The sequence below is a fragment of the Lissotriton helveticus genome, chromosome 5_1 (genome assembly GCF_964261635.1).
Source record: "Lissotriton helveticus chromosome 5_1, aLisHel1.1, whole genome shotgun sequence".
Lineage (NCBI taxonomy): Eukaryota > Metazoa > Chordata > Amphibia > Caudata > Salamandridae > Lissotriton > Lissotriton helveticus.
This window is the reverse complement of record NC_136065.1, coordinates 1651673059-1651727831: the sequence shown is the minus strand read 5'-3', so window position 1 is coordinate 1651727831 and position 54773 is coordinate 1651673059. Positions and strand designations below refer to the sequence as shown.

Below are 54773 nucleotides of genomic sequence, written 5' to 3'. Positions count from 1 at the left end.
GCAAGGATAGCCTTATCTCCTTTCGTTTGGGGGGGGGGGGGTTATGTAGGAAGGTAGATCCCTGACTATGGTTACCCCCAACTTTTTTGCCTGGTGTTTTGCTGGTTTTCTGACTTAGTTGACCTGGGGCCCTGCCATTCAGGACCCCAGGCCCACTGCTCTCTCTGTTAAAATGGATTCCATGTGCCCTAGGTACATATCCAATTGGCACTGGGCCCTCTCTGAGTCCCTGTACCCAGGGCTGAGGTGCACCCAGAAGTCTCCCAGGGGCTGCAGCATGTATTAAGCCACTCCTGGGCTGACTATCTAAATTGACACAACTGGCTGCTTGACAGCTGGGAGCAAGGTGGTGTAATCACCCTTTGCTTTAGATATAGTATACCTATATCTAAACCTAAGTGGACACACAGATCTCCTATCAGTCACTCCTATGGCAGGCCTTAACAATCCTGAAGGCAGAGTGCTTGGAATCGTGTGAGATGGTGCTCTGGCATGAGCTGCGCCTGTCTGCGGCTTTCGGGATCTATCCCTTAGCCGTTTTCATGATAGCGTCAGACCATATACTCTTAAGTACCTTATAATCCTCGCGGTTATGGTAACTTTGGACTGACATTATCTAAACATGTCGTGTAAGGTGTCATACGCTTTGGAATACTACCCCCTCGCCAGTTCTGGCGACGGGGGTAGCATTCCACCCCTCTAGAGGGAGAAGACATGTTGGTAACCTGTAAACCCGGTTAAAGTCGAACATAGCCTCAGCTCCACAAGATGGATGCTGCCACCGAGACACAAGTCTGCCCTCCTGCTGCTGGGAGTCCTCCCAGCGCGGGAGGCAAGGACAAAGGGTTTCCTGCCAGGGGCGGTGCCAGCACCGTCCCAGACAGGATTTTGTGTATCCCAGGTAGGCAGGGCTATAGAGGAAGGTGACTGCAAGTGGCACCCCGGTGCTCACTGTGCATATGCCGGCTAGAACCAGTTCCAGGGGCACACCAGCCCCTGAGCTGGGGAAAGCCCGGCATGGGAGAGGGGTGTAACCACCCCCCTCCTAGTCCCACCCATAGGGCAGGACTTAGTCGCGTGCCAGCCCCCTTTTGCAGGATAAAGGTAGGAGCAAGCCCCCTTCCAAATTAGATCAATCTTTGAATCCTGAACCGACTTTCTACGAGAGGAACTCAAGACTCTTCCTAAGATTTCTCCCTTGTGACTAAGGAGTAGTCCCCCTGCAGCAGCAGGCACCAACCAAGCATCGCGGTTTGCTGTAAGTCTCTCCTCCGGATCAAGACTGCCCAGCTCGACGAGAACCGGCTTCCCTGGCACCTCTGACCTCAACCTGTATCATCAGCCCAGCTGTGATCCGTGGGTGTGACGAGACCTCGAGGGACCGGCCATCTTCAGAACTGCACGACGATTGTCCAGCACGACCACCGAGTGACCCTCGACTGAGTGCTTTGGGGTAAGAGAAGCCCCGACCCTGAGCAGCTCCAGCACCAAAGTACAGCCCCCTTGCATCCACGAGTTCTGCGTGGGGCCCTTCTGCTCTTTGCTGCTCACCGCGTTGTCCAGGTCACTTGCCCGTTGGCTAGTGGCCCTTTTACGACACTTCACGATGACAAACACCGCTGGTCTGGTTGCTCCAGACTGGCCCTTGCTCCCCTCCAACAGAGGAGCACCCTGGACCCTCCTGGTCCACTCCAGACTCCATTTTAGGTCCACCGCGTGGGCTTGCATTTGCCAAGACTTGTTGCCCCAATCCTGGGTCCAGCGACGTCGACAGCAGATGCCTTCGTGGGACAGCTCGCACCTCCATCCTGGTCGCCGACAACGCCTCCTGGTCCAAGAGACTGCAGAGCCCAGCAGCGCCCACTCACCTGGTCGAGGTGACTTCGTCCGGTGCCACTCTGGTGCCCACTTAATCACTGGCTAGGGATTCAGAACTTGGTCCCCTCTGCTTACAGGTCTTCTCCTTCCCTGATCCAGGCTTGGATCTCCACAAACTTCTTCACTGGCCGCCTGCCAGCAACTTCTTTTCTTCAGGCTCCTGGTTCGTCAACGAGGGTTTCAGACGCAACTTGAACCCTATGCAGCCGCAGCCCCTGGGCTAGGTAAACCGAGTACTCCGGTGCTCCAGCATAGTCCAACACCCTAAGTGTTCGGATCCACTCTTGTTTTCGACCCACCTAGTCGGGTTCGCCCGAGAACAGTAACTTTGTGATTGCTAGTATCCATAGACTTGTTCCCGCATTACGCGTGAGAGTTCCCACTCTGCACACGGCATCCCTAGGCCTCCTGCTTCAAATCCAAGGGTTCAGCATTGTAGGCCTAGCGTTTCTACAGTCTAGAAAAGTATTACTTACCTGCTAGTAACTTCGCATTCCACTTCTTGTGTATATGGTTTTTCGTGCCCCTCGGGCATTTGTGTAAATTGTGCGACTTTCAGTATTTCTTTAAGAGTTTTGTTGTGTGCTTACCTCCCTGTCTCATAAAGAGCCAGGGTAGTCTTGTTATAAATAAATATACTTTATTTTTGATAACAACTTGTTTGGTGTCCTTTCACTTGGTGTTCAAGGGGTAATGTGATGGTAAAACAGCTGGCTTAACACGCCCTCTAGAGTTTAGCCTTAGACTGCTCGTGTCCATGCTACTAGGATAGCTGGTCTATCAGGTTGACTTACAACCAAACATCAATAAGGGTTGTTTGGACTGATACATAGTGATCACTAGAATAGTGAGCACTGCATATCAGGCCAACTTCTCACATTGGTGAGCAGCGGGTGGGATTTGAGCTTGCTGTTGTTTTCCCACACGTATCCCAAGAATATCATTTGAAAGATCACATAAGTACTAAGGTACATATAACTTAGCTTAGAATACTCTGAGTTCTACTGAACCAGCTGTTGTAGCTCCTAGGGCTTAGCACACCCTAAACTACAACTCTAGCAAGGGATCAGTAGGTAAACATATAGTGTAGGTAAGTGCACCACTTACACCTCACTAGAAAAGCATGTCTACCCATGGAGAGTCTTCACAGACTCCCATAGTGGTCATTGACCCTCCACAGGTCACTTCAAGATATGCAGCTCTCAGTTTCCAGGAGATGAGACAAGTGTGTACCTCCAGGAAACTGAAACAGGGGTCTAACCCCACCATTCCCTTTCTGATAGGTCTCTTAGAGACATATGATGCTAGGAAAGCATCTCAGGGAGATGGGAATATGCCAGCCTTAGAGGGACACCTTGGTGACCCAGACCTCCTTGACACTGAAAATGCAGTTGAGGAGGAGGAAGAAGAGGAGACTTCTGGGGATGAGGCAGACAGGCCTGAACTAGTCAGCAGACTTACTAGGGCCAACTTAGACCTGCTTGGGAGAGGAGCTGGGGGCCCCCCAGTACTGACCCTGATCAGGCCTAACATTGGAGTTAGGAGAGATAGATCTCCTTCTAGGGACTCCAATAGATCTCTGCACTCTAATGCCTCTTCTCAGAGGAGAAGGAAATCTCCCCAGAGGAGATTGACTTCCCCTCAGAGAATAGAGCATGAAGCAAGGATGAGACAAGCTAATCTGAGGATTGGAAGGGAAGAACTTGCCCTGGCCAAAGAGAAGCTTGCCTTTGCTAGAGAACAGAAGATGTGTGGGACAGTTCCCACTGGTGGCAGCATTATCCAAGGATAAAGAAAGGAGTTTAGATACTAAACACCTGACAAAAATAGTGCCCCCTTTAAACAAGGGGATGACATCCAGAAATGAATGGCTGCTTTGGAGAGGGCCTGCACTGTCCAGTGCATCCCCCAGAGTCAGTGGGCAGCTATACTGTGGCTCTCCTTTGATGGCAAAGGTAGAGATAAGCTCCTCACTACTAGAGTTGAGGATGCTAACAATTACCAAGTCCTGACAAATGCACTGGTTGATGGGTTTGGCTTAAACACTGAGCAGTACAGGTTGCTGTTCAGGGATACCCAGAAAACTCAGTGTCAGGATTGGGCTGACTTTGTTGATTGTGCCACTAAGGCTTTAGAAGGCTGGCTACTGGGTAGCAAGGTTACTGACTTCACAGGATTGTACAATATTATTATGAGAGAGCAAGTCTTAAATAATTGTCAGAACCAGTTATTACACCAGCACCTGGTAGACTCTGATCTGACCTCTCCACAAGAATTGGGTAAGAGGGCAGACAAATGGGTCAGAACCAGGATTAGGCCCAAGAACCAAGGTGGTGACCAGAAAAAGGAATCAACCAAGCCTCAAGAGAAGGGTGGGAATAAATCTTCAGATCAAACCACATCAGGGCCCCAAAAATCCTCTGAGGGGGGTGGGTCCCAGAATCCTTCCAATACCCAAAAGAAACCTTATTGCCAAACCTGCAAGCAGGTGGGTCATTGGAAAACCGACAGCAGTTGCCCAAAGAACCCCAATAAGGAAAACATACCCCCAAGTAACATTCCCAAGCCCCCTGTTACTACTAGTAGTAATCCCCCAGGTGGTGGGAGTGCCCCCAAGAATTTGGGTGCATTTACTTTGGGAGTTCCTGGGGACTCTGGCCTAACCAGGCCCCCTGACTTAGATACTCTTGTCTGTGAAAATGGCATGGGGTTTGCCAACTTCACTACTTGTCCCAACACTTTGGGCAAATACAGACAAGAGCCCCTCATCAATGGAATGAAAGTTGAGGCCTACAGAGACACAGGGGCTAGCATCACCATGGTGACTGAGAGTCTAGTCCCCTCAAGGCAACTTTTACCTGGTGCCACATACCAGGTGACAAACATTGATGGAGTGAAGAAAACTCATCCCATGGCAGTGGTAAATCTCAGCTGGGGAAGTGTCACTGGCCCCAAGAGAGTGGCAGTGTCATCCAATTTGCCTGTAGATTGCCTACTGGGGAATGATTTAGAGACCTCAGCCTGGGCTCAGGTAGAACAAGAGACCCATTCCAAAATGGTAAATCTTCCTGTAAAGGTTAGCAGGGCTGTGATGGTAACAGCCCATACCCAAACTGAGTCCCCTCCTGAAAAGGCTGGGAGAGTTGTGATGGCCACAGCTCAAACTCAGACAGATAATAGTGTTGTGAAGCCTGAAACTATGGATCACTCCACTCAGACAGAGAGCATTGAGGAGGAAGAGAAATCTCCCTCCCACCAGACTTTAGGAAAGGATCAGCCTCCTCAGGGAACTGATCTGACCCCTTGTGAAGCAACTGCCCCAGAGGTAGTCAGGCCTAGCCTGGCAGAACCCCTGATGTCAGTGGACCCTTCCAAGGTGGGACCCAGTCTGGAGCAGGTAACCTGCCCCTCTCTACCCTGCCTCAGTCAGCCCAGGGCTGTAGAGGTCAGGGAGGCCAGTGTTGGACCCCAAAGGGCCCCCTGTCCAAAAGAATTCCCCAATCAGCAGATTAAGGGCACTGAAGCTAGTAGTCCTAGCCAAGTGAAAATAAAACAAACTCCTGAGGGATCCCCCTTAAATTTAGTTAGGGACCTCCCACAGATGGACACTGTTGGGCACAGCCAAACCTGGGACCTAAGGGCCCCAAACCTGACCTGTCCCCCAGTAAGCCAAACAGAGGGACCCAACCTCCAGCTGTAGGTAGCCAGAGGTTGACCCTGAGAGCCCAAAACAACTCAGTCTTGGAAAGAAAGGCCTCTATGGTGGATAATGATTGGAGGAAGCTGAGCCCAAAATTAGTGGACCCTCACTTCAGTACTCCATTTCAGCCCCAGCCTTTTACTTTGCCAAAACACACCACAGGTAGAGATTCCCTATGGTGGAGACCCTCAGATACCCTTAGGGTGGGGGATTGCTTAGTGGACCATGAGATAGGGGGTAACCATGCCAGTGCTGGTACTTCCTTATATGGCCACTCAGGCAATATAGGCTTACCTGGCAAGGATAGCCTTATCTCCTTTCGTTTGGGGGGGGGGGGGTTATGTAGGAAGGTAGATCCCTGACTATGGTTACCCCCAACTTTTTTGCCTGGTGTTTTGCTGGTTTTCTGACTTAGTTGACCTGGGGCCCTGCCATTCAGGACCCCAGGCCCACTGCTCTCTCTGTTAAAATGGATTCCATGTGCCCTAGGTACATATCCAATTGGCACTGGGCCCTCTCTGAGTCCCTGTACCCAGGGCTGAGGTGCACCCAGAAGTCTCCCAGGGGCTGCAGCATGTATTAAGCCACTCCTGGGCTGACTATCTAAATTGACACAACTGGCTGCTTGACAGCTGGGAGCAAGGTGGTGTAATCACCCTTTGCTTTAGATATAGTATACCTATATCTAAACCTAAGTGGACACACAGATCTCCTATCAGTCACTCCTATGGCAGGCCTTAACAATCCTGAAGGCAGAGTGCTTGGAATCGTGTGAGATGGTGCTCTGGCATGAGCTGCGCCTGTCTGCGGCTTTCGGGATCTATCCCTTAGCCGTTTTCATGATAGCGTCAGACCATATACTCTTAAGTACCTTATAATCCTCGCGGTTATGGTAACTTTGGACTGACATTATCTAAACATGTCGTGTAAGGTGTCATACGCTTTGGAATACTACCCCCTCGCCAGTTCTGGCGACGGGGGTAGCATTCCACCCCTCTAGAGGGAGAAGACATGTTGGTAACCTGTAAACCCGGTTAAAGTCGAACATAGCCTCAGCTCCACAAGATGGATGCTGCCACCGAGACACAAGTCTGCCCTCCTGCTGCTGGGAGTCCTCCCAGCGCGGGAGGCAAGGACAAAGGGTTTCCTGCCAGGGGCGGTGCCAGCACCGTCCCAGACAGGATTTTGTGTATCCCAGGTAGGCAGGGCTATAGAGGAAGGTGACTGCAAGTGGCACCCCGGTGCTCACTGTGCATATGCCGGCTAGAACCAGTTCCAGGGGCACACCAGCCCCTGAGCTGGGGAAAGCCCGGCATGGGAGAGGGGTGTAACCACCCCCCTCCTAGTCCCACCCATAGGGCAGGACTTAGTCGCGTGCCAGCCCCCTTTTGCAGGATAAAGGTAGGAGCAAGCCCCCTTCCAAATTAGATCAATCTTTGAATCCTGAACCGACTTTCTACGAGAGGAACTCAAGACTCTTCCTAAGATTTCTCCCTTGTGACTAAGGAGTAGTCCCCCTGCAGCAGCAGGCACCAACCAAGCATCGCGGTTTGCTGTAAGTCTCTCCTCCGGATCAAGACTGCCCAGCTCGACGAGAACCGGCTTCCCTGGCACCTCTGACCTCAACCTGTATCATCAGCCCAGCTGTGATCCGTGGGTGTGACGAGACCTCGAGGGACCGGCCATCTTCAGAACTGCACGACGATTGTCCAGCACGACCACCGAGTGACCCTCGACTGAGTGCTTTGGGGTAAGAGAAGCCCCGACCCTGAGCAGCTCCAGCACCAAAGTACAGCCCCCTTGCATCCACGAGTTCTGCGTGGGGCCCTTCTGCTCTTTGCTGCTCACCGCGTTGTCCAGGTCACTTGCCCGTTGGCTAGTGGCCCTTTTACGACACTTCACGATGACAAACACCGCTGGTCTGGTTGCTCCAGACTGGCCCTTGCTCCCCTCCAACAGAGGAGCACCCTGGACCCTCCTGGTCCACTCCAGACTCCATTTTAGGTCCACCGCGTGGGCTTGCATTTGCCAAGACTTGTTGCCCCAATCCTGGGTCCAGCGACGTCGACAGCAGATGCCTTCGTGGGACAGCTCGCACCTCCATCCTGGTCGCCGACAACGCCTCCTGGTCCAAGAGACTGCAGAGCCCAGCAGCGCCCACTCACCTGGTCGAGGTGACTTCGTCCGGTGCCACTCTGGTGCCCACTTAATCACTGGCTAGGGATTCAGAACTTGGTCCCCTCTGCTTACAGGTCTTCTCCTTCCCTGATCCAGGCTTGGATCTCCACAAACTTCTTCACTGGCCGCCTGCCAGCAACTTCTTTTCTTCAGGCTCCTGGTTCGTCAACGAGGGTTTCAGACGCAACTTGAACCCTATGCAGCCGCAGCCCCTGGGCTAGGTAAACCGAGTACTCCGGTGCTCCAGCATAGTCCAACACCCTAAGTGTTCGGATCCACTCTTGTTTTCGACCCACCTAGTCGGGTTCGCCCGAGAACAGTAACTTTGTGATTGCTAGTATCCATAGACTTGTTCCCGCATTACGCGTGAGAGTTCCCACTCTGCACACGGCATCCCTAGGCCTCCTGCTTCAAATCCAAGGGTTCAGCATTGTAGGCATAGCGTTTCTACAGTCTAGAAAAGTATTACTTACCTGCTAGTAACTTCGCATTCCACTTCTTGTGTATATGGTTTTTCGTGCCCCTCGGGCATTTGTGTAAATTGTGCGACTTTCAGTATTTCTTTAAGAGTTTTGTTGTGTGCTTACCTCCCTGTCTCATAAAGAGCCAGGGTAGTCTTGTTATAAATAAATATACTTTATTTTTGATAACAACTTGTGCGGTGTCCTTTCACTTGGTGTTCAAGGGGTAATGTGATGGTAAAACAGCTGGCTTAACACGCCCTCTAGAGTTTAGCCTAAAGACTGCACGTGTCCATGCTACTAGGATAGCTGGTCTATCAGGTTGACTTACAACCAAACATCAATAAGGGTTGTTTGGACTGATACATAGTGATCACTAGAATAGTGAGCACTGCATATCAGGCCAACTTCTCACACAGTCCATCACCTTAACCACTCGGCCACCTCGTCTGCCTTAGGTGACTATGTTTCATTTTTTAGGAAATTCTTACTATGTGCTAATTACAAATAATCATAAGTTTCTCCTAGACTGTGTCAGAACTGGCAAATGTGTGTGGTGTTCAATAGACAGAGCACATGATATAGCAGAATTATCAAATCTGTTCCATTAGGACTGTAGTTTTTAATAGTCATGATAACATGCTAGCATGTGAGTCGATCTTGCACAGTGAATAAGGGAGCAGTGCCAGTATCTACTTGGTCAGCTCTAAATGGCTCAACTGGGGAGATATGAGAACAGTGAGCTCCAGTGGCGCAATCGGTTAGCGCGCGGTACTTATACAGCAGTACTTACATTGAGGCATGCAGAGGTTGTGAGTTCGAGCCTCGCCTGGAGCAGCTTACTGCTTTTTCATAAACCATTTCACTAAAAGTAAAGATTAAACTCAGGGTAAAGACGGCCCTTGCTACAGAGTCTTTTTACGTCTTTTCAGGATCTGCGTGTCCGACTCTTCCAGGTGCAAATATCACAATCCTATTCGATGCTCCTTATAAACATTCCATGATGCGCCGTCTTGCATAGCATGCAAACACCACATCAGTGCATTTAAAAATACTTTTGTAGAATAATAAATATGATGAAAACATTTTTGTCACAGAATAACCATATACTGAGGAGCTGCAAACAGTGCTGTATCAGCTACTTACAATACAATTTAACTGAAAGACATATCAAAGGAAGAGCGTCATCATATTAATGTTTCTAGTCAACATAAGAGTTGCACCATAGCAGCTTATGGTGCATTCTGCTCAGATTGTGCCTCCAATCCCACATTGATTTTTTAATTCTTTGCAGTTTAAAAAACACAATTCATGCTCAAAGTTAACTTTTTAAAACCATTCAACCTATTACATTTATTTTTCTAACTTGTGAATGTGGTCCATGTTCTCTTTTCCTCATCCCCATCACGATACTCCTTTTCCCGAAATCAGGTTCACTTCTTTATCCAGCCCACCCATCCAAGGTCACCAAATCTATGAAGCGATTCTGCTTTTTCTCACATTCTCTCTATGTACAAGATACCTTATATCATTTGAATGGACAGCAGGAGAGTCGCATATTTATGGTTAGTGGGGGTGGGGTTTTGAAGATTAACCTCATTTGACTAAGAGCCAGGGCATCTGGGAGGAAAAGTATTTTAAGGGGGATGAAGTTCACATCTCCTTGGTGAAATTTCTAGATCCTTATTTCATCCTTTCTGTGGATGCAGACGAAGTCGGAACAGAGGTCATAGTCCTCGCTCTGACTTTCAAAGGAACTTCAAATATGCATGGCTTATTTGGCTTTGCCCGGCGGGGTGAGAATGGCGTTTGTCAGGCGTTCGTCAGGCGATCGGAAGGGGTGAGGCAATAGTTTATGGTTCAATGGTTTTCATGAAGTCTTCTTGATACGATGAAAGCAGGAAAGGGAAGCTTGTCAATAAGCAAACTTAAGACAAGGTGTGACTCCTAGAAAGAATGACTTGGACACAACATACAGAAACTCACATATAAAAAGGCCCTGATGAGGCTTGAACTCATGACGCCTGGTTTACAAAAGCAGTGCTCTGCCACTGAGCTACAAGGCCAGCCTGCCTGCAGTAGGTAAATCGCTTCATGTATTCTTACTGCGGTATGAAGATATCTATGATTTTGAGACTCTGTATGGAAATGCAGTTGCATTTGAATGTCTACATGCGTGCACAAATTGAAGAGCATGCTTAAGACACTTTTCTTGGAAGTAGGAAAAACTCCATTTTGATTTGAGAACATAAGAGTATTCACATTTATGACCATACTGATAGCTCTAGTTAGTATGTCCGCAATCAGTGACAGATAGAGAACTCACTTATTAGAAGTGATCTGTCTCTGTGGGGCAGACATATGTCAACAGTCATACACTTGAGATGGCTGAAACTTTAGGAGTAAGAGCTGCTTTCTTATCAGTCTATCTATCCAAACTGGTTAGAAGGCCAGGAGTGAGGGAAAGGCAATCCTCTGGACACTTCATGAAAGATCTAATTTCAATTAAGCACAAAACACTTCCCTTAATTTGACATAATTGCCAAAATGGAATAGTCAGTTGGGCCCTTCTAGTGGATTATGGCTGTGTCTTGAAAGAGAGTGTAATTGTACTACGAGATATGCCCACCTTCAAAAGAGTGTCTGATGGCGTTCCGACGAAGGTGGGATTTGAACCCACGCGTGCAGAGCACAATGGATTAGCAGTCCATCGCCTTAACCACTCGGCCACCTCGTCTGCCTTAGGTGACTATGTTTCATTTTTTAAGAAAATCTTACTATGTGCTAATTATAAATAATCATAAGTTTCTCCTAGACTGTGTCAGAACTGGCAAATGTATGTGGTGTTCAATAGACAGAGCACATGATATAGCATAATTATCAAATCTGTTCCATTAGGACTGTAGTTTTTAATAGTCATGATAACATGCTAGCATGTGAGTCGATCTTGCACAGTGAATAAGGGAGCAGTGCCAGTATCTACTTGGTCAGCTCTAGATGGCTCAACTGGGGAGATATGAGAACAGTGAGCTCCAGAGGCGCAATCGTTTAGCGCGCGGTACTTATACAGCAGTACTTGCATTGAGGCATTCCGAGGTTGTGAGTTCGAGCCTCACCTGGAGCAGCTTACTAGTTTTTCATAAACCATTTCACTAAAAGTAAAGATTAAACTCAGGGTAAAGACGGCCCTTGCTAGAGAGTCTTTACTTCTTTTCAGGATCTGTGTCGGACTCTTCCAGGTGCAAATATCACAATCCTATTCGATGCTCCTTATAAACATTCCATGTTGTGCCGTCTTGCATAGCATGCAAACACCACATCAGTGCATTTAAAAATACATTTGTAGAATAATAAATATGATGAAAACATTGTTGTCACGGGATAACCATATACTGAGGAGCTGCAAACAGTGCTGTATCAGCTACTTACAATACAATTTAACTGAAAGACATATCAAAAGAAGAGCGTCATCATATTAATGTTTCTAGTCAACATAAGAGTTGCACCATAGCAGCTTATGGTGCTTTATGCTCAGATTGTGCCTCCAATCTCACATTGATTTTTTAATTCTTTGCAGTTTAAAAAAACAATTCATGCTCAAAGTTAACTTTTATATGATGAAAACATTGTTGTCACGGGATAACCATATACTGAGGAGCTGCAAACAGTGGTGTATCAGCTACTTACAATACAATTTAACTGAAAGACTGAGAGAGCACAAATCTGAAAAAATGTATAAGTGCACCATATTTACAAACATGTAGTTAGTTAACATATGCCTTGCACCAGAGTGTCTTATATTCAGTAGTGAAATGTATAGAGTGTTTAAGTAGAGTAACAATAGTCATAACAGTGTGAGATTAATGTAGGAATGTTAGAATGAATATGAAAACCTCACGTTCTCATGTTAAAGGATTCATGTAAGAGTTAAGTGGAACTCTACAAACCAGTATATTGTGTAGGCCTCATGGCAATTCACAGAAAATCTAAACGTGCTGCTAAAATAATGTGAGATGGGGTTAACGTGGTTCTTCCAAATGTATTATCGAATAGTACTGAAATATATGCTTCATAGATGTGTTGCTTTTAGAAATGTGTTAGTTAAGAATACTGTTTAAATGCAAGTTAAATGTTTTAGAGTGCAGGGACCCACTTCATGTAAATCAAGTAGGCCTGAACTGATAGTGTCATCTCCTTTGATCTGACATGTGCTCGTTAGAGAAGGAGTCGAGGGGTGCCAAGTACTGAGAGCTACGTATGCTTTATAGCCTATAGATATGGTAAAGTCTGGAATTTGAGGCCCACTGCAGGACGAACTGTATGCAGGTGCGAGGGTCCTAATCAGTTAGAATGAAAGGGGCCTTGTTCAGTGGCGCTTGGCGCAAGCCTGTAGGAGTTTTCAGGAATTTCAGGAGGCACCGGCGCGTTGGAGAAGAAGCCTGGGAACCAAGGTCAACTTTAACGAGGGTCTTGAAGAGTACCATCATGGAGTTTACCGCGCAAAGATGTACCACGTGAGGGGCGTCCCAAGGGGCGTTCCTATCGGAAACGTGATTTGGTATTAGGGAAAGCGACCCGGGAGGAGAGCAGAGCAGATGATTTTGGGAGCCTAAGGAAGCGGATGGGTAGGCAGATAGACTGATCAGGAGAGACCCATTATCAGAGAAGAGACAAAGAGAAGTGTGTGCTCTTCTTAGGAAGTCACCACGGCTGACACCTAGAGGGGTAAAGATCTTGCTAAGTAGGGATGTCATTTAGAGTAGTGTAGGGACAGACTAACCTGAATTTTCTTTTCTGTAATGACTTTGAGGTTGCAACTTGTATCCATTTTGGCAACGCTCATGATATTCGAAATTGTACTCATTATTCTGTTTTGTAGACTCAGATTATTCAAAGAATTCATGTTCATAGTGATACCAGTTTACCTTCTGAATCTCATTTTAAGAAGTTTGTATCTTCAGTTATCTTTGGTTTTATATTAAATCTTTGAAACTTAATCCTGGTCAGTGGTCATTTAGAGTGGTGTAAGTTCTTAATTAAGTGACCTATTGTTAGATTGCCTTTTACTCAATGACAGGTACCAACGTTCCAGTCGACTTGGTTTGGGATCTGGTAAGGTAACTAGTAACCAGTAATCCCGCGTTAACAGTTGGTAGCAGTTAGGATGGTTATCTTCTTGAGGAAGGTAATCTAGAGAGGTTAGTTTACCCCAAGGCCCCTAGACATCGAGAGATGAGCAGCGGAAGAATCGTGCACCGAAGGTGCAGACGGTGCGAGAAAAGCAGCAGTATCGGAGGAGAGTGAGTATAAAAAGGGTCATGCGTGAACAGATTGCGGTGTTTTGTGTTGTATTTGTATCGTAATGTCTTGCGGAGTTGAATGCCTGTAGTGTGAATGAGAGAAGGTTGTGAGCGCGCGCAACCTGGTAAACTGGTTACCTGGTAAACGGGTGAACTGGTGAAATCTTAAGTTCAGGCCAGAGCTTAAGTGGTTTTGGGTGTATCGAACATCCAGAGTAGTTGTTGACCATAGTACGGAGGTCACGAGGTACCATTGACCGCCGTGGAACCGAGATAGGGGGAGTGTAAGAGGGAGCGTATGAGTAACGGACGCTGGTCGAAAGTTACTGTGTGTAAGTAACCTATCAGAGAAGGCGATTGTCTGGACGTAAACGGAAAGACATTTCGTCAAGTTAAGGTGACAACTACAGAAAAGACTGTGGGCGTACAGTCAAGAAAGGTGATCGCTTGGACGGAAGTAATCATTTTTCAGAGTATGAATGGGACGCATGCATGACCGAGGAGACGAGCTGAGAAAGGAGGGGAACTGCTGCGAAGGGGGACGGGTGACGTCGGCTAGAGCCGCGCTGTGATTGAGCGGTTGGTGTGACGTTAGCTGGAGCCGCGCTCTGGTTGGGCGGCTAGAGTGACGTCGGAGGAAAGCCGCGCACGGATAGGCCAGTTAGTGAGAACCGCGCTGAGATTGGTGGATTGTCATCAGGAAGTAAACAAACGCGGAGAAAAGAGAAATCATGAAGTGTTTTAAGTGTTTGAAAGGGATTTTTAAAAGAAAAAGAAGTGAACATTATTGCGGGGAAGAGGCTCCGCCGGAGGGTACACCAGCTCATTATATGGGAACGAATGTGGGGCTGCATACCATATTATGGATTGGGGCTTGGAATAAGCTTACGGAAGGGAATGAGGAAATGCAGTTCCCGAGGTATGGGACGTTTAAGTTAGAGGTGTTACATCGGTTGAAAGCAACCATGTCCTCATTGAAACCTTCACCTAGACCAACCCAGTTTGAAGCCCTTAATGCATGGATTAGGGCAGCGCACGACAGTAAGTTGAACAGGCGTCAACTAAGACTGACGCGATCGGTAAGAGCAGTGCGAGATTCTAAATGGGATGAGGAGGCAAAGCGGTGGAGGGTACAGGCTATTGAGGTGGAAAAAATGTATCCGATGAGGGAGGTGGTAGGAGGAGGAAACCTCATGGAAGAGGACGAAGAAAGTGAATCGGAAGACAACCTGATAAACAGGTTGTTGTTAGATAGACCACCTCCGAGAGTTGGGGAGATTGAAGATAGGGGACTCGGAAGGGAAGATGGGACTGTGATAGAGGGGTATACACCACTCCCAGTATCAGAATGGACGCCTATCAAAGGCGAGGAGACACCTTATAACAACAATGTACAGAGTGTAGTGGGAAGGTTTGTGGTGCAGAAAACGCCAACCACCGAAAGGGTCGAGTCTGTGGGGTTGCCAGATGCTCTCCAAGTGCCTGTCACCATAGGACCTATAGTATCGATCTATAACTCTGAGAGAGATAGAGAGGAAGAACAGAGGCAATTGGATAGAGAAAGGATTGAGATGGAAAGGAGGAACAATGTGACAAATGCATGGAAACAATTGCCAGGATCGGTAACATGGAACACCCCATTAGATACAACAGTAGGTCCCAATCCAGGACAGGGAGGTCCAAGAGGACCAATGGATCTAAGGGGACCGTGGCCAAAGTCCTATACGGAATTAAGAGCTGACTTGAGAGAATGGGATGGGTCCGCAGTAACTCAGAGTAACAGGTCAAGAACAGAACCAGAGTGGGTAAGCAGAGGTAGCGGGACTGTATCTCATTGTGGAGCTAGCGAAAGCAGTCAGGGCCGAGAAGGGCAAAGTCAGGAGAGCAGAGGAGTTACTTGTCCGATGAACGGGAGGGAACAGCAGGAGCAGAATGGTAGGAGCATGGAGTGTGAGGAGGTGTCTCGCCTCATGCAAACCGAGGGAGACCAAAGAACGCAAGAGTACAGGGATAAGTTTAGGTGCACTCATCACTCACATGCACCTGGGGAAAATGTACATCACTGGCAAAGAGGGAACAGTGAAAGGTCACGTCATACATCGAGTGATCGGAGGTCACAGGTGCATGAGGAAGAAAAAGGGAGTAACGGAAAATCTTACCAGGTATCCCGAGAAACTAGACAGGATGGGGAAAGCGGGGCTATGAGGCGCGAAGGAGTGTTTCATTATCCACCCCGAGAAGATGGGAAGGCGTGGGACCTGGAGAGGTGGGAGCGGGGGAGGACTCCTTTTAATTCACCAGTGCCTAGACGCAGGACTAGGAGCTGGGACGGGAAGGATGTGGAAGGAGCATCTGGAGCAGAGGTACTAAAGGCTGCGATAAAGGTCAAAAGGCTTGATGTCTCCAGCCTAAAATCCGATTTAGACGAGATTATAGAAGGGACGGTGCCTTTAGAAAGGATCGATTTGTACGAACAAGATCAGCTGCTGTTCATAGCGAAGGATATTACTAGGAAAGCTAGGGCGTTTCATGAGAAACTGACTAAGTTGGCAGACAGGTACACCGTAGATCTATCTAGGACAAGGGCACTGCAGAGTAACCACAGATTACAGTACTCGGACCAAGACTTAGATGAGAAGAGAACTACCGGATTAAAAACTCACATAAGAGAATTGATATCAGGAATAAGGGTGTGGAGAGAACTGGACAAATGGGAAGAGAGGTGGTCGAAAAAGGGCACTGCTAGGCGGAGTACCAGTGGGATGACCCCAGAGGGAAGTGTGATGCAGATGGAGGCATTCCCTTTGCGAGAAGTATCAAATGGAAATTATGTACATGTGCCCTGGAGTCGAGGAGACTTAGCTGCCTTTACCAACTCATTTCCGAAGTTGAGGGAAAATCCAGTAGAGTGGTATAAGCAGGTAGAAAGGTTCGTAAAGATCTCCAAAGTATTGTGGATTGATTTGAACACCTTGTTCGACATTGTGGTTCCAGGGGATTTGTGGGTAACGTAAGATTAGTGTCCAGTGGCCAAATGAAGAGCCCGAGAGGAATGCTAGAACTAATGGACCAGCGGACAGTGTAATGGAAAAGTACGAAAGAGTAATAGCCTGGTTAAAGGATAAAGTGCCTCCACAAGATATAGATTGGGTAAAAATAGACAGAACAAGGCAGGAGCCCAAGGAGACAGTCCACGAGTTTTATGAGAGGTTACTGAAAATATTCAAACAGTACAGTGGGCTAGATGTAATGGATCCCAAGGACATAGGGCAGTTTGTGTCAAAGTTCGTTTTGGGGCTGAGACCAGATATTTGTTTGATGATCCAAGAACATTTAATTTGTTGGCAAAACAAACCATTAGATGAGATCCTGCGTTATGCGAGATACTGTAGTGACGAGATAGATTCTAAAGCCAAGAATCTAAAGGAGAAATTGATGGTGGTGCAAATGCAGTCAGCCGGAAAAGGTGGACAGCAGAAGCAGGGGATGGGACGAAAGCCAAACGGTCAGAACAAGGACAATGAAGAAGGACAGAGACCTAGGGTAGACTTTGCCACTTTAAAGAAAACGACAAAGTGCCATTTATGTCACCAGGTGGGACATTGGCGACGCGAGTGTCCCTTTAACCCTGAAAATGGAGAACTAGAAGTCGAAGAGCAGGTTCAAGAAGTTCCAGCTCCAAAGGGGACAGTTACGGGAAGCAAGGGGACCAAAGGGGGGACTTCGGCTCCACGAGCCTAGTTCCCACAGCCACCGAAGATATCGACAGGGGGAAAGGTCTTCAAACAAATGCCTCTCTTTATCGAGGAAGAAAAGTGTTATTACATTGACCCACTGACAGGACAACGTGTGAGTAGTGAAGAGGACTGTACCCTCGGGGCAGTCCTAGAGGTGGATCAGAGAGGGCCGTTTGTTGAGGCAGAGGTGGCAGGGTGTCCTACAACGTTCTTAGTGGATACTGGGGCTACTCGATCAACTCTGAGATCAGCGGTGGTTCCAGGTTTGCCGATGTCAGGGGAAACGATTCAGGTGGTAGGAGTTGCAAACAAAAGAATGACTAGTCCCTTGACAGAACCGGTGTCTGTGAAAATAGGAAACCATATGAACGAGCATCAGTTTGTGGTTTGTGATTCGAGTCCTGTATGTCTGTTAGGAAGGGATTTGTTGTGTAAACTGAACTGCACAATATACTGCACCCCGCAAGGAGTGGAGGTACAGACTACAGACGATGATGCTACTTTCAAGGTGGCCAATTCAAAATCTTGTGTAGAACTATATCCTACTCTGACAGTGGAAGATCTTCCCCAAGACCTACGAGATGCAGTGGCATCAGAGGTATGGGATTTCACAGGAGAAGAAATAGGATTGATTAAAGGGGTAGAACCAGTAAAAACATTGGTAAAACCAAATGTTGAGTTTCCAAGAACGCCTCAATACAAATTGTCTCAAGAAACGATTGCAGGAATAAAACCTGTGATCGAGTCAATGATTCAACAGGGAATACTGAAAGAAATCGTGGGTAGTCCTTGTAACTCCCCGATTATGGGTTTACAGAAACCTAGCGGGAAATTCAGGATAGTGCAGGATTTACGAAAAATTAACAATATAGTTGTTTCATGTTGCCCCGTGGTACCGAATCCATCAGTGATACTGTTTCAAATACCATGTCAAGCAGAATGGTTCACAGTGATAGATCTTTGCCAGGCTTTCTTTTCAATCCCCTTGGATGAAGAGAGCAGGTATCTTTTCGCTTTTAAAATGGAAGATCGCGTTTTAACATGGTGTCGAATCCCACAAGGGTTCACAGATAGCCCATCCATCTTCAACCAGTTGTTGAAGAAGAATCTTGAAAATCTAGTGCTGCCGCAGAATTCGGTTCTGGTACAGTACATAGATGACCTACTTGTTGCGTCAGAGACTGAGGAAGCTTGTAAAGCAGATTCCATTGCCCTACTGAATCATTTAGCTGAAAACGGACATAAGGTATCTCCGAGCAAGTTGCAGTATTGTCTGACAGAAGTGCAGTATCTGGGACACCGGTTAGAAAAGGGAAAACGCAAGGTGTCCCCAGAGAGGATTGAGGCGATAATGAAGATGAACGCGCCTACCACACAGAGAGAAGTTAGAATGTTCCTAGGGATGGTGGGTTACTGCCGACAGTGGATAGTTAACTTTTCACTGAAAGCAAAGCCCTTACAGAAACTGACGCACAAGGAGGTGAGTGATCCGGTACCATGGGACGACGAATGCCTAGTGGCGTTCTTGCAGCTGAGAGACGATTTGTGTCGTGCTCCGGCCCTGGGAATGCCCGACTACGAGAAATCATTTTCACTCTATTGTTGTGAGAGGGAGGGATGTGCTTTGTCAGTCTTGGCACAGACCCACGGAAATGCCCGTAGACCAGTTGCATATTTTTCGGCTACATTAGATCCAGTAGCCGCAGCGTTGCCCGGATGTCTCAAATCCGTTGCTGCAACGGGTGTCAGCATTGAAAGAAGCGAGAGTATTGTGATGGGACATCCATTGGTGGTGTATGTACCGCATTCAGTTGAATTGTTAATGACCAGGACGAAGACGCAGCATCTGACCAATAGTAGGCTCACGCGCTACGAGCAACTTATCCTTGCTGCGGAGAACGTGACCCTCAGGAGATGCTCTGTCTTGAATCCTGCTACCTTGATGCCATTACCTACTGTAATAGAAGGCGAAGGATGTGAAGACCACGATTGCCTTGATGTGACTGAACTATGCACGAAACCCAGACCAGATATTGTGGATGAGCCATTGTCTGACCCTGATGAGATTTATTTTGTTGATGGCTCATGTTTAAGAGATGATACTGGTCGGTTGAGAGCAGCTTATGCTGTTTGTACCATTACTGGAGTTGTGGAAGCCGCTTGCCTGGAAGGAGTACATTCCGCACAGGTAGCTGAAATTATTGCCCTAACTCGGGCCTGCATAGCAGGAAACGGAAAGAAAGTCACCATATACACTGACAGTCAATATGGTTTCGGTGTGGTTCATGATTTCGGGCAGTTGTGGTCTCAGAGAGGTTACATGACTTCCTCTGGTTCGCCCATTCGAAATGGAGAATTTGTGCGATTGTTGTTAGAAGCATTACAAGGTCCAGTTGCCATTGCCATAGTAAAATGTGTAGCGCATACTAAGAATACAGATTTTGTGTCACAAGGCAACAGGTACGCTGATGAGGTCGCACGCTACTGTGCAGAACAAAATTATTCTTTCTCAAAAGTGGAAATTGATGGTACTGAAGAAAAGACAGAATTGAGCATGATGTTAGAGACCGTGGATACCTGGGAAGATTTAAGGGTAATGCAGGAGAACGCACCAGAAACTGAGAAAAAGGCATGGGAAACAGCAGGTTGTGTGCGAAGTGAAATGGATTTTTGGGTTTCAGCAGATGGGAGGGCTGTGTTACCTGAAGAATTAGCTAATCCCATGGCGAGAGAAATACATGGTCCAGTACACCTAGGAAGAGACGCTATGCTGAGAGTTTTTAGGCAGACTTTGTATTGCCCAAAATTCAGAATAGCAGCAGAATCAGTATGCAAACGATGTGTTACCTGCCAACAACTGAATGTAGGCAAACGAACACCAGTCACATTAAGTCACATTGGGAGGTCGGGGGGGCCTTTCAATAGAATGCAAATAGACTTTATTGAAATGCCAAGAGTCAACCGCCTTAGGTATGTGTTGGTGATTGTATGCGTATTTTCCAGATGGGTTGAAGCGTACCCTACACGTAGGTGCGATACACTCACAGTGGCTAAATTGTTGCTCAGGGAGTTGATACCGCGCTTCGGGGTGCCTGCCTCTCTGGAATCGGACAGAGGAAAACATTTTAACAGCGAAATAGTGAAGATGTTGTGCTCCACACTAAAGATTGATCAGAAACTGCATTGTAGTTATCGACCAGAAGCTTCAGGAATTGTGGAACAAGTGAACGGCACTTTGAAGAATAGATTGGCTAAAGTAGTGGCATCCACATCTTTGAGTTGGCCAGATGCTCTTCCTTTAGTGCTCATGAGTATGCGCAGCACTCCTGACAGGAGGACAGGCCTCTCCCCACACGAGATCCTGATGGGGAGGGCCATGAGACTTCCCACAGTTCCAACTGCCGCCCTATTGAATATTACAGATGATCTGATCTTGGATTATTGTAAAGGACTGTCTGACGCCATCCATTCTGTGTCCCTTCAGGTGCATGCGGCTGAAGTTCCAGCATCAAGGAATCTGTGTCATGATCTGAACCCAGGTGATTGGGTGTTGGTCAAGAAGCACGTCTGGAAGAACTGCCTAGATGTTCGCTGGCGTGGGCCCTTTCAGGTAATCCTGATCACGAACACCGCGGTGAAGTGCGGGGGGCTGCCAAATTGGATCCATGCATCCCATACTCGAAGAGTTCCAGCACCTCTAGAAGAAACAGCTTCAATCCCAGACGAAAGTCCTGAAGTGGAGGAAGAGTCACAAGAAGGGATCGGATTGGCTGAGGGAGTGTCGGAAGAAGTTGGGAACGCATCGGATCCAGACGAAGAGCGAAGACAGAACGGCAGTGAGACTGAGGACGCAACTGAAGGAGAGAGCAGTAGTGAATACGACTCAGACACAGATCAGTATCAGAGCGATCAAGAACTAAGTGAGAGGACGAGGAATAGGAGAATAAGGCTTGGAGCTGCCACTTGGCCGGAAAGGAGGAGGAGGCTAAGCTTAAGGTCAGCTCAGGAAGAAACGCTTGCTCCTATATCCGAAGACTCAGATCCAGAAGAAGATACCCAGGATCGAGCCGAGGAAGGTCTTAGAAGATCAAGGAGGGTGCGATTGCCTAGCAGAAGATACTCTACTCCCGATTGGACCTACCTCGTTGCAGATGTCCGGGGGACACAGAACCGGGAGGATCAGGGAAGTGAACCTGGTCAGAACTGACCCGATCATTACAGTGCAAATAAGATTCCTGCTGCCAGGAGCGGAGACCGAAAGGTTGCTGACACTCAACATCGTTTATCCTCCTCTCCTGAGCGGAATAAGAAAATTGATTTTAGAGACAGTTGAGTTCCCAGTTTGCTGTTCACGATATCCAATATTGGAGGGAACTCTTCTTCGTTTGGAAATGCTTGAGCGAGTAGTAGAAGTTCTTGGAATGCTCATTGTTGTGGATTAATACCTTATTGTAAATGTCTTCAAAGGGGCGCAGAACTGGGAAAGTGAAGAAAGTGATTTTGGTCAGAACAGACCCCTTTGTAACTGTGGATGTAGAACTGATAGTACCAGGAGTGGAAATTGAAAAAACGTTAAGTCTCAATTTCGTCCGTCCACTTGTCCAGAGCGAAATAAGGAGAATAATCCTAGAAACAGTTGACTTTCCATGTTGTTGTAAGAACTGCCCAGAATTTGAGGGAATACTTCTTCGTATGGATATTTATGAGGATGTGGTGTCCCTCCTTGAACAATACATAACTTCAGACGGATATAAGACTCTTGAAAAGAACTTGTAAACATTGCTGCAAGATAACCTAGCGCCGAGTGGAAGAAGAAAATGGTAGGGGTCCCCTTTTAGAGGACGGAGAAGGGCTAGGGTTGTCTATATTTTACAGGACTTTAAACTGGTTTGCGGAGTAAATTGTCAGCTTCCAAGTGTTCAAAAGAGAGACATTGTGTGAAAGAAAGACTTTGTTCGAAAAGAAGAAGAAGTTGACGTTGGAAGAACATCCAGAGCTACGCTGTTTGAGAACATGGAGGCCGGCAACCCGAACCGCAGGGCAAAATGCATAGTTGGCACACTGTTAGGAATAGTGATTTCTCTGATAATTTTAGTGGTCACTGTCTCATACATAGTGGGACACGAGAGGGATGCAACTGCAGTCAAAGAAGTCAAGGGAGTGTCAACACAAAGAACCACTACTGTAAATTATAAGGGAAACATCAATGATAAAGACAAAGCGTTGTTAGATGCAGAAATAAAAAGGTTACACACAGATGAGTCACAGGGAAATTTCAGGTCAAATGCTTATGCCAAATTACTTTATGAGTACATTGATGTCATGGAGGCGAAGAATTGCTACGTTTGTATGCAATTACCAGCCTCTGTGGATGAGGGTATCAGATACCATCATCTTCCATTGACATATGGAATCACATGCAGTTTGTTGTTGAGCATATTCTATGGACGAGAAGGATTCGAGTATTATTTCTCGAACTTCGACTCGACATTACCAGAGGTTCCAAATTACAAGCATTTAAACAAGTGGGACTATTACAAGAGTGAAGACAGATTACAGAAATGGTTTCTTCCATGGAGAACAATAGACACATCACATGCCCGAAGAAATAATCTGACTTTTCAAGTATCAGAAATTGAGAAGAAGTTTATAGGGCAGGTGGATACTCGATACAGAAGGCAGAATATTCAGAAAGCTTCAGGACAGTGGGAGACAGATTGGACCAAAGAGGAAAGGGAACACCAAAGGAAGGGTAGCAAAGGACCAATTGCTATAGACAAACAGAAAAGGGGGAAACTATGTATTCACAGAAGTTCCTCCTATTATGAAAATTTGTTCGTAGGGGAAGTCAGTTGTGAACATGCTTTCCAATTAGAGTATTACTCAAAAGATTTCCTGAAAGAGATGCAAGCCATACCAAATGTATATTTTGTGTGTGGAAGGAATGCCTATGTGAGGTTACCAGACAATTGGTACGGTTCGTGCTATTTAGCGATTGTCTTTCCCAAAATATACCATGCTGAGGATTTAGAGACAACAAAGAGAGGAAAACAAGCTAGGGGGAGAAGAGACCTTGCCGCTGAAGAAGTGGTTGGAGATGTATTTGGGGTGGTATTTCCCTTTTTTGGGATTAATATTGAATGACATTAAGATCAGGAGGCTAGCTACAGTCGTAGATAGGCTATCTGCCAGTACTGCTAGATCATTAATGCTGGTGGAGGGTGAGATGCAATCGATTAGGGCAATGGTTCTTCAGAACCGACTTGCTTTAGACGTTCTGTTAGCCAAAGAGGGAGGAGTCTGTAAGGCTTTGAAGGTCCAGGAATGCTGCACTTACATTCCGGACAATTCAAAACCTCTAGAGAAGTACATACGAAACATCACTGCAATTCACTATGAAATTGAGGATCTGGCAAAAGTGAATGTGTGGGAAAAGGTAGGTCAGGGAATGGGTAAAGTTGGAGGTTGGTTTGCCAACCTAGGAAAGGGTATCGTCTGGTACATACTGAAACCCATCATCATAATTGTGATTTGTGTAATCACTTTGTGGGGATTGGTGCGTCTGTATCAGTGGTATAGAGCAAATAGGTTGCAGAGATCTATGAGAGAACAGGAGAGAAAGTTGACAGCGATGCAGGATACTCAATATAGGAGTCTGAAGGCATTGGAGACAATGAAAAGAGGTGGTACTGCCACGACTTCACTTTGAGGGGTCCTACATTTTTGTGATGGTGTTTTGATGGTGATGACCCCTGAAGGTCATCAAAGGGGGGATTGAGAGAGCACAAATCTGAAAAAATGTATAAGTGCACCATATTTACAAACACGTAGTTAGTTAACATATGCCTTGCACCAGAGTGTCTTATATTTAGTAGTGAAATGTATAGAGTGTTTAAGTAGAGTAACAATAGTCATAACAGTGTGAGATTAATGTAGGAATGTTAGAATGAATATGAAAACCTCACGTTCTCATGTTAAAGGATTCATGTAAGAGTTAAGTGGAACTCTACAAACCAGTATATTGTGTAGGCCTCATGGCAATTCACAGAAAATCTAAACGTGCTGCTAAAATAATGTGAGATGGGGTTAACGTGGTTCTTCCAAATGTATTATCGAATAGTACTGAAATATATGCTTCATAGATGTGTTGCTTTTAGAAATGTGTTAGTTAAGAATACTGTTTAAATGCAAGTTAAATGTTTTAGAGTGCAGGGACCCACTTCATGTAAATCAAGTAGGCCTGAACTGATAGTGTCATCTCCTTTGATCTGCCATGTGCTCGCTAGAGAAGGAGTCGAGAGGTGCCAAGTACTGAGAGCTACGTATGCTTTATAGCCTATAGATATGGTAAAGTCTGGAATTTGAGGCCCACTGCAGGACGAACTGTATGCAGGTGCGAGGGTCCTAATCAGTTAGAATGAAAGGGGCCTTGTTCAGTGGCGCTTGGCGCAGGCCTGTAGGAGTTTTCAGGAATTTCAGGAGGCACCGGCGCGTTGGAGAAGAAGCCTGGGAACCAAGGTCAACTTTAACGAGGGTCTTGAAGAGTACCATCATGGAGTTTACCGCGCAAAGATGTACCACGTGAGGGGCGTCCCAAGGGGCGTTCCTATCGGAAACGTGATTTGGTATTAGGGAAAGCGACCCGGGAGGAGAGCAGAGCAGATGATTTTGGGAGCCTAAGGAAGCGGATGGGTAGGCAGATAGACTGATCAGGAGAGACCCATTATCAGAGAAGAGACAAAGAGAAGTGTGTGCTCTTCTTAGGAAGTCACCACGGCTGACACCTAGAGGGGTAAAGATCTTGCTAAGTAGGGATGTCATTTAGAGTAGTGTAGGGACAGACTAACCTGAATTTTCTTTTCTGTAATGACTTTGAGGTTGCAACTTGTATCCATTTTGGCAACGCTCATGATATTCGAAATTGTACTCATTATTCTGTTTTGTAGACTCAGATTATTCAAAGAATTCATGTTCATAGTGATACCAGTTTACCTTCTGAATCTCATTTTAAGAAGTTTGTATCTTCAGTTATCTTTGGTTTTATATTAAATCTTTGAAACTTAATCCTGGTCAGTGGTCATTTAGAGTGGTGTAAGTTCTTAATTAAGTGACCTATTGTTAGATTGCCTTTTACTCAATGACAGGTACCAACGTTCCAGTCGACTTGGTTTGGGATCTGGTAAGGTAACTAGTAACCAGTAATCCCGCGTTAACAGACATATCAAAAGAAGAGCGTCATCATATTAATGTTTCTAGTCAACATAAGAGTTGCACCATACCAGCTTATGGTGCTTTCTGCTCAGATTGTGCCTCCAATCCCACATTGATTTTTTAATTCTTTGCAGTTTAAAAAACACAATTCATGCTCAAAGTTAACTTTTTAAAACCATTCAACCTATTACATTTATTTCTCTAACTTGTGAATGTGGTCCATGTTCTCTTTTCCTCATCCCCATCACGATACTCCTTTTCCCGAAATCAGGTTCACTTCTTTATCCAGCCCACCCATCCAAGGTCACCAAATCTATGAAGCGATTCTGCTTTTTCTCACATTCTCTCTATGTACAAGATACCTTGTATCATTTGAATGGACAGCAGGAGAGTCGGATATTTATGGTTGGTGGGGGTGGGGTTTTGAAGATTAACCTCATTTGACTAAGAGCCGGGGCATCTGGGAGGAAAAGTATTTTAAGGGGGATGAAGTTCACATCTCCTTGGTGAAATTTCTAGATCCTTATTTCATCCTTTCTGTGGATGCAGACTCAGTCGGAACAGAGGTCATAGTCCTCACTCTGACTTTCAAAGGAACTTCAAATATGCATGGCTTATTTGGCTTTGCCCGGCGGGGTGAGAATGGAGTTTGTCAGGCGTTCCTCAGGCGATCGGAAGGGGTGAGGCAATAGTTTATGGTTCAATGGTTTTCATGAAGTCTTCTTGATACGATTAAAGCAGGAAAGGGAAGCTTGTCAATAAGCAGACTTAAGACAATGTGTGACTCCTAGAAAGAATGACTTGGAAACAACATACAGAAACTCACATATAAAAAGGCCCTGATGAGGCTTGAACTCATGACCCCAGGTTTACAAGACCAGTGCTCTGCCACTGAGCTACAAGGCCAGCCTTCCTGCAGTATGTACATCGCTTCATGTATTCTTACTGCGGTATGAAGATATCTATGATTTTGAGACTCTGTATGGAAATGCAGTTGCATTTGAATGTCTACATGCGTGCACAAATTGAAGAGCATGCTTAAGACACTTTTCTTGGAAGTAGGAAAAACTCCATTTTGATTTGAGAACATAAGAGTATTCACATTTATGACCATACTGATAGCTCTAGTTAGTATGTCCGCAATCAGTGACAGATAGAGAACTCACTTATTAGAAGTGATCTGTCTCTGTGGGGCAGACATATGTCAACAGTCATACACTTGAGATGGCTGAAACTTTAGGAGTAAGAGCTGCTTTCTTATCAGTCTATCTATCCAAACTGGTTAGAAGGCCAGGAGTGAGGGAAAGGCAATCCTCTGGACACTTCATGAAAGATCTAATTTCAATTAAGCACACAACACTTCCCTTAATTTGACATAATTGCCAAAATGGAATAGTCAGTTGGGCCCTTCTAGTGGATTATGGCTGTGTCTTGAAAGAGAGTGTAATTGTACTACGAGACATGCCCACCTTCAAAAGAGTGTCTGATGGTGTTCCGACAAAGGTGGGATTCGAACCCACGCGTGCAGAGCACAATGGATTAGCAGTCCATCGCCTTAACCACTCGGCCACCTCGTCTGCCTTAGGTGACTATGTTTCATTTTTTAGGAAATTCTTACTATGTGCTAATTACAAATAATCATAAGTTTCTCCTAGACTGTGTCAGAACTGGCAAATGAATGTGGTGTTCAATAGACAGAGCACATGATATAGCAGAATTATCAAATCTGTTCCATTAGGACTGTAGTTTTTAATAGTCATGATAACATGCTAGCATGTGAGTCGATCTTGCACAGTGAATAAGGGAGCAGTGCCAGTATCTACTTGGTCAGCTCTAGATGGCTCAACTGGGGAGATATGAGAACAGTGAGCTCCAATGGCGCAATCGGTTAGCGCGGTATTTATACAGCAGTACTTGCATACCGAGGTTGTGAGTTCGAGCCTCACCTGGAGCAGCTTACTGGTTTTTCATAAACCATTTCACTAAAAGTTAAGATTATACTCAGGGTAAAGACGGCCCTTGCTACAGAGTCTTTACTTCTTTTCAGGATATGCGTGTCCGACTCTTCCAGGTGCAAATATCACAATCCAATTCGATGCTCCTTATAAACATTCCATGATGTGCCGTCTTGCATAGCATGCAAACACCACATCAGTGCATTTAAAAATACATTTGTAGAATAATAAATATGATGAAAACATTGTTGTCACGGGATAACCATATACTGAGGAGCTGCAAACAGTGCTGTATCAGCTACTTACAATACAATTTAACTGAAAGACATATCAAAAGAAGAGCGTCATCATATTAATGTTTCTAGTCAACATAAGAGTTGCACCATAGCAGCTTATGGTGCTTTCTGCTCAGATTGTGCCTCCAATCCCACATTGATTTTTTAATTCTTTGCAGTTTAAAAAACACAATTCGTGCTCAAAGTTAACTTTTTAAAACCATTCAACCTATTACATTTATTTCTCTAACTTGTGAATGTGGTCCATGTTCTCTTTTCCTCATCCCCATCACGATACTCCTTTTCCCGAAATCAGGTTCACTTCTTTATCCAGCCCATCCATCCAAGGTCACCAAATCTATGAAGCGATTCTGCTTTTTCTCACATTCTCTCTATGTATAGGCATTTATATAGCACACTACTTACCCATAGGGTCCCAAGGCACTTCAACCGCTGCAAAACCCTTCCTGGCTTCCCTGAGAGATGGTCCCTTAATGGGTATCTCCAGGGTGAGACCAGGCATCCCCAGCAGTCTGGTGGGGCCGTTAGTGAAGATGAGGCAAGCTAATGCCTAGAGTTGCCGAGTGTGATCGCTGATCAGAGTGGGCACCAAGGCGAGAGAATTATCGAGTCCACTGACCCTGGTCCAGAAACCTGCCGCGCCGGGAATCGAACACTGGTCCCGGGCCGTCCTTTGCTCTCGGGTCTGCCGCCTCTAACCAGTGAGCCACACTACTTCACAATGTACAAGATACCTTGTATCATTTGAATGGACAGCAGGAGAGTCGGATATTTATGGTTAGTGGGGGTGGGGTTTTGAAGATTAACCTCATTTGACTAAGAGCCGGGGCATCTGGGAGGAAAAGTATTTTAAGGGGGATGAAGTTCACATCTCCTTGGTGATATTTCTAGATCCTTATTTCATCCTTTCTGTGGATGCAGACTCAGTCGGAACAGAGGTCATAGTCCTCGCTCTGACTTTCAAAGGAACTTCAAATATGCATGGCTTATTTGGCTTTGCCCGGCGGGGTGAGAATGGCGTTTGTCAGGCGTTTGGAAGGGGTGAGGCAATAGTTTATGGTTCAATGGTTTTCATGAAGTCTTCTTGATACGATGAAAGCAGGAAAGGGAAGCTTGTCAATAAGCAGACTTAAGACAATGTGTGACTCCTAGAAAGAATGACTTGGAAACAACATACAGAAACTCACATATAAAAAGGCCCTGATGAGGCTTGAACTCATGACCCCTGGTTTACAAGACCAGTGCTCTGCCACTGAGCTACAAGGCCAGCCTGCCTGCAGTATGTAAATCGCTTCATGTATTCTTACTGCGGTATGAAGATATCTATGATTTTGAGACTCTGTATGGAAATGCAGTTGCATTTGAATGTCTACATGCGTGCACAAATTGAAGAGCATGTTTAAGACACTTTTCTTGGAAGTAGGAAAAACTCCATTTTGATTTGAGAACATAAGAGTATTCACATTTATGACCATACTGATAGCTCTAGTTAGTATGTCCGCAATCAGTGACAGATAGAGAACTCACTTATTAGAAGTGATCTGTCGGGGCGTGGCTAAGTGCCCGTGACGGATGGCCGCAGCGGGGTGAGGCTCCGTCTCCATCGGGGGAATTCGGCGGTTCCAGCCTTCCTCTAACGAAATGCTTACCTGCAAACGATAGCGGAACCCTTCCGGCGCCTGAAAAGCCACACGCTGTAAACTGGCTCCTCATCCCTGCATGGCGGCTTCCGTTTTGCTTCGGTCGCGGCTCTACCACTGCCGCGACCGCCATCTTGATGCCTCAGCCGGCGCTTGTCTCAGGAGCGCGCCTGACACGTCGTCATCTGTAGAAACGTGCACAGCTCACGGCAACATCCCATAATTGCAGGGAATGACGGCGCTTCAGGAATACGTGGCCAGGTGACCTTCTTTTTCTTCTGGAATCATTTTTTTCATTTTTACTCGATTTCCAGCACTCTCCTCAGCTTTGGTGGCCATTTTGCACTTTCTACTGCTTTGTTCATCTGTCACCTCTGCTATTCACTTCATATTGCTCGGAATGCAACCATTTCTTCTCAACTGCTCCTGACTTGTGTTGGATTTCACTCCACCTCCTCCTTTAACTGACTTTGCTGGGTTTTCCTCATTTCTGCGCTGTATATCTGCTCTACCCATTATTGGAGATTTCCTTTCATTGTCGTTTCCATGGCGGAGGGTCCTGGCAAGACCCTTAAACGCAACTTCGTTAAAAACTCGAAGCTATTTACTGCGTTGGCTCAATTAGAAGCCTCTGCAGGCCCCTCCAGTTGCGACTCTTCTCTCCACATGGACACCCTCCCCCTGCCCGGAGCGAAAACCACTCCTAAGAGGGTGAAACATAATCCTCCGTCGCCCCCAAAATCACCGACAGCTATCTCCATGGAACTCCTTCTCGAGGAAATACGAGCACTGCGCCCATTTATGGAGGAGACCAACTCAAAGCTGCAAGTACTAACTGACAATTGGTCGTTAATGGATACCAGGGTCTCTAATGTGGAAAAGACTGTGTCCTCTCTCCAGGAAGCCGCTACCAAATCAGTACATATGGATGTGAGGCTCTCCACTCTCCAGAAGCAGGTGGAGGACCTTGAAAACAGAAATAGGCGCAATAACCTGCGTCTTTACGGCCTGAAGGAAGGTTGCGAGGGGAATGATGCCATTGCCTTTTTCAAATCCTTCTTGCCCAAGCTCCTTCATCTTCCTGAAGGTACTTCTCTTAACATTCAACGCGCACACAGGCTTGGTAGAGCTCCTTCCAACCCTTCTCCTGCGACAAAGCCAAGAGGCATCATAATGTACTTTCTTGAGTATACGGATCTGCTGAAGGTTCTTTTTGCGGCTAAAGCAATACCTCATTTGAAATGGTCGGATTCCACCTTGTTTATTGCTCAGGATTACGCCAAAGCTACTGCCTCTCGTCGCAAAGAATTTCTTGACATGAGACCAGAACTGCGCTCCATTGGAGCCAAATATGGACTTTTTCACCCCTGTTTATTCAAAGTTACTTATAACAACAAGACAATGACTTTTGAAGATCCTCTCCGACTACGCAGTTTCCTCAATTCCTGCGGTCCAGCTGATATGGAATTTTCTGGCCCTTCTTCTTCCTTTCCGCCATGACTCTGTTGCTAGTATTTCCGGTCTTTCCTGATGTTTATGATATTTTGTTGTTCTTCTAACGTTATGATATTTCTTCCACAGGTTCCCCAGTTATTACATGACCTTGTCGGTCTCAGCTCGTGCTGGCTTATTCTTGTTCTCCAATTGTTTAATCTAACGCTTTTCTCCTGTTATTTAGTCGTTTGCTTGTTCTAATCTCATTGTTTTCTCTTTCTCACAGATTCGTCTCGTTGTGTGCCGTCGTGTCTCTCCGGTGGGACGTCCCGTGACCCCGTTTGCTTGTCCTCCGTTGGTTGGCCTTTCCCCCCTCCTCTAGTCTCTCGTCTCCACTCCTTCCCTTCTGTTTCCTGCCCTTGAACACCCATCCCCCAACACCTTTTGTAAGTACTACCCCATGTTTTTCTTATCGCATTTTTTTATCTCATGCTCTTCCCTTTTAGCACTTCTCTGCCTGTTTTCTTCTGTACACTTTCCTACCTTCATTCCTTTTTTCATTTTTTTCCTTCTCGAATTCTTTGAGGCTTACCTTCACTTTTGCTCTGCACTTTCCCCTTTCATATCTTCTTAATGTCAGTTCGTATTGTCTCTTGGAACGTTAAAGGTTTACATTCGCCCATTAAGAGGCAAAAGATACTTTCTCATTTAGCTAAATTCAATGTTGACATTGCCTTTTTACAGGAAACCCACTTAACTGATAGTGAGGCTGCTAAACTCCAAAGAGGTTGGGTGGGTACGGTTTTTTCTGCCCCTGGTGATGGCAAAAGAAATGGTGTTGTTTTGTTAATTCGCAAATCTTTTACTCATTCAGTGCTACAATCTGACTTTGACCCTGAGGGCAGGTGGTTATTTGTCAAACTATCCTCTAAAGGTGTCCCTTTCTCTTTGCTTAATGTATATGCCCCTACAGGTGGAGATCCTATTTTTTGGAAAGCGTTTGCTTCCCGTATCACTGATTGCATAGATGACAATTTCATTTTAGCAGGTGACTGTAACCTACCATTGGACCCCTTTTTGGATAGACGCTCCACGTCTTCATTTGTTCCTAATAAATCCCATAAACTTTTTGCCCACGCCATTTCCCAGCACAAATTAATTGATGCATGGCGACTTTGTCATCCAACCGACAAAGAATTTACATTCTACTCCCCGGTTCATCACTCCCAGTCCCGTATTGATTATATATTTCTTTCCCACCATATCTCCCAATCCCTTACCCAAGCGGAGATTGGTCCCATTGTTTTCTCTGATCACGCTCCTGTCCTGGTCAACATTGATTTTTTACCCAAATCCAGTGGTCCTAAAAGATGGCGCTTCAACAATACCCTCCTCACTGATCCCAAATTTACAACCTCCTTTAGTGAATTCACCAATGAATTTTTTGTTATTAATGAGACCCCATCCTTGCCTGCTCACACTGTCTGGGACGCTTTCAAAGCAGCTGCCAGAGATTTTATCCTCAGACATGATGCGGCAAAACGTAAAATTGCTCGTCAACGCACTAATGATCTTTTGTCTCAGATTAAACTCCTAGAGCACTCCTACTATACCTCTCATACTCAGGAGACTCTGACAGCTCTCATCACTGCAAAAATGAATTATAATAAACAATCCACTGATGATGCTTCCCTGTACCTCCTGAAATCCAGTTCAAAATTTTATGGTGGGAAAAATAAGGCGGGGAAAATTCTCGCCAATTATTTGAAAGTCAAACAAAATAAGTTGAATGTGGAGTCTGTTTTTGATATCAATTCAGTACTGCAACATAAAGATGCTGACATCCTGGAGGTATTTTCTCACTTCTACTCTGCACTTTATTCTTCTGGCACTCAACCCTCTGCTCACTCTATTTCCACTTTCTTATCCAGCATACACCCTCCTTCCACCTTTCCTGTTGATTTGACCTCCCTTGAGGCACCCCTTACCATTCCCGAACTCCGCACTGCAATTCATTCACTTAAAAAGGATAAGGCTCCCGGTCCAGATGGCTTCACCGTCGAATTTTACCAACACTTTGCAAACCTTCTTCTACCCAAATTATTTCACCTTCTTGATTCCTTCAAGACCAGCGATGCCTCCTCAGGCACTTTTTCGGATGCTTACATCTGCATCATACCGAAGGAGGGCAAGGATCATCAACATTGCAAGAACTATAGACCGATTTCCCTTGTCAACATTGACTATAAAATATATGCCAAATCTTTGGCCATTAGGCTTGATCCTTTTCTCCCAGATCTCCTTGGTCCTGAACAATCGGGTTTTGTTAAGGGTCGTTTTATCTCCGACAATACCAGGCTCCTTTTTAATGTCTTATCTAAATCCCCACGATTCAATGATTCCTTAGCTGCTATTGCCCTGGACGCCGAGAAGGCATTTGATAGGGTAGAATGGTCATTTCTTTTTTCCGTGTTAAAATGGTTTGGATTTGGCCCTAACTTCATTTCCCTTATATCCCTCCTTTATGCAAACCCTAGAGCAGCGGTGTGTGCCAATGGTCTCATTTCTTCATTTTTCCGTCTCGGTAGAGGCGTTCGACAAGGCTGTCCTCTCTCCCCATTTCTTTTTAATCTTGCCCTGGAACCTTTCTTATCCAGAATACGTCAAAATCCGAACATTCATGGCTTCCCTCTTGCTCATTCGCAAGTTAAACTAGCTGCCTATGCAGATGACATTTTACTTTTCCTTTCGAATCCGTCGGTCTCCATCCCCGCTTTCCTCGCTGAAGTCCACACCTATTCCCATCTCTCCGGTTATAAGCTCAATAGTGATAAGTGCGAAATCCTGCCTCTCACCAAATTCACCTTTAAACCCGACTTTGCTGCATCCACTTTCACTTGGAGTCCAGCTCACATCAAGTATCTCGGTTTGTACATTACTCCTTCTGTCCCAGACACTATTTCATTATGCCTTACTAAATGCTCTCAAAAATTGTCTGACCTTACTTCTAGATGGCACCCCCTATACCTTTCTTGGTGGGGTCGTCTCGACACTATTAAGATGATGCTGTCCCCAATTGTCCTCTACACCATTTCTAATTTACCGGTTTCCATTCCTGCCAAATTTTTCACTAAAATAAATTCCATACTCTCTGTATTTTTATGGTCTGGTAAGAACCCGCGTATGTCCTTATCGCGTCTCCGCCTCCCCAAATCGGAGGGTGGGGTTAATTTCCCAAATTTTCCTGCTTACCATAAAGCTTTCCTCCTGAAACAGGCAGCCGTTTGGCTTACAGACCCTGCTGACCCCCTTCCTCTAGGGGCTGAACTTGAACGCCTTTCTCTTTCTCCTTTTACCTTTGCTGAATACTTATCCTTCTCGCGCAAGCCCCAACTCCTGTCCAGTCCAATTCATAAACATACCGCGAAACTACTTTTAGCCATTACTCCGGCTCCTCCCTCCTCTATTACAGAACTTCTCGCCACCACGATTTGGTATAATAATAGCATTCTTATCAAATTGAAACCCTTTTACTGGAAAACTTGGCGGCAGCGTGGTTTAATCTGGGTCTCCCAACTTTTCACTGGATCTGCCTTCACCCCTTTTCCAACTCTTCGTCAACTCTTCTCTCTCCCTGCCTCCTTTGTTCATAAATACACCCTACTCAAAAATGCAGTTATGTTTGCCTATGACTCTCTCTCTAACTCTAATTCGACTACGTCCTCTATCACTCCCGTCTCTTCTCTACACACTCAACTACGCTCTAACCCATCAGCATCCTCCATATACCATTCCTTTTACGATCCTCCATCACCTAGGCCTAAATCCAAAGTTGAGGGGCAATGGGAATCTGATCTCGATGTCTCGTGGCCCACAGCCCTGTGGGACAAAATATGGACCAAACTTCGCAAATCTTCCAGGGCAGCCTCTCTCACGCAAACCCTTTTTTTCCTCTACAACCGCCTTCTTTACACGCCATCTCTCCTCCACAAACGTTTTCCCCTGACCTTAGACCTTTGCTGGTCTTGCTCTAACCCCAATGCCACACTTTTTCATATGCTTTTCACATATCCTCCCACGCATGCTTTCTGGACTAAAGTCTGGAATCAAATCAATTCTATCTTCCATACCTCCATCGCTTTTCTATCACTGACATTTTCCTTGGTTCACTTTCCTCTTCTTGGATTGATGTTGATGCAAATGTTCAGATTGTTGATTTATTATTGGCTGTTGCGTTCCAGCAAATTACTGTTAATTGGAAAGACTCCAAGGGTATTACTTTTAAAGCTTGGTGGTTTAATGTATGTTACAACCACAGACTATATACTGCATTTGTTTACCCCACTTCCCTGGCTCCGAAAAGGCTTGCATTATGGCTCCCCGTTACCCTTTACCTAGATGCATGTGCCAAGCGCTCCTTTCACCTATCCCCAGTTCAACAAGAAGTTTCGAAACCCCCTTGAATAACCTTTTGTTCCTTCTTATTCATTAATGATTATTTATCTGCATATTTGTGCACTGCCTCTAATGTTATGTAGATTCAATGATTGTACTTTTTAAAGTTTTAGCCTCATTGTTATCTCCCTTTCTTTTTTATCTTCCCTATCCTCCCTTTCTTTTTTGTCCCTCCCCTCATTTTATTTCATCACACTTTATATAATGCTCTCAGTTAATATTCATGCTATTCCTGTTGTTTTCTCTTTGTATGTTATATTGCCATTATTCAGTTATCTTAATAAATTTTTCTTTGAACTGAAAAAGAAGTGATCTGTCTCTGTGGGGCAGACATATGTCAACAGTCATACACTTGAGATGGCTGAAACTTTAGGAGTAAGAGCTGCTTTCTTATCAGTCTATCTATCCAAACTGGTTAGAAGGCCAGGAGTGAGGGAAAGGCAATCCTCTGGACACTTCATGAAAGATCTAATTTCAATTAAGCACAAAACACTTCCCTTAATTTGACATAATTGCCAAAATGGAATAGTCAGTTGGGCCCTTCTAGTGGATTATGGCTGTGTCTTGAAAGAGAGTGTAATTGTACTACGAGACATGCCCACCTTCAAAAGAGTGTCTGATGGCGTTCTGACGAAGGTGGGATTTGAACCCACGCATGCAGAGCACAATGGATTAGCAGTCCATCGCCTTAACCACTCGGCCACCTCGTCTACCTTAGGTGACTATGTTTCATTTTTTAAGAAAATCTTACTATGTGCTAATTACAAATAATCATAAGTTTCTCCTAGACTGTGTCAGAACTGGCAAATGTATGTGGTGTTCAATAGACAGAGCACATGATATAGCATAATTATCAAATCTGTTCCATTAGGACTGTAGTTTTTAATAGTCATGATAACATGCTAGCATGTGAGTCGATCTTGCACAGTGAATAAGGGAGCAGTGCCAGTATCTACTTGGTCAGCTCTAGATGGCTCAACTGGGGAGATATGAGAACAGTGAGCTCCAGTGGCGCAATCGGTTAGCGCGCGGTACTTATACAGCAGTACTTGCATTGAGGCATGCCGAGGTTGTGAGTTCGAGCCTCACCTGGAGCAGCTTACTGGTTTTTCATAAACCATTTCACTAAAAGTTAAGATTATACTCAGGGTAAAGACGGCCCTTGCTACAGAGTCTTTACTTCAGGGGTGCCCAAACCTGTCCTGGCGGGCTGTATCCATGCCAGATTTTTGGGATATCCCCATCTGGTGATCACGGTTCGATCCCCGGCGCCGGCGGCAGATCAGAGTGCCCAGGACGGGGTCCATGTGACCCGGGCAGTCCTATCCCCTGGGTGTACGTGGTTGTCCGACATGTCGGTCGGATGTGCTTTTACGTACCGGATCGGAATCGGCCCCCATAAAATCGTACGTAAAGTATATAGCAAATCAACCTGAAATCTGCTGGGTCAGAAAGGGCTCGATTCCGATCCGTGTCGGAAGGTTAGGAGTCCGTACGAATTTGTCGGGACGGCATGGCAGAGTGCCCGGGATGGGCTCCATGGCTCTTGGGCAGTCGTCCCCCGGGCGTCCGGGGCTCCATCCAGGCCGACGGCAAGGCAGAGTGCCCGGGACGGGCTCCATGCGTCCCGGGCATTCGTCCCCCGGGCGTCCGGGGCTCCATCCAGGCCGGCGGCATGGCAGAGTGCCCGGGTCGGGCTCCATGCGTCCCGGGCATTCGTCCCCCGGGTGCCTGAAACTGCTGGGTCAGAAAGGGCTCGATTCCGATCCGTGTCGGAAGGTTAGGAGTCCGTACGAATTTGTCGGGACGGCATGGCAGAGTGCCCGGGATGGGCTCCATGGCTCTTGGGCAGTCGTCCCCCGGGCGCCCGGGGCTCCATCCCGGCCGACGGCATGGAAACGTGCCCAGGACGGGCTCCATGCGTCCCGGGCTCCATCCAGGCTGACGGCATGGCAGAGTGCCCGGGTCGGGCTCCATGGCTCTTGGGCATTCGTCCCCCGGGCGTCCGGGGCTCCATCCAGGCTGACGGCATGGCAGAGTGCCCGGGATGGGCTCCATGCGTCCCGGGCATTCGTCCCCCAGCGCCCGGGGCTACATCCAGGCTGACGGTATGGCAGAGTGCCCGGGTCGGGCTCCATGGTTTTCACGGTGGTCCTCCCCTGGGTGTCAGGGGGCTCCTGGCCGACGGCATGGAAAAGTGCCCAGGACGGGCTCCATGCGTCCCGGGCATTCGTCCCCCGGGCGTCCGGGGCTCCATCCAGGCCAACGGCATGGCAGAGTGCCCGGGTCGGGCTCCATGGTTTCCAGGGTGGTCCTCCCCAGGGTGTCGGGGCGCTCCAGGCCGACGGCATGAAAAAGTGCCCAGGACGGGCTCCATGCGTCCTGGGCATTCGTCCCGGGATGGGGACGGGGTGGGGAAGAGTCCAGGTGGCTTCACCTCCATGCCCGGCCATCTGATCGCCCAGATTTCCTCGGCCATCTGGTCGCCCGCAACGCTTTCCTATGGGGGGGGGGACCAGATGGCCGAACTTCCCTGGAAGTCCCGATGAGGTGCCATTCGCCTCCCGGATCCCAGCGAGGGCTCCATGAGGTCGGGTTCTTTCACGCCTTGGGTCCCCTCTGTCACCTCGCGTGCACAGATTGCAAGAAAGGGGGGTAATTTCCCTCCGGATTACTAGGGGCAGGGTACGCCCGGACACCCCTCCAGGGCTGGTGGTTCTCTGCCATGGGGACCAGATAGGCTATGCCTGGGCAACACCTCCCTAGGCCACCCGGGGCTTCCTTCCTCCAGGCCAACTGCATGTCAAATTGCCCAGGACGGGCTCCATGGCTCTTGGGCAGTCGTCCCCCGGGCGTCCGGGGCTCCATCCAGGCCGATGGCATGGAAAAGTGCCCAGGATGGCCTCCATGCGTCCCGGGCATTCGTCCCCCGGGCGTCCGGGGCTCCATCCAGGCTGACGGCATGGGAGAGTGCCCGGGTCGGGCTCCATGGTTTTCAGGGTGCTCCTCCCCTGGGTGTCGGGGCGCTCCAGGCCAATGGCATGGAAAAGTGCCCAGGACGGCCTCCATGCGTCCCGGGCATTCGTCTCCCGGGCGTCCGGGGCTCCATCCAGGCTGACGGCATGACAGAGTGCCCGGGTCGGGCTCCATGAGTCCCGGGCAGCCCTCCCCCGGGCGTCCGGGGCTCCACCGCCAGGCCGACGGCATGTCAAAGTGCCCAGGACGGGCTCCATGAGTCCGGGACAGTCCTCCCCCGGGCGTCCGGGACACCCATCTCCAGGAGGCCAACGGCATTGGTAAAGTACCCAGGACGGGCTCCATGGGTCCCGGGCAGACCTCCCTCGGGCGTCCGGGGCACCCATCTCCATGAGGCCAACGGCATTGGCAAAGTACCCAGGACGGGCTCCATGGGTCCCGGGCAGACCTCCCTCGGGCGTCCGGGGCACCCATCTCCATGAGGCCAATGGCATTGGCAAAGTACCCAGGACGGGCTCCATGGGTCCCGGGCAGACCTCCCCCGGGCGTCCGGGGCACCCATCTCCACGAGGCCAACGGCATTGGCAAAGTACCCGGGAAGGGCTCCATGGGTCCCGGGTAGACCTCCCCCGGGCGTCCGGGGCACCCATCTCCACGAGGCCAACGGCATTGGCAAAGTACCCGGGAAGGGCTCCATTGGTCCCGGGTAGACCTCCCCCGGGCGTCCGGGGCACCCATCTCCATGAGGCCAACGGCATTGGCAAAGTACCCAGGACGGGCTCCATGGGTCCCGGGCAGACCTCCTCCCGGGCGTCGGGGGCTCCCACCTCCAGGCCGATGGAATGTCAAAGTACCCAGGACGGGCTCCATGGGTCCCGGGCAGCTTCCCCCGGGCGACCGGGGCACCCACCTCCAGGCCGACGGCATGTCAAAGTACCCAGGACGGGCTCCACGGGTCCCGGGCATTCCTCCCCCAGGTCGTCCGAGCCCTAGAGCTCCGGTGGGCCAACCTGCGCCTGAGGCTCAGCCGGGGTCCAAGAGCCCTGCCTTGCGTGGGCAGGCAGTCAGGAACCCTACCGCGAAGGCTTGGGATGGATGGGGAGCTGGGAGTCCTTTCGATCCCGGCCCTCTGGTCGCCCGCGATGCTTTCCAATGGGGCGACCAGATGGCCGGGCTTCCCTGGAAGTCCCGATGAGGTGCCATTCGGCTCCCGGATCCCAGCTAGGGCTCCATGAGGTCGGGTTCTTTTACGCCTTGGGTCTCCTCTGTCACCTCGCGTGCACGGATTGCAAGAAAGGGGGGTAATTTCCCTCCGGATTACTAGGGGCAGGGTACGCCCGGACACCTCTCCAGGGCTGGTGGTTCTCTGCCCGGGGGACCAGATGAGATATGCCTGGGCAACACCTCCCCCGGGCGTCTGGGGGCTCCATTCTCCGGGCCAACGGCATGGCTCAATGCCCAGGACGGGCTCCACGTGTCCCGGACAGACCTCCCCTGGGCGTCCAGGGCACCCATCTCCAGGAGGCCAACGGGATGGCAAAGTACCCGGGAAGGGCTCCACGGGTCCCGGGCAGCCTTCCCCCGGGCGTCCGGGGCTCCCACCTCCAGGCCGACGGCATGTCACACTGCCCAGGACGGGCTCCATGGGCCCCGGACAGACCTCCCCCGGGCGTCCGGGGCACCCATCTCCAGGAGGCCAACGGGATGGCAAAGTACCCGGGAAGGGCTCCACGGGTCCCGGGCAGCCTCCCCCCGGGCGTCCAGGGCTTCCACCTCCAGGCCGACGGCATGTCACACTGCCCAGGACGGGCTCCATGGGCCCCGGACAGACCTCCCCCGGGCGTCCGGGGCACCCATCTCCAGGAGGCCAACGGGATGGCAGAGTAACCGGAAAGGGCTCCATGGGTCCCGGGCAGCCCTCCCCCGGGCGTCCGGGGCTCCCACCTCCAGGCCGACGGCATGTCAAAGTGTCCAGGACGGGCTCCATGGGTCCCGGGCAGCCCGCTCCCGGGCGTCCGGGGCTCCCACCTCCAGGCCGACGGCATGTCAAAGAGCCCAGGACGGGATCCACGGGTACCGGGCAGTCCTCCCCCGGGCGTCCGGGGCTCCCATCTCCAGGCCAACGGCATGGCTCAATGCCCAGGACGGGCTCCATGAGTCCCGCGCAGGCCTCCCCCGGGCGTCCGGGGCAACCATCTCCATGAGGCCAACGGCATTGGCAAAGTACCCGGGAAGGGCTCCACGGGTCCCGGACAGGCCTCCCCCGGGCATCCAGGGCACCCACCTCCAGGCCGACGGCATGTAAAAGTGCCCAGGACGGGCTCTATGGGTCCCGGGCAGCCCGCCCCCGGGCATCTGGGGTACCCATCTCCAGGAGGCCAACGGCGTTGCAAAGTACCCGGGAAGGGCTCCACGGGTACCGGGCAGTCCTCCCCCGGGCGTCCGGGGGCTCCCTTCTCCAGGCCAAAGGCATGGTTCAATGCCCAGGACGGGACATCAAGTGGCCAGGACGGGCTCCATGCATCCCGGGCATTCGTCCCGGGACGGGGACGGGGTGGGGAAGAGTCCAGGCGGCTTCACCTCCATGCCCGGCCATCTGATCGCCCAGATTCCCTCGGCCATCTGGTCGCCCGGATCCCCTCGGGCATCTGGTCGCCCGCAACGCTTTCCTATGGGGGGGGACCAGATGGCCGAACTTCCCTGAAAGTCTTAATGAGGTGCCATTCGCCTCCCGGATCCCAGCGAGGGCTCCATGAGGTCGGGATCTTTCACGCCTTGGGTCCCCTCTGTCACCTCGCGTGCACAGATTGCAAGAAAGGGGGGTAATTTGCCTCCGGATTATTATGGGGCAGGGTATGCCCGGACACCCCTCCAGGGTTGGTGGTTCTCTGCCATGGGGACCAGATGGGATATGCCTGGGCAACACCTCCCTAGGCCACCCGGGGCTTCCTTCCTCCAGGCCAACTGCATGTCAAATTGCCCAGGACGGGCTCCATGGCTCTTGGGCAGTCGTCCTGTGGAAAAGTAAATTTTGCCATGTTGTATGTGCCTACGTGTTCCCCATCTTATGTTATATGTGCATGATCGATATGCATGTATCCCCCTATGATCGACTAAAGACGCAATTATAGTTGTGTCCAGCTCTAGTATGCCAGTTTCCAGTTCTCGTGAAAGCAACGAGTATTAGGCCTATGTTGCCACGTTTTACAGTGTGCACGTTAATTCAGTAAAATGTCCCCGTTTCTAGGCCTCAAAAGGGCCTGGACACCAGATTCAAGCTCCTGTCTCCTGAACCCTCTCCGAGGAGCGATACAGCCCCCACCTGCATCCCTGACACTTCACTTCCTTTCGCGCAGCACAGTGCCCGGCCCGGCCTGGCTCTGCCTGCCTGTCTGCCAAGAGTATGTTATGCTTCTAGTTATCAGTTCAGCTCCTCGTCTCTGCATTCCTAAGCTACTGAATCGCATCAATAGTTTCAGCCAGGGTCTAGCCTTTCTGTCTCCATGTAAGAGAAATACTGTATTAATATTCATAGAATATTCCTAGCACACGCAATACATGTAGAATAAATGCATGCACCAGTCTTAGTGTCAAGTAGCCTTTGCCCCGATAACTTTTGGATTCTATCAACATGTACTCCAAACACCAGATACCAGATATGCCATAGGTACATGTCGTCCTGACACTGCAGACTTTAGTCTCCTCTTCTAGTGCAGAAGTCATAGCCCCCAGTTCTCCCTGGTAACACGTCATTGCCCGTTTGCGCGCCCCACTAGGTTAAAGGTCCCAGCTGCTCGAGTAGCCCCCTCCATGTTTCCGCCCCATTCATGACACTTCTGTGACGTTCATACCACATGTCTCAGTGTACGCCCTGTGCACGCCTTCTTGTTACACCCATTTTGTTCTTATCTTTTGCGACTGCTACGAGTTACGCCTACTGCTACGCCTACTGTATTGAATGTAATGTAATTGTTTTAGTATATATACAATGTACTGTTAATGTGATGCTGCGTTCCTGCCATTTTCCCTGCCCCCGGCAGCTGCCTCTCCATTTTATTTCAGGCTTTCCCGTTCCAGTCCCTTTCTTTTTGCCTGAATAAATCCTTCTGACTCGGACACATCGGATCCTGCCTCTTATTTATTGAGCTATCTGTTATTGTTAATCTAGTCATAAATAGTACTGGTAATTAATTATTTATTTACCACATAATGGCGCCCGAACAGGGACAAGCCCCTTCCTCACGCGCTGGCGATGCCACGCAGGCCCCCTGACCCTCTACAGCCGTGACGGAACTCTACTGCGCACCGGCAGATATTTCTGCTTCAAGTCTCCCTCAGGCCCACGGAGGAGACGGAAACTGCGGTCCGACATCCAGACGAAGCGGTGTGGAATGCGGTTCGTCCCGACCAGAGCCCAAGCCGAGAGTGCAAGGTCCGAAGTATCTGGAGGCCCACCTGTAACCGAAGTTTCCGAAGTTTCCGAAGTTCGTAGTCCGACGTCGTAGCAGTCCAGTCCAGTCCGAGGCCTTCCAGTTTCTGCTTTCCCGGTGAGTACCGTCACAGGGGGGTATCTAGACAGGAGCATTAGTTTGTTCCTGGTCCGATGGGTTTGGGTACGCAGATCCAGCACGAAGTATCCACCTAGGTGGGTACGGGTCCTGACGTGTCTCTTTATGGGACCGGTATGTTCTGTACTGTTTTTAGCAGTGCATCCAGTAATTCTAGTAAGTTCAGTTCTCGAGAAATTCATGTGTTCTGTTTTCAGTGTATCAGGTAGTATTTCTGTTCGAACTGTTATTCATGTATTTTTATGTTGTGGTATGAAAGATTTGTTTGCTATAGTATTTCTGTGATTATTGTGTATCGTGTATTCTGAAAAATGCCTCTGTTTTCAAGATTACGTCAGTTAAAGACCAGAAAAGGGTTACTCGAAGAAGCAGTTCCTGTCCCTCCTAGGGACAGTCCAGGACATTTTATGTATCACAAGCATGGCTTAGATGCCATAATATATCTAGACTTATGGTCAGACTACACTAAAGATCTCGAAGAGAAATATAGATGGCCTGTATCAGGTACATGGGATGCCGAGTGCATCATGCGAGTAGAAGAAGCATTATGGAAAAAGAAAGCCAGACAGTCCCAGAAAGATGCCATCGAGTTATGGCGCAAAGAATCTCACAAAAGAACCGAAAAAGAATTCAGAAAGACAGAATTAAGTAGGGAATCCTCAGAAAGAGCCCAAGAAAGGGAATTAATCGAAGAAGGTGAACGAGTTAGAGCAGAACAGTCAGACAGACAGAGAAATGCCCTTATTAAAGGTATGTATCCTCTTCTTGCCGAGGGCTTGCCAAAAGCAACCCCGGAAGCATCCTGTAATTTTCCACCGCCATTGGTCCCGATTAAGCTACGTCATAAACCGACCGCAGCTGATATTTTTCTTTCGTCCTATTTGGACGACACAGTACCAGCATATGCAAATCCTGTCCCGCCTGCTCCCGTTAATAATGTAATTCCTGCTCCTCCAGCCGCTGGTCCCGTGGGTCCCGTTATTGTTACAGCACCCCCGGCCCAGCCCACAGTACATGTACCCTCTTTGCCGGTTACTTTACCAGCGCGTCCAGCATTAATAGACGATTCTAGTTCAGGAGGAGCGGTAGGAGGTGCTCCTATCACCCCGCCTCAAACAAAACGAATGACGCTGAGAGAAGCAGCGTTACAGCGTACGCCAAAAGTGACTACATACGCAGATCTCAAGCGAAACCTTACTGATTGCGCATATGATCCAGTACCAGGTGAGGATCACATGCTCCTGTATTCGATACGTTTAAGACGAGTTGCCAACTTTTTGGTCACCCTGCCCGACATGAAAGAACATCTGGACAGAATATATCGTTTTATCCGTACAGGGGAGAATCCAGGAAGTATTCACGAAGCTATGGCACACAGAAAGGTCGATATTCAAAGTATGATTCTGCAATTTATGATTAACTGTTTAATAAGAGAACAAGATTATCCTGATAAAGACAAGGAAGAAATGAAAGTCCTGACTAGGTGGAGTGACAATATAGCCGAGGGAAAACACAAGACACAAGGTTGTATAGAAAGTATGTACAGGAAAATACGTAAAGAAATTGTAAGTATACACGAGAAAGAGAGAGTAAGTAGAGCAACCGAGAAAGAGAATGACTCTTCCAGTGAAGAGGTAGACAGCGAGAATCCCGACAGAATAGCGTATGTAGGTAGAACTAGACTTTCCGACCGATATTCACGCCTAGACTACAAGAAAGTTTTTCCCTCTCCAGCACCAGAACAGTGTTCTCTAGAACAAGTATTCCAGGCTACAGATAAAATTCTGAAATCACGAATAGGTTATAGCGAGCTTAGTACCATGCATGAACAAGAACTAGCCCGATCAGCAGTCCGGTGGACTACTGATTCCGCCACGTTTCCAGATGAAATAGTGGCCCAAACGTTTCTGAAACTGCCCCCAGCCGAGCAGCGACTGGTGGGTATGTATATGATCCAGCACCTCATCACACTGTATGAGGATCAGCATTCCGATCCAGGTCCACTACATGATGTATTGAACGAGTTACTCCAGTACAGATGGAAAGGTCTAGGTACCGATTTAATTAGCGTCATTCTAGAACAGCGCCACAAATACCGAACGTTTCTGAATCCACATTTTGTTCACGTCTCACCCCCAGAAGGTAAATCATTCTACATAGACAGACAGAATCCGTTACGAGAAGTACACCCAGTCAAGAAAGAGGGTGGTGGTTTAGAACGAGTATTTGTTTACACCCCTATCACAAAGATGGAACTCTTATAATGAAGAAGTTAATTCCCTGTCATGATAAAGACCCAGCAGGGTTTCACCGTGAATTAAAGGACATGCTCCGTATGGGAGAATACACGTATCCAGATATCATTAAAATGTTAAAGGTCCTGTTGCCTGCGGGCATATATGAAAAACTCAAAGAAAAAGAATGGGAGGTGGGAGAGAAAAAGATAGATTGGACAGCTCTAGAAGCTGAAGATAATACACGAGTACCAGGTACCGGTCTTGGGGATAAAGCTAAAGAATTGCCCGAGTTATTGATACAAGTTTTGCCAAGATTACTAGCCACGAAAAAGGAAGACTGGGATGCCATCTCAGCCTGTAAACAGAAACAAGACGAAGATACTAGTGATTTCTATTCCAGATTTGAAAAATGTTTTATTATTAATAGTGGTTTAAAAACAAGTAGTGAATCATACCCTCATCTTTTTGTCACTAAACTAGTTGAGAATTCAAGCCCGCAAGTTAAAAATCGAGTACTGAAAGTCGAAAGTACCTGGCAAGCTAATACTCCGTCACAGATGCTCCAAATGCTCCAGTACCACCAGAACAGAATCAGGGAAGAGCAGGAACACGAAAGGAGACGTATGAAAGACACGAAAATGAAAGTATTAGTTGCACAATCTGTTCCCCAAGACAGTCAGAAGAGGGGTACGAATCAAGCCAGTCATCCTGCAGTTCCCGTTAAAGGGACATGCAATTATTGTAAACAGCCCGGTCATTTTATAAGTGAATGTGCAGTCCTGAAACACAACATAGCTACTGGTAAGACTAAAGAAAGACCACGTCCGCCTAGACAAGAACAAGTTTCACAGACTTCTCAGCCACCACAGAATGCACAACAGACAGTTACCGTACCGCAGCCTATAGCTGCAACACAGCACGTTACACAGCAGATGTACCAGTATGCACAGTCTGAGTATCCAGATTATCAGCCATATTCATGAAACAGCCTAGAGAGGGAGGTAGGCTTGCCTCTCATCGAGATTCCTGTAGATCAAGAGGGTCCCTATGTACACAGTCAAGTATTAGGGAAAGACAGAAAGTTGCTGATTGATACAGGGGCAAGTAGGACTACCATCAGTCATGACGAGGTTCCAGGGGCTCCGATCTCAGGCTCTAGAAATGTTTCCCTTGGATTTTCAGGAAAACCTATTGTTAATGAAATATCGAAACCAGTTACTCTAGAAGTTGGTCCATTGTCCCGAACTACAGATTTGTTACTCACGAAATCTTGTCCAGAAAATTTATTAGGCATCAAGACATTGAAAGAATTAGGAGCAGTTATATGCTGCTCCCCAGAAGGAGTACGTCTGTTCCTCCGAGATTTTAAAGGTCATTATGTATTACGTGATTTTGATCCAAGATTATTGAATGTACCACAGCATTTATGGGCGCAAGGTCCAACTGATGTAGGTTGTATGCATATCACACCCCATCGTGTGACTCTGAAGCAAGGTGTTGTATTACCACGAATCCGACAGTACAAATTGCCACCTGAGGCTGTAGCAGCCTTATCCAAAATTATTGACGAGCTCATTGCTCAAGGAGTGGTTGTAGAAACTGACTCCAATGTATGTAATTCTCCTATCATTCCAATTCTGAAACGTACTGATCCAAATGCACCTCCAGTTTATCGATTAGTGATTGACCTTCGAGAACTTAATAAATGTATCATTCCCCAGTACCCAGTAGTCCCAGATATTTCTTCCCTATTGACAGTCATTGATTCTGAAGCTTCGTTCTTTACAGTTATTGATCTCAAGAACGCATTTTTCAGTGTCCCCATTCATCCAGACAGCCAGTTCCTTTTCGGATTCTGTTTAAATGGAAGAAGCTATACATTTACACGAGCTCCTCAAGGTTTCACAGAAAGTCCTAGCATTTACAGTCAAGCACTTAAGAGACAACTAGACAATATTCACATGCCAGCTGACACTGCCCTGCTCCAGTATGTCGATGATCTACTGATCACAGCCCGTTCTGAACGTGACTGCGAACGTGCGTCACTTACAGTTCTGTATTTTCTGGCCGAGATGGGGCACAAGGTGTCCCCTTCCAAATTACAATTCTGTGTCCAGCAAGTGGTCTACTTAGGACACTTACTGTCCAAGAGGGGTAGGCAGTTGACACCTGACCGTATCCAGTTAATAGCACGTCTTCCACAGCCCAAGACACAGAAGGAGGTACGAGCTTTTATCGGCCTCACTTCTTACTGCAGACAATGGATTCCTCAGTATGCATTTCTAGCCAAACCACTGATACAGTTAACGACACAGGAGGCAGCCGTATCGACTGTCCTCCCTTGAACCCAGGAACATACACTTGTTTTTAATGAGTTAAAGAAAGCTTTATGTAATGCACCTGTTCTAGCAACACCAAACTACAGTAAGCCTTTTACACTTTTTGTCACAGAACGTGATGGTACTGCATTATCTGTTCTCACACAAGATCAAGCAGGACAATACAAGCCCTGTGCTTATTTTTCTAGCACATTAGATCCAGTAGCCCAGGCTCTGCCTGCGTGCCTCAAGTCAGTTGCAGCCACAGCACTAGCTATCAGACAAAGTGATTCCATAGTGTTAGGACACTCCCTGACAGTACAAGTTCCACACTCTGTGGAAGTTCTTTTAAACAGAACCCAGACTCAGCACTTGACAATTGCACGTTTAACAGGTTATGAACTGACACTGTTCCAGCCACACATAGAAATCAGACGCTGCAACATTTTAAATCCAGCTACACTGTTACCGTCAGTTACTTCAAATCCTGCCACACATGACTGTGTGGAAGTTGTTAACACCATGACAAAGCCAAGACAAGATCTAACAGATATTGCATTACCTAATCCCGACCTGACACTTTATGTGGATGGGTCATGTATGAGAACAAGTACAGGAGAACTAGTAGCCGCGTATGCAGTGACTACTGAAACCGAAGTTATAGAAACACATCGTATTGACACTCTGTCCGCTCAAGCAGCAGAGCTCGTCGCTCTGACCCAAGCCTGCATACGTGCCAAGAACCTGAAAGTTAACATATACACAGATTCACGTTATGCATTCGGAGTCGTACACGACTTTGGAGTGCTCTGGCAGGAGAGAGGTTTCATGACTTCTCATGGAACCAAGATCCAGCATGGTCTCCTTATTCAAGCTCTGTTAGATGCAATACATTTACCGACAGCTATCGCTATCATGAAGTGCAAGGCACATACGAAAGTCACTGATATCATTTCCCAAGGTAACGATCTAGCAGATCGAACAGCCAAGCTCACAGCTCAGACTTCAGATATTCCAGTTAACACGACACTGACACACACTCCAGATCAGACTACTTGTATGACAGTTAAGGACCCTACACAAGATGTCATAGATATACAGTTACATGCTACTCCTGAGGAAATCAAGAAATGGTCCGAACAAGGAGGGGTCCAGACAGATCAAGGATGGTTGACGAAGGGAAAAGCCACATGGTTTCTCCCCGACTCTATGGTTCAAATCATTATTAACACCGCACATAGTCCTGCACATTTAGGAGAAAAAGCCATGTTAGACAGTATCCAGAACCTTTGGTTCAACAAGCACTTACGAGCAGCCGCCAAGCAGAAAGTACGTACCTGCATGATATGTTGTCAGTTCAATCCAGGTAAAGGTGTCCCGGTGGAACAAGCGGGATTCCATCCTCCTGACCACCCTTTTGAAGTCCTCCAGATGGATTATATTCAGATGGAGCGATGTCGAGGTTCCAAGTATGTCCTCGTAGTTGTATGCGCTTTGTCCAGGTGGACAGAAGCATATCCAGTTCCAGATTACACAGCTGCGACCACTGCCAGGCAGTTGGTTCGTGAGTTCTTTCCCCGCTATGGATTACCTAGGGTTGTGTATTCAGATAACGGCCAGCCATTCTCATCCGAGCTCATGAAACAAGTATCCCTTCTGTTAGGGTACCAGTGGAAGTTCCATTGTGTACGCCATCCTGAAGCAGCCGGTCTCGTAGAGAGACATAACCAGACTTTGAAAATCCGAATTGCCAAAGTGTGTGCAGAGAAAGGTGTAGATTGGATAGTAGCCCTGCCAGTTGCCCTTTTTTTCATGAGAATGGTCGCTCATTCCCGTTCAGGTCTATCTCCCTACGAGATTGTTTTCGGTCGCCCCCCCAACATGTGGGGTACACCTAGACCCCGTACCATTACCGATATTGACAGTAATATGTTAACAGATTACCTTGCCTCCTTGATGTCTGCACTACAATCTTGTCGTTCACAGGTTGCCGCTACATTTCCAGACAACACTGAGGTGAAACCGCATGAAGTCGTTCCGGGGGATTTCGTCCTGGTGCGCAACTTTGATCGTTCAAGTCCGTTGGAGCCCCGTTGGAAGGAGCCCCAGCTGGTGTTGTTAACAACAAGGACCGCCGTCAAGCTCGAGGGACGTAAAGGCTGGGTGCATACCAGCCACATCAAGAAATTCCATGGATTGCGACAAAAGACATTTATCAAAGACTACCCTATTCTCAAGGACTGCCCAAATGCAGACTCTGAATCTAAACTTCCCTTGTTAGAGAAAACTCCGCAGCAGGAGTATAAAGCTAAACTCCGGTCTAGTAAAGTAAGTCAGCCAGTTTAATTGTCTAAGTCCCTCTCGGGTGAAACGGTTAGACAGGTTCCTGACATGTATGAGACAGACCCACACAGTGAGAGAGTTAGTCAAAACTCTAAGAGATGTATTATCATTTTGTTCTTTTTATTGTTTCTGAGTCTTATGGTTACATGCATAAGTTATGCTTTACATTTATGTTTTCCGATTTCACATGTACATATGTTTTCTAACGTTACAGTAGAGCACACATTTAGTGATCTGCCTCCTCACGAGTTATCCTATCGTCTTGCTATGCGTAACAACACTTTTATCCGAATGCTGCATTATTCACACCAGACCAGCAATGCCACTAATTGTTGGGTATGTGGTCGACTCCCCCCTTTCCAGACACCGAAGGGAGTTCTGCCACTCTTTCCTTATCCGTTTTCACATAATGGTTCGTGTGGAGCATGGTCCACGTTAACGTCATCCTCAACTGATATGTCCTTCCTGAATAGAACATGTTTCCCAGACAAGCAAGGTCTTTCCCATAGAACCGGGTTAGATCTAGAAAATGAAGTATATAATTTAGGTAATTATTCCTCGAATTTCATGGTCCTGAATGTCCAATCCGATACTACTCCAGATTTGCCTGCTATTTCAGTTCTACCAGTCAAAGGCGAATTATGTGTCAGAAAGAATGGTTCAGTACATCTAGGACACAGTGATTGTACTACTGTGGTCAAGTATAGTGACAGTGGGAAATCCATTTTCAAAGCCTCACGTCATTCTTATTTTGTTTGTGGTCAGACCGCATATGTTCGTCTGCCCCTCGATTGGGATGGAACATGTTACATTGCCTTCCTACTGCCACCAGTTTTTCTAGCTCCATCTGATTATCACAGAAACACACATCTAGTACACATTAGACATAAAAGGGAGATCGAGTCCCAAATTGTCGATCAAACTGAAACTACTCTAGAACAGTATCAAGATTTCAATAAAGGTTTCTTCTTCTTTATAGGCCCTATCCAGAATAGTAAGCTAATACGTAGGTTAACCAGAACCCTTGAAGCAGTAGTGAATGAGACTACTTCCGCTCTAGGTAACTTAACTGAAGAGCAATCTGCTATGAGATTTGTCGTGCTCCAAAATCGTCTCGTTCTTGACGTCATACTGGCCGATAGAGGAGGAGCTTGTAGAGTCATCGGATCTAGTTGCTGCATTTTCATTCCTAATAACGCGCCGTCTGTTTATTCAGCTATAACCAGACTTCATAAAATTGCCCATCAGTTACACCAGAATCCAGGCACCTGGACATGGTCCGGTTGGCTCTGGAGTATCATATCTGCCTGGGGATGGAAAGTATTGTCATTCCTAGGTATAGCAGTAATGATCATATTCAGTTGCTGCCTCTGTTTACAATGTGGCCCTGCGATTTGTGGCATGTGTGCTACCTCTTGTATTCCTAGTCCTAAGTCCCGTTCCAAGACAATTCGAGACGAGCAAATGATGCTATATGAAATGATAGATGGTATCATGAATATAGATGTTTCCTGATGGAAACGTAGGGCACAAGGAGGGAATGTGGAAAAGTAAATTTTGCCATGTTGTATGTGCCTACGTGTTCCCCATCTTATGTTATATGTGCATGATCGATATGCATGTATCCCCCTATGATCGACTAAAGACGCAATTATAGTTGTGTCCAGCTCTAGTATGCCAGTTTCCAGTTCTCGTGAAAGCAACGAGTATTAGGCCTATGTTGCCACGTTTTACAGTGTGCACGTTAATTCAGTAAAATGTCCCCGTTTCTAGGCCTCAAAAGGGCCTGGACACCAGATTCAAGCTCCTGTCTCCTGAACCCTCTCCGAGGAGCGATACAGCCCCCACCTGCATCCCTGACCCTTCACTTCCTTTGGCGCAGCACAGTGCCCGGCCCGGCCTGGCTCTGCCTGCCTGTCTGCCAAGAGTATGTTATGCTTCTAGTTATCAGTTCAGCTCCTCGTCTCTGCATTCCTAAGCTACTGAATCGCATCAATAGTTTCAGCCAGGGTCTAGCCTTTCTGTCTCCATGTAAGAGAAATACTGTATTAATATTCATAGAATATTCCTAGCACACGCAATACATGTAGAATAAATGCATGCACCAGTCTTAGTGTCAAGTAGCCTTTGCCCCGATAACTTTTGGATTCTATCAACATGTACTCCAAACACCAGATACCAGATATGCCATAGGTACATGTCGTCCTGACACTGCAGACTTTAGTCTCCTCTTCTAGTGCAGAAGTCATAGCCCCCAGTTCTCCCTGGTAACACGTCATTGCCCGTTTGCGCGCCCCACTAGGTTAAAGGTCCCAGCTGCTCGAGTAGCCCCCTCCATGTTTCCGCCCCATTCATGACACTTCTGTGACGTTCATACCACATGTCTCAGTGTACGCCCTGTGCACGCCTTCTTGTTACACCCATTTTGTTCTTATCTTTTGCGACTGCTACGAGTTACGCCTACTGCTACGCCTACTGTATTGAATGTAATGTAATTGTTTTAGTATATATACAATGTACTGTTAATGTGATGCTGCGTTCCTGCCATTTTCCCTGCCCCCGGCAGCTGCCTCTCCATTTTATTTCAGGCTGTCCCGTTCCAGTCCCTTCCTTTTTGCCTGAATAAATCCTTCTGACTCGGACACATCGGATCCTGCCTCTTATTTATTGAGCTATCTGTTATTGTTAATCTAGTCAAAAATAGTACCGGTAATTAATTATTTATTTACCACAGTCCCCCGGGCGTCCGGTGCTCCATCCAGGCCGACGGCATGGCAGAGTGCCCGGGACAGGCTCCATGCGTCCCGGGCCTTCGTCCCCCCGGGCGTCCGGGGCTCCATCCAGGCTGACGGCATGGCAGAGGGCCCGGGTCGGGCTCCATGGTTTCCACGGTGGTCCTCCCCTGGGTGTCGGGGCGCTCCAGGCCGACGGCATGGCAGAGTGCCCGGGACGGGCTCCATGCGTCCCGGGCCTTCGTCCCCCGGGCGCCCGGGGCTCCATCTGGGCTGACGGCATGGCAGAGTGCCCGGGACGGGCTCCATGCGTCCCGGGCATTCGTCCTCCGGGCGTCCGGGGCTCCATCCGGGCTGACGGCTTGTCAGAGTGCCCAGGACGGGCTCCACGGGTCCCGGGCGTCCGGGGCTCCCTTTCCCCGGGCCAACGGCTTGTCAGAGTGCCCAGGACGGGCTCCACGGGCCCCGGTCATCCGGGGCACCCTTCCCCGGGCCAGCGGCATGTCAGAGTGCCCAGGACCAGTTCCACGGGTCCCGGGCAGTCCTCCCCCGGGCGTCCGGGGCTCCCTTCCCCGGGCCAAAGCATTTCAGAGTGCCCAGGACGGGCTCCACTGGTCCCGGGCGTCCACGGCTCCCTTCCCCGGGCCAACGGCTTGTCAGAGTGCCCAGGACGGGCTCCACGGGCCCCGGGCATCCGGGGCTCCCTTCCCCGGGCCAGCGGCATGTCAGAGTGCCCAGGACGGGCTCCACGGGCCCCGGTCATCCAGGGCACCCTTCCCCGGGCCAGCGGCATGTCAGAGTGCCCAGGACCAGTTCCACGGGTCCCGGGCAGTCCTCCCCCGGGCGTCCGGGGCTCCCTTCCCCGGGCCAAAGCATTTCAGAGTGCCCAGGACGGGCTCCACGGGTCCCGGGCGTCCAGGGCTCCCTTCCCCGGGCAAACGGCTTGTCAGAGTGCCCAGGACGGGCTCCACGGGCCCCGGGCGTCCGGGGCACCCTTCCCCGGGCCAGCGGCATGTCAGAGTGCCCAGGACGAGTTCCACGGGTCCCGGGCAGTCCTCCCCCGGGTGTCCGGGGCTCCCTTCCCCGGGCCAAAGCATTTCAGAGTGCCCAGGACGGGCTCCACGGGTCCCGGACGTCCGGGGCTCCCTTCCCGGGGCCAACGGCATACAGGAAAGGAGTGCCCAGGACGGGCTCCACAGGTCCCGGTCGTCTGGGGCTTCCTTCCCCGGGCCAACGGCTTGTCAGAGTGCCAAGGACGGGCTCCACGGGTCCCGGTCGTCTGGGGCTCCCTTCCCCGGGCCAACAGCTTGTCAGAGTGCCCAGGACGGGCTCCACGGGTCCCGGGCAGTCCTCCCCCGGGCCAACAGCAGGTCAGAGTGCCCAGGACGGGCTCCACGGGTCCCGGGCAGCCCGCCCCCCGGGCGTTCGGGGCACCCATCTCCAGGAGGCCAACGGCGTTGCAAAGTACCCGGGAAGGGCTCCACGGGTACCGGGCAGTCCTCCCCCGGGCGTCCGGGGGCTCCCTTCTCCAGGCCAACGGCATGGTTCAATGCCCAGGACGGGCTCCATGTGTGCCGGACAGACCTCCCCCGGGCGTCCGGGGCACCCATCTCCAGGCCAACGACATGGCTCAATGCCCAGGACTGGCTCCATGGGTCCGGGGAGGCGTCCCATGCGCCTCCGGGCTTGGGAGCCCCGGCTGGGTCCAGGGGCCCAGCCGGGCCCCGGGTCGGGTGCTCCGGCCCTGGTCCCTGTCTCCCAGCCTACCGCACTGCCAACGGCCTAGGAAGGGGTTCCGTTGTGCCCGGGGAGCCTCCCCTTGCTTGTCTGGGTTCAGGAGCTCTGTCCGGGGCCCCTAGGGGCCCGGGGGAGGGCGGCCTCCCCACCCCGGGCTCTATCCTTGGTCCTGCTGCGTGGCAGGGTGCCCGGGACGGGGTCCAGAGGAACCGGGGAGGCGTCCCATTCACCTCCGGGCTTGGGAGCCCCGGCTGCGTCCAGGGGCCCGGCCGGGCCCCTGGTCGGGTGCTCCGGCCCTGGGCCCTGTCTCCCAGCCTGCCGCACTGCCAAGGGCCCGGGAAGGGGTTCCGATGTGCCCGGGGAGCCTCCCCTTGCTTGGCTGGGTTCAGGAGCAGTGGCTAGGGCCCCTGAGGGCCCGGGGAGGGCGGCCTCCCCACCCCGGGCTCTGTCCTTGGTCCTGCTGCATGGCAGGGTGCCCGGGACGGGGTCCGGAGGGACCGGGGAGGCGTCCCATGTGCCTCCGGGCTTGGGAGCCCCGGCTGGGTCCAGGGGCCCGGGCGGGCCCCGGGTCGGGTGCTCCGGCCCTGGGCCCTGTCTCCCAGCCTGCCGCACTGCCA

The 54773-nt window shown here is 48.6% G+C and overlaps 8 non-coding genes across 8 annotated transcripts; 2 read left to right on the top strand and 6 right to left on the bottom strand.

Annotated features, from left to right (window-relative positions):
• The first annotated feature begins 8959 nt into the window (after positions 1 to 8959).
• On the top strand, positions 8960 to 9054 carry TRNAI-UAU (transfer RNA isoleucine (anticodon UAU)). The gene is made up of 2 exons: positions 8960 to 8997; positions 9019 to 9054. It is a non-coding gene; the product is annotated as a tRNA-Ile (tRNA).
• Positions 9055 to 10211: 1157 nt separating this feature from the next.
• TRNAT-UGU (transfer RNA threonine (anticodon UGU)) lies at positions 10212 to 10283 on the bottom strand. The gene has a single exon. It is a non-coding gene; the product is annotated as a tRNA-Thr (tRNA).
• A 589-nt stretch (positions 10284 to 10872) lies between these two features.
• Positions 10873 to 10954, bottom strand: TRNAS-GCU (transfer RNA serine (anticodon GCU)). Its single transcript has one exon. It is a non-coding gene; the product is annotated as a tRNA-Ser (tRNA).
• A 15345-nt stretch (positions 10955 to 26299) lies between these two features.
• On the bottom strand, positions 26300 to 26371 carry TRNAT-UGU (transfer RNA threonine (anticodon UGU)). The gene has a single exon. It is a non-coding gene; the product is annotated as a tRNA-Thr (tRNA).
• A 589-nt stretch (positions 26372 to 26960) lies between these two features.
• TRNAS-GCU (transfer RNA serine (anticodon GCU)) lies at positions 26961 to 27042 on the bottom strand. Its single transcript has one exon. It is a non-coding gene; the product is annotated as a tRNA-Ser (tRNA).
• A 1869-nt stretch (positions 27043 to 28911) lies between these two features.
• On the bottom strand, positions 28912 to 28983 carry TRNAT-UGU (transfer RNA threonine (anticodon UGU)). Its single transcript has one exon. It is a non-coding gene; the product is annotated as a tRNA-Thr (tRNA).
• A 6890-nt stretch (positions 28984 to 35873) lies between these two features.
• TRNAS-GCU (transfer RNA serine (anticodon GCU)) lies at positions 35874 to 35955 on the bottom strand. Its single transcript has one exon. It is a non-coding gene; the product is annotated as a tRNA-Ser (tRNA).
• Positions 35956 to 36247: 292 nt separating this feature from the next.
• TRNAI-UAU (transfer RNA isoleucine (anticodon UAU)) lies at positions 36248 to 36342 on the top strand. Its single transcript has 2 exons — positions 36248 to 36285; positions 36307 to 36342. It is a non-coding gene; the product is annotated as a tRNA-Ile (tRNA).
• The last annotated feature ends 18431 nt before the right edge of the window (positions 36343 to 54773 follow it).